The 72,089-nt window shown below is 31.5% G+C and overlaps 3 protein-coding genes, 1 non-coding gene and 1 pseudogene across 5 annotated transcripts; 2 read left to right on the top strand and 3 right to left on the bottom strand.

Moving 5' to 3' along the window:
• Positions 1-20,698: 20,698 nt before the first annotated feature.
• Positions 20,699-22,449, top strand: LOC110672850 (agamous-like MADS-box protein AGL62). The gene is made up of 2 exons (XM_021835754.1): positions 20,699-21,016; positions 22,126-22,449. Exons 1-2 carry the CDS (start codon positions 20,699-20,701, stop codon positions 22,447-22,449), a joined length of 642 nt encoding a protein of 213 aa, XP_021691446.1.
• Positions 22,450-30,450: 8,001 nt separating this feature from the next.
• Positions 30,451-31,266, bottom strand: LOC110672851 (phytolongin Phyl1.1-like; annotated as a pseudogene).
• A 19,104-nt stretch (positions 31,267-50,370) lies between these two features.
• On the top strand, positions 50,371-52,190 carry LOC110672868 (uncharacterized). The gene is made up of 2 exons (XM_021835776.2): positions 50,371-51,212; positions 51,342-52,190. Exons 1-2 carry the CDS (start codon positions 50,587-50,589, stop codon positions 52,084-52,086), a joined length of 1,371 nt encoding a protein of 456 aa, XP_021691468.2. The 5' UTR covers positions 50,371-50,586; the 3' UTR covers positions 52,087-52,190.
• A 1,945-nt stretch (positions 52,191-54,135) lies between these two features.
• LOC110672831 (uncharacterized) lies at positions 54,136-57,708 on the bottom strand. Of its 2 annotated transcripts, none has more exons than XM_058151347.1 (2): positions 57,492-57,708; positions 54,136-56,153 (listed from the first exon to the last, which is right to left on the bottom strand). In XM_058151347.1, exon 2 carries the CDS (start codon positions 56,100-56,102, stop codon positions 54,354-54,356), a length of 1,749 nt encoding a protein of 582 aa, XP_058007330.1. In that variant the 5' UTR covers positions 56,103-56,153; positions 57,492-57,708; the 3' UTR covers positions 54,136-54,353. The 2 variants fall into 2 exon arrangements, with proteins under 2 accessions (XP_058007330.1, XP_058007331.1); XM_058151348.1 differs by lacking the exon at positions 57,492-57,708 and adding an exon at positions 56,461-57,462.
• A 12,191-nt stretch (positions 57,709-69,899) lies between these two features.
• On the bottom strand, positions 69,900-70,006 carry LOC131182719 (small nucleolar RNA R71). Its single transcript, XR_009150980.1, has one exon. It is a non-coding gene; the product is annotated as a small nucleolar RNA R71 (small nucleolar RNA).
• Positions 70,007-72,089: the final 2,083 nt, after the last annotated feature.

Genomic DNA, 72,089 nt, shown 5'->3' with positions numbered 1-72,089 from the left:
TAATCAAAATCCACCATTTCATTCAATAAGTGAATGACATCCTCATGGCCTCTTTGAAGAACATGATCACCAGTTGCCCAAGCTCCATAATCTACCTAATTTCTTATTGCTTCATCCAAACCATAGTAGAAACAAAGAATTAGAGACTAATTTGAAAGGTTGTGGTTGGAAAATCTCTTCACAAATCATTGAATCTTCTCTAAGCGGCATAAAAGGGCTCAAGTGCAGTTGAGCAAAACTTGTGAAGACTTACACATGAAACATTTCAATTAACCTCACAAGATAAGCAACGAAAACAAAATTAGAAATATAAAAGAAAAATTCAAAAAGAAAAATACAAAGTAAAGTAATAATAAAGAAAATTAAAAAGAAAATGTTTAAATTAACCAAATAACTAAATCATCTAATATCAAACAACAAAGTGAAAACAACCAAAAACACAAAATGAAAAGATAATATATAAAAATAAAAATCGAAAATAACTAAAACAACAAAAATTCAATCTTAAATAAACAACTCTCTGGCAACGGCGCTAAAAACTTAATGTGACTCAATCACAAGTGTAGAGGTTGCACAAGTAGTATAGATACGATATCGTTTCCTCGAAGAGTTGTGTTAATGTTTGAATTTTTGATATAGAAATAAACTAGTTTTAACTAAATCTAAACTAAAAATTAATTAAATGAAGAGATTAGGAATTGAAGAGTATATTTGCAAATTCAACAAAGAAATTATTTATATGGAAAATTTAACTAAAATTATAGGAAATAGATTCAACAAAATGAAATAAGGCAAGAATTAAAGTATTAATTAATCAAAATCAACTAACAATCAACATTAATAAGATAGTGATTCCGGAGTTTAGGGGTTCATATTCAAGCTATTTTGGGATTTTAAATTGGTTATCCAAATACATGGAAATTATAGGTTTCAAAGAGATTAATTCTTAAATCCTTTTAATACTCTTTCGAGTGAGATAAAGAGTGCCTTAATTAACTTAATCCTACTTTCGTGGAGTTAAAATTAACCAAAACCCATTAGGTTCTTTAATCAATCTATTAATCCTCTTAATCCTTATTCTATTTCTAGATCTAAGTTAATTAAGTCTAATTTCTTGATTATCTATCACTGAGTTTTCTCCTTTCAATACTTCAACTAAGGATTATGAACAATATAGTGACACCCCTCACCCGTCTACAGTGTAGCCCAGCGATGAGTGCCACATTCAGTGCCGGAGCACCCTATCTTGTCTTATCATGTCTATTGTAAATTTTAATGTCATTTAAATCAGATAATTTATGTGTAGAATTTTTTTTTATATCTTATTTCTGTGGAGACCTGGACAGATCCTCCTCTGTTTTATTAGCATCTAGCAGGTTCCACTATTACCCGTTAATATATTCATAGTCATCTCACATATTTATATATCATATTCTCTTTTATCATATCATTCACAACTATTTATGAGATCTCAAAATGAAATATCATCTATTGCATTCATATGGAAATTCATAGATAATAAATTACAAGTTTTCATTTCAATCTCAAGTTTAATTGCAAGTCCAAAATGAAATATTTCATAAACTAGTAATTACATCATGACTAAACATAATGAACCAAAATACTAGTCTACACATGGGCCCTACCAAAATACAAAAGACCGGTGAGGTGACTCTAGACAATGGCAGATCTGGTCAGAGCTCTGTCAGTGCACTACTGCGGTGCTCTTCTTTGTCACGCTGATCTCTAGTACCTACGCGATGGAAAACCAACGCGCTAAGCATAACGCTTAGTGGTGCATAATTTATTATAACAATAATTTAACAATTGAAATAATATCTGTAAATCATAATTTCTGGGTCTTTTACATTTTTATTGCTCTTTGGAAGCAATTAACATTATCAGGATCTTTTATGATTACTTATTGTATTTTAAGTCTTAATTAATTTCTATCAGTGCCCAAGAAACCTATAACAAATTATAAAAGCGAATGCACGGGTGTATACTGGTTAGACAACCATATGTCTATCCGATATCGCCTATCGTGCACGAGGCCACCGTCGCACGAGGCCACCGTCAGCTTGTAAAGCCAGAAATAAAGTAGGCATAATGGCCAGTAAGTAGGCATATAGCCTGTAGAACAATCATACCAGACATATATTGTCAGTTCATGATTTTCTCGGTAGGCGGTACTGCTATCTGTAGTCCCTAATTGGTATACCAATTTATCCAAACTAAATAAATAAGTCTAAGTATACTATGGGTAATTAAATATTTTTAATTATTTTAGCACTATTCACTGTTACTATTTTCTGGTACTGTTCATTGGTAACATTAATTTCATATTAATAGGATATTAGTCCCAATTTACATATTCATATCATTTTTAATATTTAATTATCCTTATGAGTATTTTAATTATTATATATAGCTTTTTCCCACGAATCTTTCTTTAGGTTCTTTTTGATGTGTTATCTTTATCTAGGAATTTGACTAGGCCAGGATGTCTATTTTATCACACTTCATAATAAATGCTCCTCTATGTTTAAACTTGAATTTCAGCTTTTGAATCACTGAATTTGGAGTTATAGAACTCAAGTTATGATCCATAACTGGTCACTTTGCCTCTAAGCTGTCCAGAATTTACAATTTCTGGTCAATAAACTTTGACCAGTCATTTGATCATTTTATGGTCATTTTTAGACTTAGGTCCTTCACAAGATATGTTCCTCTATGTCTTAGGGACTCCCAGGTACAATTTCATAATTTTTCAAGCTTGGTATAGTGAGTTATAGTCAGTGTATTAACCTGGACTCTCAGTCCTATAAGGGCAATAACCGATTTCAGGGCAGTATGTTTAACCATCTTTTAGGGTTTTTACACTTAGAATTTGGCAAAGGTGTCTAAATCAACGTTGTAGCCCTAAGTATCATGTTTCCAGATCATATTGGCACATCTCAAATGGAATTTCCTAGTGGGAGTTATGGCCAAATGAACACACGAGTATCAAATGGCATTCTGGGTTCAACTTAACATTTTCCATATTTCAATTCCTAACTTTGGCTAATATTTTCCCTAGGATGCAATAGTTTCTAGAGCTTGGTCAAAACATAAAAATTGTTGTGATATGTCTTATAAAAACTTTTGGCACTAGTTTCACTCAATTTTCAGCTTTGGAGACCAAGTTATGGCATTTTTGCCAAAACTGGTCAAGCATACCAAAGGAACAGTATTTTGGACAATTTCTGGGTTGGCAGTTTTAGTGACTCAAATTGTGCTAATAATTTGATTTGGTTAAAAGCAAAACTGGGTCAAGTGGTCTTCATGAAAAGTGTAGCCCTATGTCTTTGCTTTCCCTTGATGTAAATTTTAGGTCATTTGGACCAGTATAGAGAGAGTTATGACCAAATGAACACGTACTGTTCATTTGGTTATTTTTTGGGTTGGTAGTTTTAGTGACTCAATTTGTGCTAACAATTTGATTTGATTAAAAGCAAAACTGGGTCAAGTGGTCTTCATGAAAAGTGGAGCCCTATTTCTAAGCTTTCCATTGATGTAATTTTAGGTCATTTGGACCAGTATAGAGAGAGTTATGACCAAGTCATTTTCCAGGTTTCAATGTTTAGTCATCTAGGTTTGGGCAGAGAATTGGTCATGATTTTGGCAAAATTTGGGCATGGTATCTACATGAAAAATGGGCTATTTTGAGTCTATTTTCACCTCTAATTGGCCTCATACCAATTGGAGTCACACATTTTCAGTTATGGGTCAATAAACCCACTGGACTCATTGAGTCTAAACCTACAGAAAATTGAACACTCCCAATATCTCAATTTCTTCAACTTCCTTACTTCAATTTGCATGCAATACACTTCTATAAGCAACAATTTCAACTTAATAGGTCAATTTCAACATTTACACCAAGTCCTTAGGCATTTACACAAACCTTAGTTTTCAAAGTTTTAAATTTTCACAAACACTATACAATGAAACACCCAAACATTTCAACTCATCACACATTCTCATAGAACCATTTTTCATCACTTAAAAGCAATGAACTTCAAGTTCCATGGCTGCCAAAAATTTAAGGGTTCTTTCTTCTAGATTTTCTTTTCATTTTAATGATATTTATGCTTGGCTAAACATGCTTTTCATGTTTAATAAAGAGAAGAAGAGGGATTAGTACACTAACCTTACTTGAGCTTCCCTAACTTCAAATTTCTTGCTTCTAATAGGTGTTTATAGCTTCCTTAGGGTGTGGGGAGTATTTTTTGTGAAGTGGGCTATGGGTTTTGGTGTGTAGAAGCTTAGAAAATCAAGCTTGGAAGCTTGACAACAATGGAGGAAATGAGGGAAAGAGAGAGGGAAGAAATGGAGGAAGAAGATGGAAGTGAGTGGGAGTTTGTCCTCTAGTGCCTATTTATAATTTTTTTTTTAATTTTCCTAGGCTTTTTCTTTTCTTTTCTTTTCTTTTCTTTTCTTTTCTTTTCTCTTCTCATTTTCCTAATCTATTTCACAAATTTTAATTAATGTTAATTAGTTTATTCTCTAAATTTTTTTATTTTGACATTTAGGTCAAAATTCACCTTTGGGGGTGAAATGACCAAAATGCCCTTAGTAATGCATATTGGGTTATTTTTATTATTTTTGTACCAATTTATAAATTCTCTAAACTTTAATTTATTTTTTTCTCTACATTTTTTCTATATTTTCTTAACATTTATTTCTTCAATTTATGCCTCCTTGCTATAGTCTAGGTTTAGTTCCAGACATTTTAACTGTCCGAACACATATTAGTCATCGAAACAATAAAATGTACGAACTACCTATGGTGAAGGCGTTACAAATACTTAATAGGATCCTATACTAAGCATGTCATTAGGCACACAAGAAATGGATAAAACCTCATACTAACCATATAATTTGAATTAACCAACTCAATTCCACAAAATATCTTAAATATTACATACCCCACTCCAGAATCTTAAAAAAAACTACTCACTACTCATGTTTAATAGAGGAAATTCTAGCAAAAGATGTCACGGCCCAGGGATGGGGTTGGGACGTGCTTGTTCAACCAGCTACGCACTGGGGTGGAAACTTCGTATCCCACATCGGAAACGGGAAGAAAAGATTTGGGCCATATATGTTGTAACACCCTAGGCAAATCCCACATCAACAAAACACGGGAGAGATGCTGGGTTTATAAGATGGAGGTTCCTAACCCCTATTGACCCGTTTTAAAACCGTGAGGGCTTTGACCCAAAGGGAACAATATCACTAGTGGGCCGGGCCATTACATTTGTGGTATCAGAGCCACTCCGCGTGCAACCTTGAACGATGGTGGGGCAAACCTCAGCGAGGACGCTGAGTCCCATAAGGGGGGTGGATTGTAACACCCTAGGCAAATCCCACATCGACAAAACACGGGAGAGATGCTTGGTTTATAAGATGGAGGTTCCTAACCCCTATTGACGCGTTTTAAAACCGTGAGGGCTTTGACCCAAAGCGGACAATATCACTAGTGGGCCGGGCCATTACATATGTGGGAGCCTTCCTCACCTGGTCAGCGCGCTTTTGGGAATGAAACCTCCCAAGGGACAAATCCGTGAGGCCCATGGGCCAAAGCGGACAATACTAACTGGAGAAGGATCGGGCTGTTACAAAAGATGGAAATAAAAGATGAAAAGAAAATTAAAATTGAAGAAACCTGATGAAAGAAGTGTAGAAAATGGCAGAGATGAAGAAGGATTAGAGCTTCAGATGGAAAATAATGAGATAGGGGCTCCTTTTGCTCCTCTCTTTCCCTCTTTGTTCTCTTTGTAAAAATAAGGTAATAATGCCTTTTATATTCTCTAACATAAACCCTAAAATAGACTAAAAATAGTGTGTGGTGAGGTCATAGATGTGTGACAAAATCTTACCTCTTTAGCCAATTAATGAGGGATTGCATAACTAGATCTGTGCCCATGCAGCATCTTATGCAGAGTCAGAACTGGAAAGAATAAGTTAAAATAGGTTTACATGGCCATGCACGTCCTTATGCATGTTTTAGTAAGCTTCAGAGAGTTTCCATAAATGTGCATAAGCTATGCAAAAGGTCATACACATTTTGGCAAGATTAGGAAATTTTCCAGTCAGTTGCATAAGCTATTGCATAACCTATGCATGAGGCTATGCAGGTTTTGGCAATCTTGAATTCATTCTCCGTGAAGGTGCATAAGCTATGCAGAAAGTTATGAACATTTCCACAGACATGCAATACCTCTCCTATCTCTTGCATAAGATGGTGCATAGCTCATGTACTAGGCCATGCAACTTTCAGTAACTTAAAGAATTTCTTTGATTTTCTGAGAATAAGCTGCATAAGCTATGCAGTTCCTCATGCAACTTTCAGCAGCCTTCAAAAATTTTCAATTCTAGCTTTCAATTTTCATACTTTTAGGCTTAAACTTCACTCCTTACTTGTAAAATTACTTTTTAGTCCCTCCAAACACCATTTTATCTACAAAATAAAAACAAAATTATAAATTAATTCAAAATTTGACAATTATGTAAAATTAAGTAAATAACTAATAAAATTAACTAAAAATGACTAATAATGTAATGCCCTCACCATAGGTAGTCCGTATATTTTACTGTTCCGACGACTAATGTTTGTTCGGACAGTTAAAATGTCTAGAACTACACTTAGACTATAGTGAAGAGGCATAAATTGAAGAAATAAATGTTAAGAAAATATAGGAAAAATGTAGAGAAAAAAAATAAATTAAAGTTTAGAGAATTTATAAATTGGTATAAAATAATAAAAATAACCCGATGAGCACCATGAAAAGCATTTTGGTCATTTCATCCCTAGAGGTAAATTTTGACTTAAATGTCAAATTAAAATTTGGAAATAGAATAATTAACATAAATTAATTTTATGAATTTGAATTTGGAAAATGGGAAGAGAAAGAAATGAAAAGGAAAGAAAAGAAAAGAAAGGAAAATAAAAAGAATTATGGCATTTAAAAAAAGAAAAAAATAAGCTTATGAAAATTTAAAACAAAATTAAGTACAATAAAAATATAAATATATAAAGTATAAGAGACAAAACCCACCTACTTTTCTCTCCATCTTCTTCCCCACTCTCCCTCTCTCTTGCCATCCACCCTTGTGCTCCCTCTCCACCATTTTTGTCAAGCTTTCAAGCTTGATTTTCCAAGCTTCCACACACCAAAACTCATAGCTTCCTTTACAAAAAATACTCCCTACACCCTAAGAAAGCTATAGATACCAAAAAGAAGCAAAAAAAATTGAAGTTTGGCAAGACACCCAAAAAGGTTAGTGCTCAAAACTCTTAATCTCTTCTTTAAGCATGAAAATCATGCTAAACCAAGTGAAGATTTACATGAAATTAAAAAGAAAAATTTGGGAAAGAAACCCTTGAATTTGGAAGCCCTAGAGGAACCATGAAAATGATGGATTTTGTTAGTTTTAGTTTAGTTAGGGAAGTTAATTAACAAGGTATGATATGTGGGAATTGATTTCATGGTTATATATGTGAATTTGATGTTTGAAATTAGGGTTGTACACTTGAAAGTGGGGATTTTGTGACATTTTTGAAATTGACCTAATTGTGTTGAGATTCATGATAATAGAAGTGACATGTATGCTTATTTAGAGTTTGGAGAAGGAGGAGATTGAATTTTGGGAGTGTCAAATTTTCTACAGGTTGGGACTCAATGAGTCCAATGTGCTTGTTGAACCCTAACTAACAATGTGTGACTCCAATTGGTATGAGGCCAATTGGAGGTGTTTTGGGACATCCAAACCTTCATTTTTCAAGAAGAAACCCTGCCCAAATTCTGTCAAAATCATGACCAATTCTCTGTCCAAACCCGGATGACCAAACACTGCCAACCCAGAAAATGACCAAATGAACAGTATGTGTTCATTTGGTCATAACTCTCTCTATACTAGTCCAAATGACCTAAAATTTCATCAATGGAAAGTTTAGACATAGGGATACATTTTTCATGTAGACCACTTAACCCAGTTTTGCCTTTAACCAATTCAAATTGTTAGCACAAATTGGGTCACTAAAACTGCCAACCCAAAAAATGACCAAATGAACAATACGTGTTCATTTGGTCATAACTCTCTCTATACCTGTCCAAATGACCTAAAATTTCATCAATGGAAAGTTTAGACATAGGGATACACTTTTCATGAAGACCACTTAACCCAGTTTTGCCTTTAACCAATTCAAATTGTTAGCACAAGTTGGGTCACTAAAACTGCCAACCCAGAAAATGACCAAATCAAAACTGTTCATTTGGTCATAACTCTCTCTATAGTGGTCCAAATGACCTAAAATTTCATCAATGGAAAGCTTAGACATAGGGCTACACTTTACATAGGGCTACACTTTTCATGAAGACCACTTGACCCAGTTTTGCCTTTAACCAAATCAAATTGTTAGCACAAGTTTAGTCACTAAAACTGCCAACCTAGAAATTGTCCCAAAATACTATTCCTTTGGTATTTTGACCATAACTTGAGTTCTATAACCCCAAATTCAGTGATTCAAAAACTGAAATTCAAGTTCAAACATAGAGGAGCAATTGTTATGAAGGAAGTATGACTAAATAGACATCATAACCTAGTCAAATTCCTAGATAAAGATAACACATCAACATGAACCTAAAGAAAGGTTCATGGGAAAAAAATGCTATATAGGATAATTAAAATACTCATAAGGAAAATTAAATATTAAAAATGATATGAATATGTAAATTAGGACTAATGTCCTATTAATATGAAATTAATGGTACCAATGAACAGTACTAAAAAATAGTAATAGTGAATAGTCTAAATTAATTAAAAATGTTTAATTGCCCATAGTATACGTAGACTTATTTATTTAGTTTGGATAAATTGGTATACCAATTAAGGACTACAGATAGCAGTACTGCCTATCGAGAAAATCATGAACTGACAATGTATGTCTGGTATGATTGTTCTACAGGCTATATGCCTACTTACTGGCCATTGTGCCTACTTTATTTCTGGCTTTACCAGCCTGACAGCGGGTCTCGCGCCCGACAGCTAGCCTCGTGCATGACAGACGTATACTGGATAGACATATGGCTATCTAACCAATATACACCCGTGCATCCAACTTTTATAATTTGTTATAGGTTTCTTGGGCACTGATAAAAATTAATTAAGACTTAAAATACAATAAGTAATCATAAAAGATCCCGATAATGTTAATTATTTCCAAAGAGTAACAAAAATATAAAAGACCCAGAAATTATGAGTTGCAGATATTATTTCAAATGTTAAATTATTGTTATTATAAATTATGCACCACTAAGCGTTATGTTTATCGCGTTAGTTTTCCATCACGTAGGTACTGGAGATTAGTCCCAGCAGCAACGCCAATAGTGCACTGACAGAGCTCTGATCAGATCTGCCATTGTCCAGAGTCACCTCACCAGTCTTTTGTATTTTGGTAGGGCCCATGTATAGACTAGTATTTTGGTTCATTTTGTTTAGTCATGATGTAATTACTAGTTTATGATGTATTTCATTTTGGACTAGAAATAAAAACTTATAATTTATTATCTATGAATTTCCATAGGAAAGCAATATATGACACTTCATTTTGAGATCTCATAAATAGTTGTGAATGATATGATAAAGGAGAATATGATATGAAAATGTGTGAGATGACTATGAATATGTTAACAGGTGATGGTGAAACCCGCCAGATGCTAATAAAACAGAGGAGGATTTGTCCGGGTCTCCACAAAAATAAGATATAAAAAAAAATTTTCTACACATAAATTACCTTATTTAAATGACATTAAAATTTACAATAGACATGACAAGACAAGATAGGGTGCTCTGGCACCGAATGTGGCACTTCTTGCTCGGCTATACAATAGACGGGTAAGGGGCATCACATTTAGTAGTATTAGAGCAGAGGTTTAGGCGGTCCTAGACCTAAATAGTTATAAATAGATAGAGTGCATCACATGCATGAGCCTTTAAATAGAGTCGAGGTGACAGTAATGCAGATCTGTTTCTTTGTCTGTTTTATAGGATCGATGGCATCTGATCCTTCAGAGCACAGACCTCCGAAACTGATAGAGGAGGAAGTAGAGAGTCACGCACCTGCTCCTAGTCGGGGGAGAAGTGGTAGTAGAACAGAGTCATCTCGAGGTACTGTGAGAAGGCCACAGTAGGCCTTCTATGAAAAGATGACACAGCTGTTCCGTCAGATCACCGGAGCCATTCCCCAGCCATAGCCACCTCCACCTCCACAGCCACAGCCATAGCCACCTCCACCTCCATAGCCACAGCCACAGCCACCACCACCACCACCTGTACAGCTACCTCCACCCCCACAGTCATAACCTGTACACAGATCTCCACTAGAGAGACTGCTAAAGTATGGGGCAGTTGACTTCAGAGGTAAGAGGGACGATGATCCAGCTGCAGCAGAGTATTGGCTGGAGAGGACAGAGAGGGTATTGCGGCGGTTACCGCCGCCCTAGAGCGAGCTTGGAGTGTGCTCAGTCACTGCTACAGGAGGATGCATATAGATGGTGGGTGACAGTATCTAGAGTGGTACAGCCTGCACAGATCACTTGGGATTTCTTTCTGGCTGAATTTAGAAAGAAATACATCAGTCATGTGTACTTGGAGGCCAGAAGGAGAGAATTCCTGGCACTGAGACAGAGGCAGCTGACAGTCTCCGAATATGATTGGGAATTCGTGAGACTTAGTGGATATGCATTAGAGTTGATGCCGACAGAGGTTGATAAATGTAGAAGATTTGAGGACGGACTGAATGACAACATCAGGTTGATAGTGACATCTCACCACTTCACAGATTTCTCTATGTTGATAGCATTAGCCCTTGATGTGGAGAGAGTTAGAAATGAAGAGCAGTCCAGAAAGGATAGGCAACGCAAGAGGGGTTCTGGGTCTAGTCAGTCCAGTTCAGCAGACATGGGTAGTAAGAGACCCAAGGAGTCTCAAGGTCAGACTCAGGGTCGAGGCAAGAAACAGGAGTCTCGATTTGCTCCAAGGAGAGGAGGAGGATAATCTGGTGCATCAGTGGGTAGTTCACCAGGTGCAGCTACACGGGGATCAGCCCCACCACCTGCTTGTGTACATTATGGTAGACCCCACAGAGGAGAGTGCAGATTGTTGACAGGTGGATGTTTCAGATGTGGGTCTACGGATCACTTCTTAAAAGATTGTCCACAGAGGAACACTAGTGCTCCCACTGCTCCACCTCAGATGGAGAGGTCTGCCTCAGCAGCACATAGGGGTAAAAGACCTGCGAGGACCTGATACAGCTGGTACATCATAGAGGCCTACTGCAGAGACAGTGTAGAGGTAGGAGACTAGGGTAGCACCACGTGCTTATTCTATGAGAACTCGAGATGAGCTAAAACCAGCTGATGTCATTAGAGGTACATTTCTTTTTATGACCTGCTAGTATGTGCATTGATTGATCCGGGTTTCACACATTCATATATGTGTATCACACCACCAGTTGATAGAGGGGTATAAGTAGAGGAGCTAGAGGAGGACATACAAGTCACAAACCCTTTAGGCCATAGTGTCATGGCGAGAAAGGTCTACAAGGGTTGTCCTCTGAAGATACAAGGGTATGAGTTTTTAGCTGACTTGGTTGAGCTACCATTCCATGAGTTCGATGTGATATTGGGTATAGACTGGTTATCACGTTATCAGGCGATGGTAGATTATCGGCTAAAGAGGATGTCACTACAGACAGTAGATGGGGATGAGGTTACAATTGTGGGTGAAGGAACGGGTTATCTTTCTACCATCATATCAGCCACAACAGCCAGGAGATTGATAAGAAAGGGCTGTGAGGCTTTCTTAGCACATGTGGTTAATACCAGGAAGACTAGCCCAAGCATGCAGGAGATCCCCACTGTATGTGATTTTCTGGATGTGTTTCCGGAAGAGTTGTCGGGGTTGCCACCCGATAGAGAAGTGGAGTTTGCTATAGAGGTTATGCCGGGTACCGCGCCAATGTACATTGCTCCATATAGGATGGCACCTACTGAACTGAGAGAGTTGAAAGTTCAGTTACAGGAGCTACTAGACAAGGGCTTCATACGCCCTAGTGTGTCACCCTGGGGAGCACCAATGCTATTTGTTAAGAAGAAGGACGGTACCCTTCGGCTATGTATAGACTGCCAGCAGCTGAATAAGGTGACTGTAAAAAAACAAGTACCCTTTACCTAGGGTAGATGACCTGTTTGATCAGTTGAGGGGAGCTGGAGTATTCTCCAAGATAGATCTTAGATCAGGCTATCACCAGTTGAGAGTGAAGGAGACAGATGTTCCTAAAACTGCTTTCAGGACGCTGTATGGATATTATGCGTTCCTAGTGATGCCATTTGGGCTAACAAATGGACCAACAGCTTTCATGGACCTAATGAACCGCATCTTTCATCCCTACTTGGATCGGTTTATTGTGGTCTTTATAGATGATGTCTTGGTGTATTCTAAGAACTGGGAAGAGCATGATGAACACCTAAGAGTAGTACTATAGACACTGCGGGAAAAACAGTTATATGCCAAGTTATTCAAGTGTGACTTCTGGTTAGATGAGATATCATTTCTTGTACACATTGTGTCAGCAGATGGAATCAGGGTAGATCCAAGGAAAATTGAAGCAATAGTTGAATGGAAGCCTCCCAGAAATGTAACAGAAGTCAGAAGCTTTTTGGGGTTAGCTGGATACTACAGGAGATTTGTGAAGGGATTTTCCCTTATAGCATTTATCGACTAAGTTACTGCATAAGAATGCAAAGTTTGACTGGAATGAAAAATGTCAAACCAGCTTTGAGAAGCTGAAGGCTATGCTTACAGAAGCTCCAGTGTTGACACAGCCAGAGTCAGAGAAAGACTGTGTGATCTACAGTGATGCCTCTCACAATGGGCTTTGGTGTGTTCTAATGCAGGAAGGGAAAGTAGTTGCCTATGCTTCTAGATAGCTAAGGCCACATGAAAAGAACTACCCAACTCATGATCTGGAATTGGCGGCAATAATATTTGCATTGAAGATATGGAGGCATTACCTATATGGTGAGAAGTGTTACATCTACACTGATCACAAGAGTCTAAAGTACTTGCCAACTCAGAAGGAACTCAATCTAAGACAGAGGAGATGGATTGAATTCCTTAAAGACCATGATGGCTTTGAGAGCATTGAATGCTCGGTTGTCTTTAGCACAGGATGGGGTACTTTTGGCTGAGTTATGTGTAAAGCCAAGTTTGTTACAGCAAATACAAGAAGAACAGTTAAGGGATGAAAAGTTGCTAACTGTTATGGGCAGAACTCAAGAGGGGAAGGAGACTGATTATGAGTTGAAAAGAGATGGGTGCCTGTACTATAAAGGCAGAATATGTGTACTAAGAGATGAGAAACTGAAGAAGAATATCTTGAAAGAGGTGCACAGTAGCTTCCATGCTATGCACCCAGGAAGTACCAAGATGTACCAAGACCTAAAAACACATTATTGGTGGCCTAGAATGAAGAAAGAGATTGGTGTTTTGTGACTAGATGTTTGACATGCCAGCAGGTTAAGGCTGAGCATCAGCTCCTATCAAGGTTGTTGCAACCTATATCCATACTAGAATGGAAATGGGACTGCATTACCATGGATTTTGTGACTAGGCTACCATTGACACAAAGGAAGCATGATACTATATGGGTGATTGTGGATAGATTGACTAAGTCAGCTCATTTCCTACCAGTTAGAACCAACTAGTCATTAGAGAGATTAGTAGAAATTTACATAGATGAGATAGTCCAGCTACATGGAGTGCCAACATCGATCATATCTGACCGAGACCCGAGATTTACTTCGAGGTTTTGGAAGAGGCTACAAGAGTCTTTAGGCACTCGACTACACTTCAGTATGGCTTTTCATCCACAGACGGATGGACAGTCAGAACGGGTGATTCAGGTAACCCTTAGAACCTAGTAAATTATTATAAATGTTAAAAGACTACTAAAAATGACATGAATCACATAATAGGTATTGGAGGATATGTTGAGAAGCTACATCATTGACTTTAAAGGAAGTTGGGGGAAATATCTTCCTTTAGCAGAGTTTGCTTACAACAACAGCTATCAAGCCAGTATAAAAATGGCTCCATATGAAGCGTTGTATGGGAGAAGATGTAGAACTCCCTTATGCTAGACAGAAATGGGTAAGGAGAAAGTAGTGGGCCCAGATTTAGTGAGACAGACAAAGGAAAAAGTGAAACTCATCAGAGATAATTTGAAAGTCACCTCGGACAGACAGAAGTCATATGCCAACCTAAGGAGAAAGGATATAGAGTATGAGGTTGGCGATAAGGTGTTTCTTAAGGTATCACCTTGGAAAAAAGTGCTAAGATTGGTAAGAAGGGTAAGTTAAGCCCTAGGTTTATTGATCCATACGATGTCATTGAGCGTGTGGGTCCAGTAGCCTACAGGCTAGCTTTACCGCCTGAGTTGGATAAGATCCATAGTGTATTCCATGTGTCGATGCTCAGGAGATACAGATCAGATCCTTCACATGTCATTTTAGCAAAGGAGATAATTGTGCAACCTGATTTGACATATGAAGAAGAACTAGTCAGAATCTTGGCATGGGAAGTGAAAGAACTCAGAAACAAAAGGATCCCACTAGTGAAAGTCCTGTGGATACACCACAACACGGAAGAAGAGACATGGGAGAGTGAGGAGAAGATGAGGCAGCAGTTCCCTCAGCTCTTCATAAATTTTGAGGACGAAATTATTATTAGAGGGAAAGACTTAAATGCCCTCACCATAGGTAGTCCGTACATTTTACTGTTCCGACAACTAATGTCTGTTCGGACAGTTAAAATATCTAGAACTACACCTAGACTATAGTGAGGAGGCATAAATTGAAGAAATAAATGTTAAGAAAATATAGGAAAAATGTAGAGAAAAAAAATAAATTAAAGTTTAGAGAATTTATAAATTGGTATAAAATAATAAAAATAACCCGATGAGCACCATGAAAGGCATTTTGGTCATTTTACTCCTAGAGGTGAATTTTGACTTAAATGTCAAATTAAAATTTGGAAATAGAATAATTAACATAAATTAATTTTATGAATTTGAATTTGGAAAATGGGAAGAGAAAGAAAATAAAAGAAAGGAAAATAAAAAGACTTATGGCATTTAAAAAAAGAAAAAAATAAGCTTATGAAAATTTAAAACAAAATTAAGTACAATAAAAATATAAATATATAAAGCACAAGAGACAAAACCCACATACTTTTCTCTCCATCTTCTTCCCCACTCTCCCTCTTTCTTGCCGTCCACCCTTGTGCTCCCTCTCCACCATTTTTGTCAAGCTTTCAAGCTTGATTTTCCAAGCTTCCACACACCAAAACTCATAGCTCCCTTTACAAAAAATACTCTGTACACCCTAAGAAAGCTATATATACCAAAAAGAAGCAAAAAAAATTGAAGTTTGGCAAGACACCCAAAAAGGTTAGTGCTCAAAACTTTTAATCTCTTCTTTAAGCATGAAAATCATGCTAAACCAAGTGAAGATTTACATGAAATTAAAAAGAAAAATTTGGGAAAGAAACCCTTGAATTTGGCAGCCCTAGAGGAACCATGAAAATGATGGATTTTTTCAGTTTTAGTTTAGTTAGGGAAGTTAATTAACAAGGTATGATATGTGGGAATTGATTTCATGGTTATATATGTGAATTTGATGTTTGAAATTAGGGTTGTACACTTGAAAGTGGGGATTTTGTGACATTTTTGAAATTGACCTAATTGTGTTGAGATTCATGATAATAGAAGTGACATGTATGCTTATTTGGAGTTTGGAGAAGGAGGAGATTGAATTTTGGGAGTGTCAAATTTTCTGCAGGTTGGGACTCAATGAGTCAAATGTGTTTGTTGAACCCTAACTAACAATGTGTGACTCCAATTGGTATGAGCCAATTCGAGGTGTTTTGGGACATCCAAATCTTCATTTTTCAAGAAGAAACCCTGCCCAAATTTTGTCAAAATCATGACCAATTCTCTGCCCAAACCCGGATGACCAAACACTGCCAACCCAGAAAATGACCAAATGAATAGTTACCTGTTCATTTGGTCATAACTCTCTCTATACTGGTCCAAATGACCTAAAATTTTATCAATGGAAAGTTTAGACATAGGGCTACATTTTTCATGCAGACCACTTAACCCAGTTTTGCCTTTAACCAATTCAAATTGTTAGCACAAGTTGGGTCACTAAAACTGCCAACCCAGAAAATGACCAAATGATGGTCATAACTCTCTCTATACCTGTCCAAATGATCTAAAATTTCATCAATGGAAAGCTTAAACATAGGGCTACATTTTTTATGAAGACCACTTGACCCAGTTTTGCCTTTAACTAAATCAAATTGTTAGCACAAGTTTAGTCACTAAAATTGCCAACCCAGAAATTGTCCCAAAATACTATTTCTTTGGTATTTTGACCATAACTTGAGTTCTATAATCCCAAATTCAGTGATTCAAAAACTGAAATTCAAGTTTAAACATAGAGGAGCAATTGTTATGAAGGAAGTATGACTAAATAGACATCCTAACCTAGTCAAATTCCTAGATAAATATAACACATCAATATGAACCTAAAGAAAGGTTCATGGGGAAAAAAAATGCTATATAGGATAATTAAAATACTCATAAGGAAAATTAAATATTAAAAATAATATGAATATGTAAATTAGGACTAATGTCCTATTAATATGAAATTAATGGTACCAATGAACGGTACTAGAAAATAGTAATAGTGCTAAATTAATTAAAAATGTTTAATTGTCCATAGTATACCTAGACTTATTTATTTAGTTTGGATAAATTGGTATACCAATTAGGGACTACAGATAGCAGTACTGCCTACTGAGAAAATCATAAACTGACAATATATGTCTGGTATGATTGTTCTACATGCTATATGCCTACTTACTAGCCATTGTGCCTACTTTATTTCTAGCTTTACAAGCCTGACAGCGAGTCTCATGCCCGACAGCTAGCTTCGTGCCTGACAGACGTATATTGGATAGACATATGGCTGTCTAACCAGTATACACCCATGCATCTAGCTTTTATAATTTATTATAGGTTTCTTGGGCACTAATAAAAATTAATTAAGACTTAAAATACAATAAGTAATCATAAAAGATCCCGATAATGTTAATTGTTTTCAAAGAATAACAAAAATATAAAAGACCCAGAAATTATGGGTTACATATATTATTTCAAATGTTAAATTATTGTTATAATAAATTATGCACCACTAAGCGTTATGCTTAGCGCGTTGATTTTCCATCGCGTGAGTAATCGGAGAGATCACCCCAAGACGCAAAGAAGAACACGATGAATGCAATCGACAGAGCTCTGATCAGATCTGCCATTGTCCAGAGTCACCTCACCGGTTTTTTGTATTTTAGTAGGATTGGTTCATTATGTTTAGTCATGATGTAATTACTAGTTTATGATGTATTTCATTTTGGACTTGAAATGAAAACTTATAATTTATTATCTATGAATTTTCATATGAATGTAATAGATGACACTTCATTTTGAGATCTCATAAATAGTTGAGAATGATATGATAAAAGAGAATATGATATGGAAATATGTGAGATAACTATGAATATGTGTGAGATGACTATGAATATGTTAACAGGTGATAGTGGAACCCGCCAGATGCTAATAAAACAGAGAAGGATCTATCCGCGTCTCCACAGAAATAAGATACTAAAAAAAAAAAATTCTACACATAAATTACCTGATTTAAATGACATTAAAATTTATAATAGACATGATAAGACAAGATAGGATGCTCCGGCACTGAATATGGCACTTCTTGCTCGGCTATACAATAGATGGGTATGAGGCATCACAAATAAATGGATAAAATGACTATGAAACTTAACCTAAATGACTATATGAAATGCATATATCACATTCCAACACTCCCTCAAGTGCAATTAGGCTATACTTAGTTATTCCATCTATTTGGGTCTTGTATTTTCTGTTTCTATCTTTTAAATTTTAACAACTTGGTTAGTCCACTAATCCACTAAGTCTAGTTCAATTAACTCAGCTTGCCTCATTACAACATGGCCCATCATGCTTATGAGTTTCAGATCTATGGATGTTGAGTTTTATCTCTCTAATATCACATCAATTTCTCATCTCATGTGCGAATGTTCACTGAAGTTGAAGTGTGAATAAATACAAAATTATTTTATTTTACGCTAAAATGTTTAATTGATAAATGGAAGCAATCCACATTCAAACTCTTAACCTTTTGATTTAAGAGATTATAATATCATATCAATAAATTATTCAACCTAAAAGCTCATGTTTATATGAGAGCTTTAAGAATAATTTTTACATCTTTAGAAAGAAGAAGTGATGAAAAGGAAGGAAAGGAGAAATTATTAAACTCATTGTGTGTGTTAAGTTAAAAAGTATTTAATAAAGGAATGAAAGAAAATGTTTTTATTGTGTTTAGATAATGAAGAGAAGAAGGGAAGTGAAATTATATTGTAAGAATACCAAAAACTCATTAATAATAAAAGAATCACATTATATTGTCATTTAAAAAAGAGGATAAAAGTGGCAAGATTACAAAAATAAAGTAGAATGACTGAACTCTTTTCCCTTTTCTCCTAAAATGTTTAATATATGTGAGGTATAGTGTTAAGATAGAAACTTCTATAATTGTTTTATTTTAAATAAAATAGAATTATTTTAAAAAAAATAAAATTATGAAAATGAAATAGAATGATTGTTTCCTTTCTTTCATTCGTTCATTGATTCATTTGAATTCAATAAAAATTTAAATCCAAAACCTTATAATTTTGGAAATGACTCTAACACCATTAAACTAAAGTATTGATATAATTGCCTTCTTTAGGATTCACTTTCCCTTCCATTCTCAAACCTAAGTAAAATAATAGGTCAACTTACAACAAGCATGAGATCATTACATGCATGCAATTACTCCCCATATTTAGGATACTAATTATTGATTCCTGAATCCTTCATTTTAAAAGGATTAAGCTTCCATCAGTAATTAGTTATTAGAAAGGAGATATATATTCCTATAAAAATGCGTTAATTATATGATACATATATAATTTATATTAAATTAGTTCATTAAAATTATAAAGTAATATAATCATCAATTAATTTAAAATTAATTTATCAAATTATGTATATATTTATTATACTTATGTTAAATATTTATAATTAAAATAATCATATTGTTATATCAATCATACTTTAAATTATATATATGAAGTTGATATTTTATTTTACCAATTAGTTTAATTGAAAATAATTTTTATTTTTATTTAGTATATTTATAAATAAATTATTGATATTATATAAATTGCATGTGAGAAATACTTAAAATATTTTTAATTTTTTATGATATTATTATATATTTTTATATTTATTGTATTTATTATTTAAAAAAATATGTAACTTACTAAACATGTCATCAACTAAATCAATCAATAGTTAGGAGATTTAAAGATTCGCAATGGTAAGATACTTTAATGGCACCTAAAATGACTAATTATATTGCAAACCTCTTAGAATAAAATTCACTTTTATCCATAAGAAAGTCTATGAACAGTGGTCCATATATATATATATATATATATATATATATATATATATATATATATATATATATATATATATGCATTTTGCACGTGAATTATAAGCACATATAGAATTTCTTATATTTATGTAAGAAAAATAAATTCTTTTAAGTGCATTTAACGATGCAATAACAAGAAATAGAAACAAATATAAGTTCAATTAGTAATAGGTCAACCCATATATGCTAATTATATATGTTGGGGAGAGTTGCAAACAATGAAATGAAGAATGAGGATTTTTTTTTTTTTTTTTTTTTTTTACAAAAACAAATGCACAAATAGACTGATCAGCCGGCAAAAAAAATTTCATACTTACACATATCTAGAAGCTCTCCGCCACATTTATGTTCAGGATAAAGTTCATGATATTTTCATAGATAAAATTAATTTGATGTAAATATGCCAGCACGTTAAGAGGTCAGGGGAACCTAAAATCTCTTAAATTAAATGAAATTTTCTTATCATTTGAACCAACCCCTGAATGCGGAATAAGAAATTTCTTTTCTTAATTATTACACGACTTATCATGAAGAGAAGAGAAACAAGCTAAGGATTGGAATATCTATCGATGACATCAAGAAACAGTATAAAGATCGTTTCCAAGAAAATTAATTTCCAAATTTGCATATTGAAATAGTGGTGATGATTCATGAAACGGTGTAACAATCAGGTGAGGCTTTTCAACTCTAAATATTCATTATGTTTATACCATAAATGTAAATCCAAAACAGATTCTAAAACATCCAAAACTAGTAAAAAAATAATTTCAGCAAATGGCTACAAAACTTGCCCTAATAAGGACACCTTCTGATTCTTAATATATCTCAACATAGAAATCATATAAATCTCCATCCTTATATCTCCATTTTTTTTCATCCTAAACGTATACATATATTTCACCGTTTCCTTCTTGTTTCATTGTTTTCTTTCATTTGCTTGTGTGGGCATGGTGAGAAAGAGCAAGGGCCGTCAAAAGGTGGAGATGGTGAAGATGCCTAATGAAAGTAATCTGCAAGTAACCTTCTCGAAACGTCGGTCTGGACTTTTCAAGAAGGCTAGTGAGCTTTGCACTCTTTGTGGTGTTGAGGTTGCCATCATTGTCTTTTCTCCTGGAAAGAAGGTTTTCTCATTTGGCCATCCAGGTGTTGAGCCTGTGATTGAACGGTTTATCAACCGGACCACTCCTCAAACTTCACCCACTATGCAACTAATTGAGGCTCACAGGAATGCTAGTGTTCGTGAACTCAATGTGCGGCTCACTCAGGTATCATATCGATGGATTTGATGTACAAAAAGTACGTACCTCATAGTTTTCATTCTCATTGTTTTCTTGAATTTGAATTTATTTTCAATTCAAAATTTTATTAAATATTAACCAAAGAAAAACTTAACGAACAACCCATACTAAACCTTGATCATCATATCAAAACTCATTCAACCAACCTCAAACTTGTAGTGTTAAGTGAAAAAAAGACCTGGAGACATACAAGACCAAAAGGAAGGTAGCTAGTTCGTGACAGCAATTAAAAAACAGAGAACACAATTGCAGAAACCTAGCAAGTTCTTGATTTGGAGTTTTTATTATATGCTCAACATCAACTTGAGTTAGTTCATTTTGTGTATGTAAGGCGGAAAAAACAAAGATGAAATTTAAAAAGCAGATCGATTATCCTGGAGAGGTCATTAAATTGATGAAATATTTTAGTATGAATCAATTTCCAGCGATTATGATATTAATCGACTCAAATCCTTCAAGAAACATCAATCGGTGTTCTCATAGGAATGTCCTGCATGATCTAATGGAGTCGCTTATTTTGCGTGTTATTTATCAAAAAGGGAAAAATATACAATTTTTTTATACGTTAAAGGCATATTTAATTTGATAGAATATAATAAAATGTAATGAAAAAAATTTAATTCAATTTAAGAATTAAAAACTCATTACGTTGCATACAAAGAATTATAATATAAATCGAGAGTATTAAAAAATAATGTTCCATTAGAGATCATATATTTAGAGGAAAAATACATGTGTATTGGGAGTAATTATATGGTAACGCTACTATTTCATGTAGGATTAATGTACAGAATGACAAAATAATTAGAAAATGAACTTAAATATAATAGATAGTTATTATTTTTTTTTAAAAAAAAACTATCTTAAACACGTGAGAAAAATTGAATATGATGGGATTCACTTATACTTATTTTTATTTGTATGATTCTCATTAGTTTGTCATGTCATGTAAGGTTATCCTCCATGGAATCAGCCCTATATTATATAACTTCTTGTATATAGAGTGTATTCAATAATCCCGGCAAAATTGTCGGAAAAGTTCAGACTTGAAAAATACTAATCAAATGATGCATCAGGTGAGCAACCAATTGGAAATGGAAAAGAAGAAAACAGAAGAACTTAATCATACTAGGAAGGAAAACAAGAGTCAGTGCTGGTGGGAGGCTCCCATAGAAGAACTTAACTTGCCTCAGCTAGAGCAGTTGAAGGTGTCACTAGAACACCTAAAGAAGAATGTGGCAAGGCAAGTTGATAAGCTTCTGATACAAAATTCACAAGTTCGTCATCAACAGTTTTATGCATCCACTTCTGGTGCAGCAGTTCTTCCTTTTGAATCCAAAAATGTTGTGTTTAATCCAGACAAGGTGCCTAGTCATGGATATGGACGTGGGTTTTATTAAGCAATCTCTTCAGCTTTCTTTGCTGTATATATGAAGAGTTGAAATAAAGTCATAGCCACAGAACACAGGTCTATTGTATTTATGGTTTGTCATTTGCCTTGCCTTGGGAGTCTTAATTTGTGTCTTGCATATATAAGATCATGACCATGATCTTTATATTATTTGAATATTGTAATTATCATATATCCCTTTGTAGTTTCAAAAATACAACTCATAGAATCTATAACAAAACTGCAATTAACCAAAGATATTAAAATGAAATAGTAGCAATTGATATATATATATATATATATATATATATATATATATATATATATATATATATATATATTTATCAGATAGTTAGACACATGCTTATTGTGAAATCTTAAAAGACCAGTCCATTCTCACTTGATGGAATGACACACCAATTTTTTCACATAATATTTTTTTTTATGAGAAATTGTAACACCCAAACCCTGTCTGCAGTTAGAGTAGTGTGTACATGTCTCCGAGACATACCCAAGAGTATATTTTAAGGGTTAGCAATCCCTCTGACAAATCTTGATTTTCTTATTTCTAATTAAGCTTCATTTTAGGGAAAAATAGTAGAAGATTTAAAAATTTCAAATTTATTTAAGTCATAAGAAAATAAAATTTATAAGTTTTCCATCTATTTAAAATTTCTCAAATAACAAAATTTAGTTTTAAATTCAAGGCAGAAATCCGATAGTTTTTCTTAAAATTTTGAGTAACCTGTTAAAATACATATCAATATTTATCATATTACTCTAAGACACATATGAAACCTATGTGGTTTCATTCACAACCCATCTCACAATAACCATAATTTATACAACGATCATATCAATTAAGATAAATTTATATACTTGGAAATTTACAATATATATACATATGAAAACGTTTACAAAATACAAGAATTGTTTCAATATCCATGTAGTTTGTAGAATTTAAATAGTTACACATTAAAGGATTACATTTCATAACATAATTGCCTAATACAATGTAATCTCCTAATGTGTATAAAATAATATGGTGTCTTCTCAAGTCTTGAGCAAAACGTCACCCATTTGCCTTCATTCCCATGCCAGCTCTTTATCCTTACTTTTATTACCTATGGAAAGTTCAAACAACTATCCGCTAATCAAATTTGCTTAGTGGTGCTATAACTTAATGATATTATGTCATGCAATATGCATGTGAGCAAATCATGCATAATCTCATGAGATATGTTTTTAATAATTTTATTTAATTAGTATAATGTGCAATCCCACACAATTTTAATATGACATAACATAGCTTTTAATTATATAAATTTTTGCAATGTTCAGATTAATAACAATTACAATCAAGGTACATAGCATTTCATGAATAACCGTTTTCACATACTCCTTTTCATTTATTTCCTTGGCCCAATTACAATATCTAGACAACTCAAGTGACAAGTATCCTCATCATGGCATAAGCCAAGTACCCTCATCATAGCATAAGCCAAGTTATTGTGCATAATTTCAATTATTAACTAGTCAATTTCCTCATGCCACTTATTTTTAGACTTATAATGACCATATATCCTTTCAATATTGCATATAATTTATTCAATCAAAACATGCTTACCAATTTCTCCTTTATTCGCAACTCATTCTTAATCAATATCACTAATACCACATAATCATATTTTCCAGGTGCAGCAAATTTAAAATTCTACTAAAAATTATAGAAATAGGGTTTTATTGCCTTATTTTTCAGAATTCAACTTTCATATATCTATTTCAATCTCCAATTTGAATCATATCAAAATCAGGTCTACATTTCAAGTTATAGACAAAAAAGTGCAACCTGTTCCAAACTTCAATCACATTTAGAGTAGTAATAGGAAATGTAAAAATATCATTATGTAGCCAGTAAAATCAATTCTCGGCCATAACTATAAAGTTTTAAGGCATTCATTAAGCTTTCCAACGGTTTAGGAATCACCCCATTTCAAGTTCTGTAGCATAAGATATAAATTTTTAAAATTGATTGCCCTGCTTCTGGAAATTGTCAAGTCAATTTCTAGATTTAAGTAGTAAAAAGTTTTGCCTTCAAACACCATCTTAACAAGGGAATTAGGTCTAGCACGAAATACAAAGCTTTAGGGCATTCATTAAAGTTTCCATAGACATAAAGATCATAGTAATCCAACATTCCTAGTTCAAGTTATGAATTTTTAAATGTGACTGATCTTGCAGCCTACTAGCAGTTCCAAACTTCCAATACACACACAAGGTATCATTTTCATTACTTTATTTTTCTCCCTTATCCCTAGTGGAGTCCCCAATCAAATATGATAAAAAATATAGGTTATAGCACTAACCTCACTTGAGTACTAGCTGCTACTCCTCTTCCTTCAAGTCTCCACCAAACCCTTCAAGGAATTAGATTTCTTCAAGCTTGAATCACCGAGTCTTCTTGCTCCCTTTGCTTAGGCCTCTAAAAATGGTATGATCTCGAATTCTTGCTTGGTGTCTCTTCTTCTAATTTGAGAGAATTTTGCTATTGAAAGGAAAAAGAAAGGAGGAAGAAAATGGGATAAGTGGGCGGCTCAATGGAGAGAAAGATAAAGTGATTTTTATTAACTTTTTACCTATTGGTCATTCACCCTTTACCCATTGGTCCATGATGTGCTTTATATTTCCTATTGGTCATTTTCCTTTTTTTTTTATTATCATCATTTCTAAATTTTTTCTTCAACTTAGTAATTACTTCAAGTTAGTCCTCCAATCTCTTGTTTGCTCCTTAACTTATCAATTAATTTAATTTGGTCCTGTAACCCTTGGTGGCCAAATTTCTAAGCATGAATGGAGGTAATTTCATGCATAATTAATTTTGTAATTTATATAAATACCTTTTAGGGTAGATTGAAGATGTTAAAGAGATAATCAACCACAGTAGCATAAATGGTTCAAGGACAAACCCTTTGATAAAATCATAATGATTTTACCAAGACATATTAATCTATATAAGTCACTCGCACACCTATGTCTACAATCGATATGAGATCTTAAAGGACAATAAATTGATTATTAGGACTTTTTACAAAGAAAATTGAATTTTTAGTGGGTATTAGTGTATAATATTCTATTAAAAAATGCTACATCGAATTTATCATTTTGAAACTTAAAATTGTGTCTCAAACAATTATATATTTGCCTCTATATATTTTTAGAGATAAATAAATATTTGTCCCATTTATTATTGTCCTTAAATATAATTAGTAACAAATATTGAGACAGATTTCCATTTGACACTAATTTAATTTTTAAAAATAAATATATTTATCTATAAAAATAATTTATAGAGACAAATAAATTTATCTCCATATATTTTTACAAAAGCATATATTAATTCGGGCTGTGCACGATTTTCAGGTTCCTAAATCGAACCGAAAAACCGTACCGAACTTATAGGAACCATACTAAATCAAATTATTTTGATACTTTGGTTTGATATTGGTTTTTCAGTAAAAACCCAGCTGAAACTGTACTGAAACTGAATCAAAAACTATATTTATACATTTTTTTTAAGATGTATTATATACTTATATATATATATATAATTATAAACTAAATACAATCTAATATTATATTTTATTTCTCTATATTTTCTTAATAATTTTAGTTATAAATATATTGAATTACCTTATAATTCTTAATTATAAATGTACTATTATATTATATATTTATATGTTCATTCATTATTATATTTATAGTTAAATATTACATAATTGATAAATAGTTAAAATGTATATTACGTGATATACTTATATTACTATATTATATAGTATACTTAATCCTGAATTATATATACAATTTATAGCTAAAGATTATATAATTTAGAAATAGTTAAAATATATATTATATAATATTTTATGTATTAATAACCCAATTCAAAATTTAAATGCTAATTCAAATATAGCTTTTTTAAAAAAATAATTATATAAAATATTTTAAGAACCAAGAATTGAATCGGAATCATTATTTAAAATAAATATCATTTAATTGAAACTTTAATTACTAGTGGACCCAAGAAATGAGCTCTATTTTTTCATGTTATTATTTTTTTTATCTTTTAATTTATAAATTTTATTTTAATTTATATAAAAAATTTATTATGATGAAAAAATTAATAACATATTATAATATATAATTAAATTTTATTATATTTATTATAATATTTATAAATTTTCAAATTACAAATTTAATTATAAGTAGTATAAAAAAATTTCAAAAATTTGTTAATATATGTATAATAAATATAAATTAAAATCATCAAAATACTTGTATTAAGTTGTAAAAGTGTTTTAATCTAATTTTTGAGTTTTTTTTAGAAAAATGATTTTATCTTAAAAATGTAACTTCTTATATAATAGAAATATATGAATTATTTTTATTTATTTTTGAAAGTGTTTTTAAAATGTCAAAATTTATTATTATATCTGTTATTATTGTAATTTTTAATTATTAACACTTATTAGTTTAATAATAAAGAATAACATGTTGATTAGAGCCTTTAATCATACACAAATTAGATTGAAGGAGAAATATAGTTTCTTTATTTTAATACATACAAACATAATAAAATAGAAGTAAATGTGTGTATTACATGTTTAATAATTTTAAAAAAAAAGTCACTTTATTATTTAACTCTTTATAATCTTTACACAGTTAACATCTAATACAATTTATTCATATATTGTTTATTTAATTATTAAAAATATATTATTTTTGACATAAGAAAAAAGAATTTTTTTAGTGAGAAATTAAAAAAAAAAACTTAAAACTTTTTTATTTAATTGAGATTAACATTAATGAATAAAAACAAATAAGTATAACATTTAGAAACTAATAAGTTTTTTCTCAAAAGATTAATGATTCGAAATAACTAATATAACATTTAGAAACTAATAAGTTTTTGTCTAAAAAACTTTTTAGAAATAAATAATTTAACATTTAGAGACTAATAAATTTTTGTCTCAAAAAATTTATTATTAAAAATAAAGAATTTAACATTTAGAGACTAATAATTTTTTACTTCAAAAAGTTCATTGTTAAAGACAAATAGTATAACATTTAGAGATTAATAAAATTTTATTTTAAATAAATAGTTATAGTAACAAATATCTTATTTGTCTAAAAATATATGCCTCTAAAAGCTAATATTGTAATAGTGAAATTAACACATCAAAAATTGTTAATTTGTTTTAACTGAAGTTGTGAATCAAGTGAAGTTTGAAAATTACTTCAATAAATAATCACTTAACTTTTATTAATTTAAATTGTTTATGAAGTGCATGTAAATGTGGACTATATGAGAATAAGATTTTATTAAAATTGTCATGGTTTTAACAGTAGTCCATTCATGTCACTAATTTATGTGTATTCTTGACAAAAAAAAATTCATCAATTTTTTTTAAAATAAATTCATTGATATATTAAATAACACTGCAAAAAAGTAATTTCACATATGGTCTGGGCTAATGACTAGCTCGTTGTCTTATCATGTATAATTGAAAAATTATATCAAAAAAATGAATGAATGCCATAAACCAAAAACATTCATTCATCCACTGGTTTGGCACAGCGCTCTAAGTTAAGGTTTTTAATGAATATGCTTTCTAATTGAAGAGGTAAAGCTATAGAATTCAAGTATATAAAAAATTTCCATCTTTGCTGTTTCTTTTGTGGATTACTTGACAGTGTTGGTGGAGGAAAACCCATATAAATGAAGTTAATTCAGTTCAAAGAGCATATCTCCAATGTCAACCAACAAAAGATCGTTCAAAACAAATGAGAAGTAGTTTCAGTCTTTTCCTGTCAACTTAAACGACACATGATTCAACCAGTCGTTTCGGCTCGATTAGTGATTTTCGAACCGGAGCCGTCAGTTCTGGTTCACCCAAAAGTGTGAATTTGAACAAAAACAGTGAACTTCAAGGTTTTGTTTAAAATTCAACGGTTCAAATTTTTTCAGATTTTTTAAATAAAAGTTTTCTATTTGGCTCAAAATCGAATCGAACAATTTCAGTCCAATTCACTTACGATTCGAGTCAAACACATGTTTGATCGATTTTAGTCAAGAACCAACCCTTGACCGGGTCTAATTTTCATGAATGAGTCTTAAATAATATGAGCTGAAGTAATTTGCGGTGAGTTATTAGTTAATAATGAAACGCCATTGTATGTTTGCAGGTCTATTTCTCGCTTCTTCCTAATGAATGGCTCCTGTTACGGAAAGGATTATTGATCCAAATATACTTAACAGATTTAGAAATCTAGTTTCAAGTTTCAACCATTCTCTCTACAAGAATTTCTAGGATTACCAACAGATTTTTCTGTTGGTAAAATCCTATAAAATGGATTAGCAATTTCAATTGCTGACGAATTTGATAGATTGCAATGAACCTAGTTGGTAATTATTTTACCAATAAATTAAAGTCTGTTGATATTTATCAACAGATTTTGAAATTCGTTGATAAACCTGTAGAAAAATTAAATATATATATATCAAATATTACAATTCATTGGCAATTTTACCAAAGGATTTAAAATCTGTTGGTAATTTCAAAAAATAAAAAAGAAAATTTATTTTCAGTGAAAATAATAATTTTTTATTATTTTTTAGATTAATTATTTTTCTTTAAAATTATTTTATTATTACAAATATTTTCTTATATTATGACTAATAATTATTATAAATACATTATAATGAATGCAAAAAGCAGTATTTGAAAAAGAAAAAAAAAATAGAGATGAGAGGAGAAATATATGAGGAAATTATATTAATAAAAATGGAAAATATAAGGTATAAATTAAAAACGGATAAGAAAAAATAAAAATGAAGAAAATGAAAAAAAAAAATAAGAGAAAAGTTAAAACTGAAGAAAATGAGAAAGGAAAAAAGAAGAAATGATGAGAGAAGAAAAGAAAATGAGACAAAATGGAAGAAAATAAAAGAAAAGAGAACAAATTATGTGACATGAGAAAAGACAACGAGAGAGAAGAAAAAAAAAGAGAGAAAAAATAAGATGAAATAAGTAAAAAAGAAAATGAGAGAAAATAGAAGAAAATGATGAGAGAAGAGAAAGAAAATAAGAGAAAAGAAGAGGAAATGAGAAAAAGTAATAAGAAATTGGGAGAAAATGGAATAAAAATTGAAATGGTAGAGAAGAAAATAATTAAATGTATTAAAAAGGAAATGTGAGATTTTCTTACCTGAAATTTACCAATAAATTTTAAAATCCTTTAGTAAATTACTAATAAATTTGAAATTCATTAATAATTTAAACTCTATTTTTTTTGTCTCACAAATTATCAATGGATTTATAAATCCATTAGTAATTTAAACACTAATATTTTCATCTCACAATTTACCAGTGGATTCTATATAATACAAACGGATTCTATAATCTGTTAGTAAATTATCCGTTGGTAATTTATTCATTGGTAATTTACTGAAAAATTTCAAATTGGTTGATAATATAAACGATCAATTTTTTTGTCTTACAATTTATCTAACGAATTTTAAATTGGATAGTAATTTAAACACCTTTTTTTTTGTCTCACAAAGTACCAACGGATTTCAAATCCGTTGATAATTTAATCACCTACTTTACCAAGCTTTCTAGTAGTTCTTTAGCAATGGCAGTCAAAAGAGTAACTCTTCTATTCATTAATGGATGCATTATTTAAACCTAGGGGCTAATGATGCATGCAAATATTTAAACTTAAGTGTTTGGTATACTTTACTCATAATTTGACTCTTTTCAACTTTCTTTTTTATTATTTAAATGAAAATTCAAAAAATTTGGATTATTAATTTTTGGCAAAATGTTGTTTTGGCCCTTAAAGTATATGCAAATAGGCACACAAGTCCTTAAACTTGTTTAAGGTCCAAAGAAGGCCCTCAAGCCCTTAAAATTGCATATTAAAATCTAAAGTATATAGAGGTGCACCGCATTAATTAAAAACTTTTGCATCCAAAACCACCGCTAATTGACACCCAAATTATGAATCATATCAAGTAAACAATAGCATCAATAGCAAGAATAACCCTCACTTGGCGCTACCACTTCTTTCGAATTCTTTGGGAGCTTGACCTGATCCTCGTTGAAAACTTCTTTTGCAATGAAATTGAAGATGCTACTCCACCTTGGTTATTAGAATCCAATGAAGTCGAATCAATTTTACCTCTAACTATAGATTACCTACGCTCCTCCAATTCATTGTCTTTCATTATATTCACATCATCCTTTGATTTCTTCTCTTGCTTGTTAGATTTTGCAAACATAGGAGCTTTAGTGGATGTAAGAACTTCAATTTACTTATTTGCATCACTTTGTGATGGAGAAAGGCCCACATTATCGAATAAGGAAGTTTTAGCATTCCAATCATGTTGAGATACATGTTCCAATGAAGTTATCAAACTGTGAAAAACAAGCACTAGTTGTTCATGTATATTACTTGAGATCAAACTTGAAAAACTTCTTCTTGAACTCACCTTCCTAAACTCATCCCTTACATGCTTTAGAAACTTGAAGTACAATTGGGTTTCCAAGACTTTCACCAACAATTATGAAATAAACATAACCCTCTTCTATCAAAAACCCAAAAGTCCTCTTATCAATTGTCTCAGCATACCATTTGTGATACGTAGGCATCCTTTCCATAAACAATGCTTCCAAATTCTCAATCTCATCATTACCCTCACTGTACACATACAAGGTTCGATTACCCTATGAACACAATAGTAATGAACAGTATTTTGTATTGAACCCATCTTGTTCGACACTAGTTTATTAAGAACTTTTCTACACACCACCAAAGAACTAAAACTTTCCAATATTCCTTTGCTATCAAGTTTTAGATCAATATCAACCAGCATAAGAACATAAGACAAGAATCTAAGAGACAACAATTTGGAAGAAAAGAGATCCAATAAATTCCTCTATAGAAGATGCAAAAAACTAAACAAAATGCTTCTTCAACAACAAAGTCAAAAGCTTTCAACAAATACCAACAAAGTCCTTCAGCTAAACATTTAAAGTCAAGAAAAAAGTCCCTCATACCTTTTCCTCAAGTCCAACCACACCAACGAGATAAGTGTTACGAGCACAACCTATAATAGTTGAATTGAAATCATATTCAAGGCCAAATAACTTACATGAGAACTTAAAAGAAAAGGATGTTGTTCATCACATGACCATGACTGACGTCCGATTCAATTTAGAGGGTGCTTGGCTTAGGTTATGAAAATCAACTTATAAGTACCTAGTTCTTCTAAGTTAATTTAAGCTTACAAGCATTTAAAATTTTAAACAGTTACGTATTTTATTAAATTATTTATAAGTGACTGATAAGCAATTAATGTATTTAGTAAAAATAGCTTATAAGCTCATTTATTATCAAAATAACTAAAAATAATATTAAATGAGAAGCATCAAAATACTTAGTTAAATTTTAAAATTTTGTGATCAAATTTTAAAAATTAAATGATCAAATTTTAAAAATTAAATGATGATAATATATTACAATACTTAGTCAAACTAGCTTATAAGCATCAAAATGAAAAGTTACGTCCCTTGACTTATTTTTTTTAGCTTACAAGTTCAACTTATAAGCCCAAAATTTGTTGTAAACAAATAAGTCAGCTTATGTTTAGAACTTATAAGCTAGTCAAACTAGCTTATAAGCTACATCCTCTTAAATGGACATTTGTTAACTTTGGATTTAAATGTGCCATTTTAAAAACTTAAGGGACTTATTTGGACCCAAATAAGTTTAAAGGCATATGTTACTATTGTCATACTTTAAGAGCTAAAATAGGCATTCTACCTTAATTTTTTAATTTAGTTGGGCCAATAAAAAAAACATTTAAATTATTAGAATATTAATCCATTAAATATTTTATTCAATTGAACCAAATAAAAAAATATCAATCAATGACGGATGCGATATTTAGATCTAGATGCCTTATTTACTTCACTCACAATTTGATTCTTCTTAAAATTTCTTTTTTATTACTTAAAAAAAATTTAATTATGAACCACTAATTTCCTATTTAATTGGGCCAATAAAAATCTTTATTTTAAATTCTAAATTGATTTTTAACAAGGTTTTCCTTTAGTTAATGTTAACACATTCCTATAGTTATTACAGGTTCTTGTCCTTGATAATTTTTGTGAACGAAAGTAAAACAACAAATGGGTTTGCTCAAATGATTTCTGAGGGAATAGAAACATTTGCCTTAAAGTTTATTGTAAGAATTTCTTCACCGGTACTTCCTTTAATGGTTTTTTTTTTAATTTCTTTCCATACAGTGAAGGATATTTTTGGGTTCCAAAGAGTAAAGTAAATATTAGACCTATCATAGTAGGGGTAATTTATATGATTAACTAGCGATTTTATTATTTTATTTTAATAATATATTTAATATTTATTTTTTATATTTTATATCTTTAAATTTTTATTATAAAATTTTATTTTAAGTATTAATAAATAATTTTTTTAATAATAATTGATATAATTTTATATTTTAATGAAAGATATAAAAATATATACCATTCAATTTTAAATTTTAAAATAAGTTGACTTATAGATTATTTTCTATTACTTTTTAAATTAGTTGATACATAGCAATAAAAATATAAACGAAGTAGGAAAAATAATATGCCAAGTGGATATTTTTAAAATATTATTAAAATTCTCAAATTTTAAAAATAAGAAATATTTATAAAAAATAAATATATCAATAGTTAAGGGCTTCTAAGAATAGCACCATCCTTAACACTCAAAGGAAGCATAATGCAAATAAAAGAAAAGTGAAGAAAGATGACGATAATGAATTAGTTTGTGTAATAAATTTATGGAAAGGAGACAAGAAAAAAACCTGTAAATCAAGCAAAGTATTGTCAATAGAGGAGAAAGAGTTTATTATTGGACATCCCTTTCTCATATAATGCTATCCTTGGCCAACCCATATTCAATAATCATGGCATTTTCTATGAAACTACTAGTTGTTGAGGGAATTGTAGTAGCTCAAGGAAGCTAAAAGTCTGCCAAAAAATGTTATAAACAATCAGTAAAAATGGTCTCTCAACTCTTTCTCCCAATTGAGTCATTAGAGAAATTCAAGGACAAGTTGTTCCCCAAACTAATGAATGAAGTCTTGGTAGTGAAGCTAGAGGAAGCGAGAGAAGTTAAGCTTGGTTTGGCACTTGAAGGTCTGAGTCAAGTAGCAATGATTCGAATATTAAAAGAGCAAATTAAAACCTTTGCTTGTAACCTTGAAAATGGAAGGGTGTTGATCCAACCATTATGACCCATAAGCTCAAAGTCAAAGTTCAAGTTCAATACCCTACTTGGGTGGCCAACATCGTATTGGTAAAGAAGGCTATTAGGAAGTGGCAAATGTGTATAGATTTCAGTGATTTGAGCAAAGTCTGCCCAAAGGATCACTACCCTCTTTCCACCATTGATTGCCTTGTTGATGCCATAACTGGCTGTGCAGTTTGTTCTTTAATGGATGTCATATCTAGTTACCACCATATTTTAATGGAGTCAAAGATGATGAGAAAATGGCTTTTATCACTATCAAAGCGATGTTCTACTACAGCGTCATGCCATTCAACCTTAAGAATGCTAAAGTGGCTTGCCAAAGATTGGTCAATGGCATGTTTAAAGGGTTGATTAGGCGAACCATTGAAGTATGTATGAATGATATGATCATGAAAAGTAAAAGAATAGAAGACCATGCCAAGGACATTGTTAAAAGTTTTGATGTCCTGGACAAAGTGGGAATGAAGCTCAATCTAGAGAAGTGTATGTTCAATATAAAAGCAAACAAGTTTCTGGGATATCTAGTATCTAAAAAGGGTATTGAAGTGCACCTAGAGAAGAATTGAGCAATCATGGATATACAACCACCCAAAAGCATCAAAGAAGTCCAACAGTTAAATGAGTGAATTATAGCATTTTAATGATTTATGTCATGTTTAGTAAGGAGGTGTTTCCCCTTTTATCATGCTTTAAAAGTAAAAAAGCACTTTAAGAGGAAGAAGATTGCCAAGCAACATTCAAGAAACTAAAGCAATTTTTATTTCAACCTTCACTTTTGGACACGCCCAAGCCAAGTGAAGCATTGTACTTGTACCCTTTTCGTTAGTAAAGAAATTGTTATTGAAGTCCATAGCAACTATCCATTAAGGAAGATCTTGCATCACCCTCATGCCAACAAGCGAGTGACAGAATGATCGATCCACGTGGGCGCGTATGATGTCCAGTGCAACACATAGTTATTAAAGGCTCAAGGAGCACTAAGACACTAAGGTGTCCTGGAGACTAGGCGCAAGGAGCAAGGCAGAGGCGCTCTCCCAAGCGAGGCAAGGTGCAAAAATAAATAAAAAAAATTAAAATTTTAAAAAATATATAAATATTCTATCATACTTCAAGTAACATAAAACTACATAATAATAACCAAAAAGCATTTAAGTAATAATAATTTTGGAATCCAAAAAAGATAAAAATAAACTAATAAAAAGTTAAAAACACAAATAAACTACTAAAAGTTAAAGTTTAATAAACTAGTAAAACTACTAAATGTTCAATCCACATCAATAGAAACATCAAAGTCCTCTTCATCTTCTTCATCAACTTCATTATCTTCCTCATATTCATCTTCCAAATCAACATGTTCATCATCATAATCTTCTTCCTAACCTTCAAGAAGCGAAGAAGTTTGGATGGATGATGCTTTTCTTTTTTACTGTGGTGTAGATCTTGAAACAGGTGTAGATGCAACATTTTTTCCTTTACTTGATCTAGTGTCATAGGCATCCTCTTCAGCACCAATAGCTTCAGCAACCACATTCCATGTCAAATCATCATCTTCAAAAACAAGTTCATCTCTATCTATCTCTTCCTCCATTTGGCCCATCAGCTATTCATTACTATCATCAATTTCTTTCAATGAGATGGGGTCAATGTGGTCACGTGCATCATATCGACGCTTTAATGATCAATTGTATTTGATAAATACCAAATCATTCAAGCGATGTTGAGCTAGCCTATTTCTTTTTTTACTATGAATCTGCAAAATATAATAATTTTAATAAGTATACTTTTTGAAAGAACAAATTAAAGGTATAATTCTAAAGGGAAATGTTTTGTCACTTACATGCTCAAAGATGCTCTAATTACGCTCACAACCAGATGCACTACAAGTAAGGCTAAGCACTTTGACAGCAAAATTTCTCAAATTTGGAGTTGTAGCTCCATAAGTCAACCACCATGTGGCTAATGAAAAAATAATGCATATTAATTATTGTTCAAAAAGATTGCAATATGAGATAAGATTACGTGCTTATGGGTAAAATTGTATTACCTGGAGATACTTTCTTTCGATTACTAATTGCCATATCCATCCCAAAGATGCCTTCAACATTTTGATAAAAAGGTAATTGAGCCATTATTTTGTCCTGCTCTTCTTTGCTTGGAATCAACCTTGCTACAACTTGGTATAAGCCAGTAACAATCTCAACATGTTTATTAATTTTCTCATTTGAATAAAAAAATTCAGGATTCAAATAATATCCAGCTGCATGCAAAGGTCGATGGAGTTGACTTTCCCATCATTTTATTAATAATCTCAAAAATTGTCTTATATTTTTCTTCATTGTCACCAAATGACTTTGCAATTGCTTCTTTAGCCCTATCCATTGCCTCATAAATATATCCCATTGCAGGCATTTTCTCACTATCAACTAGTCTAAGCACTAGTCTATCCACCCCTCTTATGGGACTCAGCGTCCTCGCTGAGGTTTACCCCACCATCGTTCAAGGTTGCACGCGGAGCTGCTCTAATACCACAAATGTAATGGCCCGGCCCACTAGTGATATTGTCCGCTCTGGGCTGAAGCCCTCACGGTTTTAAAACGCGTCAATAGGGGTTTCGAACCACCAACTTATAAACCCAGCATCTCTCCCGTGTTTTGCCGATGTGGGATTTGCCTAGTGTGTTACAATGAATGTTGGGAATTTTCCCAATATCTTCTATCATCGAATCTATGCAATGGGCAGCACAAGGAGTCCAATACAAATGAGGGTGCTTTGTTTCTAATAACTTCCCTAAAAGCAAAACAAATATGGTAGCATAAATATTAAAAATATTATTTACTTAAAATGAAATTAAACTATCTAATAATAGTAAGAATAAAAACTCTTAATTACCTGCAAGCACACAATTGCTAGCATTATTTGTCACAACTTGAACCACATTAGCCTTTCCAACACGCTCCACAAATCTATTAAGCAACTCATACATCTTATCACTAGTTTTTTAGTATTCTGAAGCATCAATAGATTTTAGGAAAACAATTCCCTTTGAAGAATTCACCAAGAAATTAATTAAAGTCCTTTGTTTCTTATCAATCCAACCATCTACCATTATGGAACAACCATACTTTGCCCATTCTTCTTCATAGGACTTTAATGAATCCTTCACCTCAGTAACTTCTTCATTCAATAAAGGTACCCACACCTCATGAAAACTAGGTGCTTTCATGCCAATCCCAAATTGTCCAATAAACTCCACCATAACTTGAAAACTTGGATAATTGACGGCATTAAAAGGAATTGCCGCATCATACATCCACTGAGCTATATCCTTACATGTTTTTTTTTTTTTTTTTCGCAATTCCTTTTTACATGTCTCATTAATAGTGGTTTGCTTCAATTTTGAATTTTTTTTTATCTTGCACCGCTTTTTTAGCACTTTTAGCAAAATATACATCTATTGGACCCTTTGTCCTTGGCTTCTTTTGAACCATACTACTTCCCTTTGAGCCTCCAAGAATTACCCTAACATCATCTTCATCTTCATCATCTCTAAGACTTTCAACATCCTCATAATCAGGCAGTTTATTTAAGCTCTTTGCTAAAGTCTTTTGTTGCATATACTCTTGTAGCTCTTCACGCACATGTGTTGGACACTTCTTACACATTATAGCATTTCGAAATCCTCCAACTAAATGCTGCTTAGCTCAGAATATCCCTCCTTTTGTAACTTTGCCACAAAAGTTACAAGCAATATCATTTTTTTTGTTTGGATTCACTACATGAACATACTTCCATGGGGGATCTTTGTTGCTATTATCAGTTTTAGTAGCAGCTGTAGATGCTTCCAATTCCATCTTTGCAAAATAATAATAATAATAATAATAATAATAATAATAATAATAATAATAATAATAATAATAATAATAATAATAATAATAATAATAATAATAAAATCAAAAGAGAAGGAAATTAATAATTTAGAGCCAACAATAACATACATACCAATTTATAATACCATATTACCATAATCTAATTATAATAATAGAAATTAATAATTTATGATAATATAAACTCTTGTAATATTTCTAATAATTTATAATAAGACCTGATAGTAATTAGCATTTAGCAATAAGAAAATAAAGTAATAAGTCATTTTTAATTCAATAATAAAACTAAAAGCTAATAAGAGTAATAGAATTAGCGTAATAGAATTAGCATAATAGCATCTCCAAGTCTCAATTTATATTCACATATTCACAATAAACAAAATATCAAAATCACAAACTTATATTATAAAAAAAAAATAGCACAGCACATGGTAGGGCAAGCAGAGAGCACGGCAAAGAAAGGGGAAAAAAAGGCACAGCAGTAGGCCTTGAATAAACCACAACTAAAAAGAGAGAGAGAGAGAGAGAGAGAGAGAGAGAGAGAGGTGTATAAGAGAGTGTGAAAGCCCAGGAAAAAGAAAAAAAAAAAAGAAGCTGCAGTGCCATGGATGACACAGAGAAAGAGAGAGAGAGAGAGAGAGAGAGAGAGAGAGAGAAGAAGAAGAAGAAGAAGAAGAAGAACAAGAAGAAGAAGAAGAAAAAGAGGAAGAAAGCAGCAAATAACGTACCAGGTTTGATCTTCTTTCCCTTCTCTTCTCTTCTTCTTCTTCTTCTTCTTCTGCTTCTTTTCTTGGCTTCTGGGGATCTCTCCTCTTCCTCCTCCTTCTTCTTCTGCTTCTCTTCTTTTTTATCTTTTCTTGGCTGCTGGAGATCTTCTCTTCTTCTTCTCTTCTTCTTCTTCTTCTTCTTTTTTATCCTTTTGTTGGCTGCTGCCTGCCGGATAAAATTTAAAACCCTAGCCAAACTTTTATACATGCTCCTTGACTCCTTGGGGCACGCCTTGGTGCACCTCAGTGCACCTTGGGGTGCCTCAGGGAGCTAGTGCACCTTTTCTGTAGTGGGGTGCAAGGGGTTGCGCCTGGGGCGTGCCTGATAACACTGGTACAACATAATTAACGCCAACGCTAGAGCACAAGCTCTGGTAGACATTATTGCTAAATTAACTCTTGTTGAAACCACCAAAACCAAAAGGCGAGAAAAATGATAGTTTTGAGTTGAAAAATGAAATAATACGAATTCTATATTTCTCTACATATTAATTTATGAGCAAGAGTTAAAGATCTGCATTCGAATGTAAGGGCTAATGAATATCATATAGTTCATTAACAATACTTAGCAATTAGTAACTAAACATATGGTTATTTCTTGTTTCATTGCAGTCAATGGCACATTAGCAGGTGTCCTTTATAATAAATATCTTCTAATTAGGAGTAAAATTTTATTATTTTGAAAATTTTATAGGACCCTAATTAGGATTTTGTGAGAGATTAAAAAAGGAATGCATTCAATTTTGGAAATTAAGTTAATTTTAAATTAATGCTAGACTCTGTAAAAAAAAATAGTGCCGGACTTTTTTGGGTATTTTGCAACATGTTTGAGTACTATTAGTGCTAGTCATTGAAACAAACAAAAAGCCTCCAATCCCCCAATTCTATAGGATTTTCTTTTTTAGGCCTTTTCTATAGAAATTATATTTTCAAGTATTACTACTCACTTTATAAATTATTAAAGAACTTAGTTTAATGTAATGGATTTACTTCTATAACCACTTATTATTAAATATTTGCCATTTTTGAAAAATTTTAATTATTTGACATTATATTTATTAAATATAATATATGTGTATAATTAATTTTTTTTATTTGAATTGAACTCTAAGTCATTAAAGATCTAATTTTCATATATAAATCAAATGAATAATATATATATATATATATATATATATATATATATATATATATATATATAGATATTGGAAATAATTGAATATATTTATTTTTTTAAAAATTGAATATTTGAATTTATATTTCAGATATAAAACTAAAAAAAATAAATTTCAACATCAATATTAAATTTAAGTATCTCTTTATTTAAGCTTTAAGGTATAAGAATCGAGTGGAAAGGTTTTGAATTCAAATTTTCTCATTTATTTATTCTAAAATTATTCACTTTCATAAGAAATAAGAAAAATAAATTATTACTTCTTATTATGCAGCTCATCAATTATTATTCGACTCATTATGTGTGTGTGTGTGTATTTTATTTTGAGAGAAAGAAATATTCCTCAATAGAATACTTACTATATAGAATGGAACTCCAACTTTAGTGTTATTACTAATTGAATTAAATTTCTAATTAGATTAGAATTATGGGGACTAACACAGAAATATTGTAGAGAGGTTACTTAGCTTTACCCATTGATAAGGGACTCCCTTCCATTATAGTCTCATAGAGAGAGAGAGAGAGAGAGAGAGAGAGAGAGAGAGAGAGAGAGAGAGAGAGGTTTCAACCTAAGGTAAAAAAAATAAAAAATAAAAAATAAAAAAAGTATAGCCTAAGAGGAAGAAATTATTATCCATTGTAATCTTATAGAGGGAGAGAAGCTTTTCAGCCTAAGGTGAATAAAAGGCATAGAATAAAAGATGCTCCAACCCATATAATTAAAAACACCTTTGTTGCATACAATGTAGTTAAAATAGTAAATATATTAAATTATATCTAAAGGAGACTGAAAGAGATTAACTGATGCACTTCCTATTAGCAATTTATTGTGAGTCTTTTACTGGGTGTAATTGGGTTAAATGGTTAATAGTTTTATGTTTGTAATTATTGATTATTTTGAAAATAGTGAAAGAAAGGCATATACCCTTAAATATAGTTCTATATTTACTTTATTTTTTTTTATAATTTACATGTTTTTGTTTTAGTTCTTTTTAAATAATCAAGAACTCTTGAAATTGCTTTCAAATGTTTAATATTAGGCTTACTAATGTATCTTAAAAATTTACAAATTATAAAAGCAATATCAAGTCTAGTGCAATACAGAGCATACATTAAGCTATCAATAGTATTAACATACTCAATTTGAGCAATTATCCTTCCAAAATTTTCAGTTAATTTGAAATAAACATCATATGGAGTTTTTGATTCTTTAACTTTTAAATGATTGAATTTATTTAATATTTTCTCAATATAATGAGATTGAGAAAAAGCAAAACTTCAACTATATTTCTTTACTTTGATACTTAAGATTGTATTTATCTCCTTTAAATCTCTCATTTTAAATCTTGAGATTAAATACTTCTTTGTATTATTCACATCTTAGATATTTATTCCAATTATAAGCATAGCACCAATATAAAAATAAATTATCATATCAAAATTATTTATAAACTTAAAATGAATATATTTATCAGTACTATTATATTTAAAGTCATATTTCGAAATTGCAGTGTGTATATATATTAAATATTTTTCTTCCCTACTGTAAAAGTTGTAACCCTATCAGTCGGATCCATGTAGATAAGATTTTTATACAAAAGTAATTGACTTCAAATATGAAAGTTAATAAATTTTGATTTAATAATATTAAAAAAATCTCAGCGCACCAATATTCCTCACTGCCTCTCAAGCACTTGCGACATTGCTTTGCTGCTCAGAAGGATGGTTTCAATTTTCAATCACACTTTTTCAGTAATCCTGATTGGGTTTTTTTATTAAGAATTTTTTCTTCATAATTAGTATAGTGTAAATTTTTAATTCATGATTTGAGCTCCCTTCTATTCGAATTTCGATTATTAATTCATATCCTCTAATTTATCGACAGCTGGTTTGATGATATCTGCAATTGCAGAGATGTCATTGTAGAGCGACTCGTTCTTTGTATAAATAGTAGTTGATACAAAAAAGAGCAGTTTAAATAGTTGTTTACATGAGATTGGCCTCAAATTTGTCCATTGCGCCACCTTTGGATAATGTTGCCACCGCTGCATCCGCACAACAGCTAATCACATTTAACCTACACAGTCTGACAGACCAGTGCAAACCCCACGTGTCTGAATGTAAAAGACAATAATTCAATTAAATTGATTTTTTATTAATTTTTACATTTAAAATAAAATAATTCAATTATTTTTAATTTTAAAAAATTTTTCACTTTAAAAAAAATTAAATATGATTTCATAAAAATTTAATTAAATTTTTTTAAAAATAATTTATTCTAAAAATAGTCATTACAAATTTTCTTTTTTATTTTGTTACTCACTCTACAAATTCCAAATTTTCTTTCTAAAAATTTGTAATTATTAGTTAAATTACATTAAAATGATAAATAAATAAATAAACTTGTTTACTCAAATAAAAGTAAATCTGATGAATGATATATGAATTGGTTGATTTCAATTTGAAGCAATTTAGAATCATTGATTTTGATTTATTGGGGTATAAATTAAAATTGATTCTTAATATTCTCTCAAAATTTTGATTTTAATTCAATTTCAATTCTCGTTCATCAAATTTAATTATCCAAAATTTTAAATTAAAAAATTATTTTAGTTGAGAGTCGATTGATTTATTTCAAATCACTTCAATCATAATTTAAATCATCCATAAATTTAACTAATTATAATTTAATTTCAATTTAGCTTTCGATTGTTTCGCAGAAATATAACTTATATATTAACAAGGGTGGAGTTACATGGTTGCTAAAGGCAGCCACATCCACCAATTATAAATAAATTTTTAAAATTATATTTCTAATATTAATATTTATATAATATATAAAATTTATTTATTAGTAATTAAAAATTTAATTCACATGTATAAATTATAATTAAAATATTATTTGCTATCTCATATAAATTTAATTAATAATTTTTTTATTTTATTCATTATTCTCAATTTAAAAAGAAATTTTTAATTTTATTTTTACTTTAATTTAAAATATCTTTTGCTAGCTCTTTTACAAAAATAAAATAGATTGAATTAATAATTTAGTAATTATATATTATTTTTTAAATGTATTTAAAACATATTTTAGGTATATATAAATATAAAAATATTTTTTAATTATAAAGTAAATATAGATAATTAATTAATTTATTTATTTATTTATAATTTTCTTCAACCCCAAAATAATCTTCTAACTCCGCTACTGTATATAGAAAATGTTTTCAATCAATATTATTTATTAAGAAAATATTTTATATAAAAATATTTTTTATTATTTAATAATAATATTAAATTAATAGTATGTATTTATATTATATATTTATTAAAATTATTAAAATTTAAAAAATATTCTCTTTGTCACGACCCAACCTATGGGTCGAACCGGCATTAGGACCTGGGTTAGTCTAAAGCCCCCAAGGCTCGTAGTAAGCCTAACTATTCCTCAACCCAACTCTAAGGCCCATTTGGGCCCAATTTTAAGAATTCAACCGGACAGAGTCCGACTATAAAATGGACCATTCAACGGGGAGTTTTTGACTCGTCCGACCTGTAAACACAATATATAATAAATTGGGGAGCTCAGCTCACCCTCCACATAATCAAAATGTCATAATTCAAATAGGAGCTCAACTCTTTCATCCAATCTCATCATACATACAATTAATAATTTTACAAGTCCAATATAACTTTTATAATACAGACCCAAAATAAAAATAAGTGCTTCTGACACATGTAGAGTCTAAAATTTAACTCAATTGTACAAAAAGAAGAAGAGCAGGTTAGCCACAATAAATAATCCTCCTGTAGCCTGGAACAATAGATGAATAGGAGTGAGCGTTCGACTCAGAGAGTAAAATATCAATTTTAATCATAATCTCTATAACTATCTAAAGCTAATGCACCCTGTGGAGTGATATGCAACATCCTTACAAATTTCATACAATTCATATCATAATAGCAAAAAGGCAATTTGGAGCACTCACACACCTAACACTGTCAAACAATACATATATGAGAGTTGATTCCCTATACAGCCCTCTTAACCCAACCTCTGCCAGCGAGTGTTTCTTAAGCCGGACTTTCGTTTAATAAACCAAATGCGGGGTATCAACAAGTATCTTTCAAGCCGTGTCTATCCCGAAGGACCAGGTCCCAGTGAGTGTCTCTCAAGCCGTATCTACCCGTTCTGTCCATATCCAATACCATACCACACGCACGCCACGCACACACACTGCTCTAAATTACCACAAACAACATCCATATCATTTCAAAAATTATGAATGCAATATAAAACATGCCTACTGTTTAACTACATAGATACAATTTTATAAGTGATGCATGGGCATACTTGAACATATAATAATATCGAAATTACAATTAAAATTAATATTTTACTCACAGACTTAACCGAAGTCACTCTGACAGCTGGGCGGAGGAGGAAGGCTGTCCCGGCTCACCTGACAATTTTATTACAATTATTTAATGCATTTGACTCAATACAAACTAAGAAAAGAGCAAAGATGTCCTAAGTCGTATCGAAAATCCAACAGAGTCTCCTCTATAACTAGGACCTACCCAACCTGCAAAAGGGCTCAAAATGCACTTCTATATCCACAAATCATACATCCATAACTCAATCACATCATATAGCCTCTCCTAGGCCCATCTAAATAGTAAACAATCACAATGTGGAAAATTATAGTTTAGTCCTTATAATTAATACTTTTTGCAAAAACTACCCAAATGAACTCAAAAAATTCTAAAATTTTGCCCCGCGGTTCTTAGTATTATTACTAAGCTGATGCAAAAGGAATTATAATTTTTTAAGCTATCACGAATATTTTATGGATTTTTAATCTAATTCAAGCACTAGATAATTAAGAAAAAGTAAGGTTCGGGTTTACCTATGCCGATTTCGACCTCAGAAATGTGCTCAGGACGTCTGACAATGGTGGAGTACCCAAAATCTTGGCCCAATTTCAAGACTTTTTCGGTAGCATGTCTGCCCAGTCCCAAATTTACAGACCCAGGTAACCGTTGAATTTCAGCGAATTGAAGGCACCTACACGAAGCCCACAACACGGGGGTTAGTACATAATTTTTACGAAATTTTCTAAGCTCATTTAGTGCTCGGAAAATATCACGAAGTTTCACGGGACCCACCTAAAAACGATATCGGAAAATTTTGAAATTGGTATTGCCGCGAAGCTCTCGACGAGTGGAGCACTCCGGTACTCTCAGTTTTCTAGTGAGGTTCACGGTTTGCGAGAAATTTAGCCCAAAAGTCAAAATGGGCTAAAACTTCCCAGACAAAACTTGGGCAAACCGTTCAATAGGTTTTGGTGTTCTTGGTGTTTATGGAAAGCTCTCGAGGTATAGAAGAGGTTTGGCACAAGACCCGGTCCGATTGGTGGCTGGATTAGCCAGAATCGACCCAGGAAGACGAAACGACGCTCGCGCAGGAGGGACTTCGCGCCACTTTTCCGGCCGCTTGGAGAGTCGGCCGGCGGCAGAGAGGTGGCCTGGAGGTGCATCGGCATGTGGGAGAGGCTAGGGTCGTGGCTAGCCGGAGAGGGGTGGAGGAAAGAGAGAGAAAATGAGGAGAGAAGGAGGGCTGTCGGAAATGGGCGGAAGAGAAGAAGAAAAGGGAAGTGGGCCGGTCTGATTCGATTAGTCCAATCCGGTCCGGTTCTATTCGACTAATCCAATTTAGGATACAAAAATTTAAATTTTTACTATGCCTTGGGACTGAAAACGAAGCACAAAAATTTCGAAAAAATTCTAGAAAACTCAGAAAAATTTATAGAGTTCAAATATATTTTTAGTTTATCACATGGTCTTTAAATTAATTTTTAAAAATCATTAAAATTTTATATTTTTAAAAAAACAAACCCAATTTATAAAATCTGAAAATTTTTAAATAATTTCTTAAAATTCAAATAAAATAAAATATTAATATTTACTCATAAAATAATAAATTTAAAAATTAAGAGTGTTACACTCTTTTTAAAAATATATTTTTTATTTATTATTTTTTAAATATTTTAAATATTAAAAAAAATAAAAATAATATTTTTCAGAAAATAAAAAAAAATTTTAACCATTTTAATTTCAATTTGATTTTAATTGATCCAACGATTGACAATATCTATTTGTAACTATTTGAGATATATATTCACTTTTCTGCATAATAAAAAAAAATAAAAGCTAAATTATATTTCTTTTGTCTCCTCACTTTCCACCTTCCCATGGCAACGAGCATTAAAAAAAGGGTAAAAAAAAAAAGCGAAAAAGCGAAAAAAAAAAAGTGAAGAAATAAAATAACAGCTTAAAATACAGAAGGCACGTGTGAAGAACTGAAAAGTCAGGACGTCCAAGGAAAAGGAAAAGTAATTGAAAAGAAAGATCTAGAGGAAAACAACTGATCATTATCAACTCACCCAGAAAATTCCAAATCAACTATACCAATCCATCTCCTCCAACGGCGATTAGTGGGCGTTCCCTCTTCTGTCAATGGGTCCCATCTTATTATACACTAATAAATTCACAGTAAATCGAATAATAATTAATATATTATTTTTTTAGATTGTTTTAAATATTTTAGACGTGAAAGAAGATCAATTGAATTATTTTTAATTATTTTAATAAAAATTATTTAAATTAATATATATTTTTAATAATTAAATTATTCCATTTATATAGTTTATAATAAAATAATAATTTTATGGGTGGAGCCAGCCCAGAGCCAGAAAAAGGGTCAAAGTAGCTTCCAAACAGAGTCTTGAGTGGACACAGCTGTGCACAAGTTAGACTCTGACATGACCCGTAAAGATCGCCCTGTCCATGACCCTTTCTTCTTTTTCTCCCTTTTCTTGTACTGTTATGCCTATTTGGTTATTGATAATCTAATAATTAATAGCTGATCAATAATAATTATTTATTTAAATTATATTAATTATTATTATTATTATTATTATTATTATTATTATTATTATTATTATTATTGATATTTAAATTATTATTAAGGGGTATAATTTTTTAGAATAATACTTTTATTTTATATAATTTAAATTACAATTAATTATATATATATATAAACTTATCATCAATAATAATAATTTTATGATATTTTTAGTAATAATAATAATTTTACTCAATAGGGTTAGCTTAGTTGACGGTAACGGTCTAAAATATAAATATATAAGATTTATATATTTAATAATTAAATTTTATTATATATTTTATATTTTAAATTTATAAATTAAATTTAAATAAAAAAAATCATCGATAAGTATTGAAGCTCTATTTTTTTAATCAATTAAGGTTTGACTCCTAGAATTATTTATTTTGATTATATTATTAGGTCAATGTGTAGGAACACACCCTTAAAATTATCGGGAAAAATATTTAATTTTATTGCATAAAAATTAATCTGAAAATATATTTGATTGTAAATTTTTTGAAATTATTTTTATGTAATTTTTTATTTTTTGTATTTTTGAAAATATAATATTTCTAAATATACAAAGTATAAATTCCCATAATTTATCTAAATTATTCAAAATATTGTTTAATTAATTTTACATTTTTTCAAGATTAGAATATGTTGAATAATCTCGTATTGTTAATTGAATTCAATCACTAATTGTTTTACTTAAAAACAATATTATGCAAATTTCGCTTTTTTTTATAAAAATGTTATTTAAATAATAAATATTCATTATTTCAAAAAAAAAATCGTATGACATCTATAATAATTAATATTGATATAAAAATTATTATTTAGTATTATAAAATAAGATAATTTTTTTTAAATAAAATAATATAAATATTTGAAAACAGTAAATAGAATTCCTTTCACATGGTCATAAAATTATTTTAATGTCTCATCATCTTTTTAAGTAAATTAAGCTCCCTATAATAAAAAAAATGCAAGAAAAATTAATTATATATAAAAAGCAAGAAATAAAAAATAAAAACTCCATAAAATATGATAAATAAAAGAATAATATTTTTTCCAATAAAATTAATCAATAATAAATCGAAATCGATATATACATTAAAAAAACATAACAATAAAATTTATAAAGGAAAAGAAAACAAGCACATGAAAAATTAATTATACATAAAAAGCGAAAAATAAAAAATAAAAACTACATAAAATGTGATTAATGAATGAATAATAATTTTTTTATAAAAATGAAAAATATTTTATTAGTAAAATATAGAGTACAAAAGAGAAGTATAAATCAATATAATATATTTTTATATAAATAAAACTAGTTATTCATAAAAAAAAATATAAATAATTTAAAAAATCTAATAGTTTTAACAAAGCATGTAAATCGGTAATTAAATGAGTGGGCTATGTGCTTCACTCTTCGATTCCATTGTCTTTTTATAAGTTTATCAAATGACCCTTAAATTTATATATCCTTTTAAAAGAAGTGTTTGCACTTCGTAGAATATTCTTCTAAAAAAAATATAGTAATAACAAAAACGCATAAAAAGACTTTATTTTTTCTAAAAAAAATAGAAACTCAAATTTACCAATAAGAACAAATTTGATAATTTATTCACTCAAAATCTATATAAAAAATATGCCTAAAACCTATTTCAAATAAATAAATAAATATATATATATATATATATATATATATATATATATATATATATATATATACATGAGAGAATTATTTTATAAAAAAAATCAACAGAAAAGAAAGAGAAGGGTGAAAATGCTAATTGATGATCGCTTAAAGAGGAGATTAAAAGAAAGAGAAGAAAAAATATGAGAAGAAATGAAGAGAAAAAGGTTTTAATAATAATAATAATAATAATAATAATATTATTATTATTATTATTATTATTATTATTATTATTATTATTATTATTGAAAATGTTAAATATGAGTTTATTTAAAGAGAAGGTTAAAAAAAGAGAAGAAAAAATATGAGAAAAATGGAGGAAAAAAGAGTTTTAAATATTATAATAATATTATTATTATTGAAGATAGCAAATATGAGTTTATTAAAAGTAAATAAAGGGAAAAAAATATGAGATATTGTTGATTAACAGAGACAACTTTAAACTAAATCTAAAATTATAAAATTTGAGGGAAATTACCCTTTAGTCCCTGCTAAAATTTGCTACTTGTATTTGAGCATCGTAAGAATTCTCTCTTTTCACTATATACTAACAAGTTACTTATAACACTCTTAAAAATTAAGACTTTAAATTTTATTTATTATATTGCATAATTTATAATACATTTATATTTTATGATTCTATTGATAATATATTTTAAATTTTAATTTCAATATAAATAAAGTGAATATTTCTTAAAGTGGAATCCTTCAAAACATATATATTTTTTATTTATTTAGTTCTCATTAAAAAATTTAATTTTCTATTTTTAAAATATTAATGGAAGAATTATGGTAGTTAAAATTCAAAGGCTTAATTTGTATTTACTTTTATAAATTAATGATAAATATTTTTAACATTAATTTTCATAAATTCTTATATAGTATAAGATTTTAAAAATTTTATTTATAAATAATTTCATATCAAAAAAATAATTGAAGAAATGAATTCCATAGTGAAACGCAAGTCCAAAAGAAGAAAACGACAAGAAAATAGAATAATTTTTAACACCGATGCGCTTTGCTGGCTAATAGCTAGCGTACGTTCGCAGTGAGAGCCAGCTCATCCCACTCTCGACCAATCCGCCCCTCGCATGCCCATGCATTATCGCTAACTTTGCGGCCGAGGGGGAGGGATGGTTCTCCTATTCCACTGCTATCTTCACTTCCCGTGAGCTCGCCCCTGTATTTATCCAAAAAATGACAGCTGTTGGATTATTTTTGAGATCACAACGAAATCCATTGGATGATACTTGCTTAGGATGGTAATACGTTAGGCTTTTGCAAAATCCGACATCATCCGATTCTAATAAGATAAATTTAAATAATAATAATAATTAAAATATTTAAATTTAAAAAATAATAATTGTGATATATTTAAATTAATTTTAAATTTTATATAATAAATATTTGTTATTTGAATTATTTATTTAAATATTTAATTAAATATAAAATATATTTTTATAGTGATATATATATATTTTTTATTTTAGATAAAATAAATTTTAAATATTTTATAAAATTATTAAATTTTTAAAATATAAATTGTTAATAAAATTTTTTTTAATTATTAATTAAGAAATAAAATTATATAAATTTAAATATTTTTTAGATAATAATGATTTGATCAGAGAAATATTAAAGTATTTAGAAATAAAATTTAATTAAATTTAAGATAAATTAAAATTTAGGTTTGAGTCAGATACTCTGTCTATTATTATTCTTAATTGTTGCAAAGTTGTTTTGAGTATTGATTATTTATAAAACATAATAATTTTAAAAAAATCTTAAATTTTGATATTAATATAAGAGAAAATTATTATTTAGTTATTTATTTTAATTTTATTAAATAAAAGGAAAAATAATATAAATGCAATAAAACAGAATATTCTTCCATTATTGACTTTTGTTTTCTTAGCTGTTCTTTCCCAATCGGGAACGATAAAGAAACCACATTATCAAGGCTTAGAAATCACAAAGATTTTCTTAATTACACACAAGCAATCTCACAGCCGCATTCTAAGCTTGACTTTATCAGATTACTATCCGTATTATCAAAGAAATACGCAGCTAATATTACAGCCTGTTTCACTCTCATGTTTCTCTGCTGATTCTCTTCTCCTCTTTTATTCCAGCTGGTAACTCTACATATCTTCTCCTCCCCAAATCCCATCTCTCCCTTTCTCTTGAACACAACAAAATATCCCACCAACACCACCGTCTGAGGCTGCGCTACCATCAGTATTCGTCGTTACAGCAATTGAAATTTGTTCTCAATCAACAATGGATCCGTGCCCATTTTTACGGATCCTCGTAGGTAACTTGGCTCTTAAGTTTCCACCTGCTTCAAGATCCTCCTTTTCAGGCGTAAGCTCATGCTTTTGCAAGATCAAGCTCAAGAATTTTCCTACCCAACATGCCACAATCCCTCTATTGAATCAACACAAGCAAGAACAGAGTAAAAACCCAGAAAGCAATTACATATCAAATTCTCTTGCGGCTTGTTTCAATCTCGATAAATCCCAGATCGAGAAATTCTCGTCTTCTAAGAAACCCAAGAGTTTGAATATTGAGATCTATACTTGCGAAGATGGGTTTAGATGTGGGTGGAAAGATGGTAAGCTTTTAGGGAGGGTGACTGTTCCACTGGACATGAAAAGGGCAGAGTCGAGGCCTTATGCATTGCACAATGGATGGATTGGTATTGGAGGAAAGAACAAGAAAGGATCATCCATGGTTGAGTTTTGTTTGAGTGTTAATGCTGAACCTGATCCGAGATATGTGTTTCACTTTGGAGGAGAGCCCGAGTGTAGCCCTCAGGTTTTTCAAGTGCAAGGAAGTGCCAGGCAGGCCGTTTTCACTTGCAAGTTCAGTTTGAGAAACCCTGGAGATCGCAATTTGGGACCAAGGTTGGTTTTCCTGATATCTTTTTTGCCATTTTTTGATTCAATATACCCTGAAAAAAGTGTCCACAAGACCAGAGTAATTTTCAGGATTTGAACTTATTGTCTTATTGGCGTTTTCATTGTATTCTCCAGGCAATCAATGTTGGAACCAAGCACATCAAGAAACTGGCTACTTTCTGCGGGAGCTGAAAAGGACCAACCTGCAAAAGAGCGAAAAGGATGGACAATTACAATCCATGACCTCTCAGGCTCACCAGTAGCAATGGCATCGATGGTGACACCATTCGTTCCATCCCCAGGTTCAGACCGCGTCAGCCGCTCCAACCCGGGTGATTGGCTAATCCTTCGCCCATCACTCGGCACCTGGAAGTCCTGGGGCCGCCTAGAGGCGTGGCGGGAACATCCTAAAACCAACGAATTAGGCTATCGTTTCGAATTGATACATGACACCGTCACCGCCACCCCCTCCACCACCACCCTAGTCAATTCCGTCATTAGCACAAAAAAAGGAGGCAAATTCACAATAGACACCACCAACAGTGTCTCCACCCCAGTGTGCAGCCCGCACAGCAGCTGCGATTTCGGATCAGGATCAGGATCTGGGTCGTGGTCAGGATCAGAGTTGGGAGCTGGACTCTTCTCGCAATTCTTGCACAGAGGATTCGTAATGTCATCGACAGTGAAAGGTTCCAGCAGGTGTAGTAAACCGGAGGTGCAGGTTGGGGTTCAGCACGTGAATTGCACAGAGGATGCGGCTGCTTTCGTGGCACTAGCAGCAGCCATGGATCTAAGCATGGATGCTTGCAGATTGTTTTCTCATAAGCTAAGGAAAGAGCTGAGGCAGCAGATGCAGCAGAGTCAGAGTTTTGTCGTTTAACCTTGGGTTGGTTTGTCGTTTTGGATGCTTAGAGGATAACTGATGAATTGTTCGGCGTTGGAATTTTTTTAACTGATAACTAAAAGTAATTTTTGAGTTGGAGATGTTTATGATTTTTTTTTTCTTTTTATTGTATAGTGAGGAATGACAAGGCATGGGTATATATATATATTTTTAATTTGTTATTTCTCTTATTTTAAGTAAACATATATAATTTTGGAGTGTTTAGTACGATATTAATAAGATATAATTATTATCTTTTATAAATTTTAATTTTTTATTAATATTATTTAAATATTAAAAAAAATTAGATTAATTTTTTAACTAATTGATATTTATGTCTCTTTGATAGGTTAAATTTTACTAGAATAATATTTAATTTTATTTTTTGAACTGTCTATTAAGCACAATTTTTTTAAGGAAATCAATAAGACTACAAATTGGGGAAGAATAATGGATTGAAAATTACATATATAACAGGTGAATTGAATAGATTTTTGTAAGTAAAAACTTCTCTAATGGTACAGTAACAGTAAGGGCTCGTTTGTTATTTTTCTTTATCCAATAACAAATTTATGTAAATAAAATAAATTTATTTTATTATTTATTTAATTTATTTTTATCAAAATAAAATTTTAAAATTGAAGAATAAAAAAAAAAAAAAAATGAAATTGATACTAAAAAAAAAGTTGGACTTTATTTAGGTAGTACTTCAAAATTATTTTATTATAAATGCATCAGATTGTTATGAAGGGGTACATTTTTAAAATAATAAATAATATAAAATTTGAAAATTAAAAATTGAAATAATAATTTTTAATAAAAAGATATTTTATTTTTATTTTATTTATTGCTCATTACAACATCATTATAATAATGAATATTAGAGTATTTATTTTAAAGAGATATAAAATAAAACTCAATTTTTCATTTTTCAAAAATTAAATATCAGAAAGTAAATAATTTCACTGTTTTATATATATATATATACACATACATAATTTTAATATTTTTCAGAATTGGAGATTATATGTTTGGCTGTCTCCAACTTGTAGAAGAAATGCAGAAAAGCTAAAAAGGGTGGTGGAGTAGCAACATTCTATGAATCAAGACTTGGCTAAAAAAGCTGGAGAGTGATCCACCCATGTCTTTCAGCTGACCTGACCCTGTTTTGCTACTAAGGCTTTGTTTGGAGGCATGGATAGAGAAAACACTTTTTTGAAAAAGCATTATTTTAAATATTATTGGAAAAAAAATTGGAAAAAAGTATTTTATTATTTTAAAATTTTTATAATTAAAATATATTAAATTTAATTTTAAATTAATTTCAAATACAATACCTTCTAACCAATATATTTAGAAAAATATTTTTTAGATCCTAATTTTAAAAAAAAAAAAAACTCAATTTCTTTACTATACTTTTAAAAAAGAATAAAAAAAAAATAAAAAAACGTTGAAATGTTTGATTGTTATCTTATTGAGTTTTTTATTTTTATGTTTAGCATTAATTTTTTTAATTTTTATTAATAATTAAAAAAAATAGTGAAACATGTGAATTTCATATGTTGTTAATTTTTTATGAAATAATATCAAATAATTTATAAATTTTAAATATTGATGCAAATTTAGCTTTAGACATTAATGCAAATCTAGTTTCAGGCATTATGTGAATTTAGTTTTAAATATTGATGTAAATTTAATTATAATAAAGCTAAATGGTAAAAAAAAAATCACGAAGCAATCCTAAATAATTTGAAATTAAGATTTATTATTATTATTAATTTCTATGAAATTAATTTAGTAAAAAAAAATATACAAAATATGCAAGTTTACAGGCTTAATGAATAAATATGTAAAACTCAATTTTATCTTCTAGTCAAATTCCTTGTAAAAATTAATCGAATGCAAAAAAAAAACTGCTGAATACAGTCCTACCGAATACAAATCATTCCAATTGAAAGACTTCAGCATCAAATAATAATTGGACTAAAACTTCATGGTTTTGGTGACAAATAAACAAGCCATAAATTATACCTAAAAAGAAAGATGTTAGAAAAGGATATCAACAGAAGTATGCCATAAATTATACTCAGGTACAATCATTAATAGCATCAAACTACCTACATTTGCCTGCAATGCCAAAAGCCCAAAACTGTATTCCTAAGATCATATTTCAAAGTTGCCTGAAAAACCCAAAACTCTCTGTGTTTAACAAAACAGAGCGAACAAGTAACTAGACTCACTCACAAGGCATTTCATAACAATTCTCATTCTGCAGCCACATCTCGGCTATTAATGCCATCTCCGCTATTCTCTGGCAGCGTATCCAGATTTATGCGGGCCTCTTCTTGGCCAACTGAAGAATCAGAAGAATCAATGTGGTCATGAAAAACAGCTTCAGTCCCATCTGTTGCAGAAGAGCCTTTGTTTTCTTCTGTTCCACCTAATTCATTCTTCGCATCTGAGTTCCCATCTATGGCCGTATCTGCAGTCTCCTTCGTTGTTGAAGATGACCCAGAATTGACCTCAGCGTCAGCTTTAACTTCAGGTTTAGTGACCTTATCTGATCCATCAGGCTTGACCTCTGCTTCAGCTTTAACTTCATCTTTAATCAACTTATCTGATCCACTGGGACCTGAATTAGTAGACAAATTTGAATCTTTCGCACTGTTGTCAATATTCTCAGTTTTATCAGGGACAGAAGAATTAGAATCAGTTTCTCTGCTCTCTGCAATTGTGTTGCTATTGACCTGTTCCAATTCAGTGGTTTTCAGGTTAGATGCTTCCTCAGTTGCAATTTTTGCATTTTGAGCTTGATTTGAATCAGATGTAACTCCTATTTCATTATGCTGGGATGAACTAGAAGTCTCATTGCCAGCTTCTGTATTTACATCCATGGAATTATTGCTTAGCTCTGGTTGGCCATTTGAAACAGGAACAATGGTTGCATTTTTGGTTGACTGATCCTTGGTGTTGACGATCTCATCATCCATCTTTTCACCTGCTTTCATATCCAGTTGAGAATCATTCTCAGCCGTTACACCTCCTCCAAGCTGTGATTTTGAGTTTTTTTGATCCCCATTGACATTGTTGGTATTATTGTTGTTGGAATTCTTCTCCAGCTCTAAATCATTTGCTTCCAAGTTCTCTGAACTCACTTTCTCAGGTTCAGTGCTTATAGTTTGGGTATCATGAACAGCACTGGAAGCATCATCTGCCTTGTAATGTTCTTCTCGAGCCTCATGATCATTCTGCACACCTTCATCGTGATCTTGATCCTCCATTGAAGTTTCATCATCCACTTGAGCCTCCTTATCTCCTGCTTCGTCATGTCCACTTTCCTTTTCCTCCCCTTCTTCCTCTCTCTCTTTCCCTTCATCAACAAAATCCTCCTCATGATCAGCTTCTCCTATTTTCTCTTGATCACGTTCATCCATCTCATCATCGCCACCTCCTCTCCTCTCATCTTCTGTCTCATCATTCTTGGTTTCTTCTTCTTGTTCCTCATCTTCAAGCTTGTTTCTTTCTTCTTCTCTCTCTTCCATGTCATGCTTGCCTCCTTCTTCCTCTTCTTCTTTCTCTTCCTCTTCATGCTTGCTGCCTTCTTCTCGCTCTTCTTCTTCATGCTTAGTTCCTTCTTCTTCTCGCTCTTCTTCTTCTTCATGCTTAGTTTCATCTTCCACTTGCTTTTGTTCACGCTTATATTCTTCCATCTTATTCACTTCCTCCTCTAATATAGTTTCTTCATCATCATCTTCTTCATGTTTCTCATCCTTAGGTAACTTCGGGACGCGAGGATGGAGGCCTTTCCTTCCCAAGTTTGAAATCCCATCACCACTTTCAGTTTTGACAGAGATTTTTGCCTCTTTCTCATCAAACTCCTTTTTCTTATCATGGGAATGCTTGACTTGGTAGATCAACCAGAAACAGACACCAAGCAATAAACAAATCTGCAGAACATTCTTCACCTTGAAGCCTCTGGTTCTAGCGTTTCTACTTGGTGTCCGTTTGATCATGATGAAGTTTTTGAATCTACAGCTCTGTTCCTCCTCTCTGTATATCTATGCCTAAAAGCCCATATTTTTCAATTAAATAGCTGAAAGAGATTAAGAAATCATTCAATTAAGTTAAATTACAATTATCAACAACACATTCCAGAACCCTTTTTCCCCCCAACTTTAAATCACCAATTTAATTACACAGCAGTGATGAGCTACTTAGTTTGAACCTAACAATATCATATCCTAAAAAGCTTTCCTAGTAACCCCACCAGAATAAAAAATTCAAATTTAGACACCAACAGAAACACAAAATTTCCAATCAAAATCCAAAAATTTTATGTAGTTTATGGAACCCAAGCCGAGCCAAAAGTACCTGCTTATGTGCTGCCTGAAGAAAGTAAACAAGGAAAGAAAACCTGAGCCACACAATTTTGAAAAACAAGCCATTTCATTGTTCCAACCAAGCCTGGAGCAATCATCAGATACTTAAAGCAGACCCATTTTTCATCCATCATTAGTTAGCGTAGGCAATCAAATCTACAGCCCTCACAATCAAGGGAAACGAAATGTGTTTTCTTTTCTAACTATGAAATGGTGCATTTTAGAGATATTTTAGTTACCATATCACTTGTGATTTAAGGTGTACCATCTTCAGATTGTTATAGTTACTACATCACTTCAGATTTTAAAATATAGATGAAACTAAGTAAAACTTCCTTCGAAACACTTAAATAGATGCAAAAGAATTTTATAGTGATAAAAACTGCTCAACCAAACTTAGTTTTATTTTTGTTTTCCACTAGTTAGAAAACAAAATTAGATTTTTATATCATGAGAGAGTTTAAGTAATTGTAATAACAAAGCGGAATTCTTTCAGGAAGGCACTCCAATGTGAGCAAGATTTTTGTCAATAACTCAATATTAGAGAGAGAGAGAGAGAGAGAGAGAGAGAGAATGGTCTTCTCTGCAATAAAAGCAAACCCATTTGTTTCATTGTACTTCCTCATTCAAGAAACCCATGGCAAAAGGCTAAAACAATTAAAAAAATGGAAAACAAAAACACACACACGCAAACGTAAAGTGAAAGCCCCAGAGGAAACCCTAATGAGAGAAATCAAATCCACAAACAAACAACCCTCAACTCCAAAACCCACAAAATCACAAGCCAGAAAGTCAAACCTTTATCATTTACAATCCATACCAATATCATTAAATAGCTAAATCAAAGCACCAAACCAACAAAACCACCATCACTAATAGGAAAAAATAAAAATATATCATCCCAGGAAAATTATTAACTGAGCACAGTATAAAGTAACCATTGGGATTAGTAGTATCAAACAAAACAATGCAAAAAGCAAAAGCTAATTAAGCAAGCAATCAAGAAAGAAAGAAAGAAAGTACCAGAAGCTGAAGACTGAGACAAGATACAATTTATTGTGTAAAAAAAAAGGCTATATCTACGGCCAGGAGGGAGGTAGCCGATAGGAGATGGGTAAAAAGAGCAGTGTTCCCCCGTGTTAATTAGACTAGTGGGCAGATTTTTGTAATGGGCAATGGCCACACAGCAGAGGAGAATGGATCCAAAAACAAGGAGGAGACCAGAGAGAAATGGGTATGAAAGGCCGTCCCTCGTGAAGTCAATAGTGATTAGGTGAATGACAAAGAAGTGGGCTGCTAATCCAATCTCAGTTGCGGGTTAAACAATACGATAGTGACGAGGCGTAGTAAATAAATTATATAACAAATTGGTTATTCCATTTAATAATATAAATATGCATATATAAATGAAGTTATCTTTTCTTAAAAATAAAATTATAAAATAGTTATAATTTTTTTAAAATCGATTTATATATATATATATATATATATATTATTAAATTATTATTTCACATAAAATATATTATATGAAATAATTATTTCACTGTATAATTACTTGAGTGACGAACACAGGAGACAGGAGTTTGAGCATTATCATTCCATTTCAGGTTTGAATTATTGATTTGATTGGTTCTTATAGTTTGACTTGATTTTATTTTAATGATTTAAAAACAAGAATTATCAATTATTAAATTATCTAAAAATTTATTTATAAATTAAAAAAATTAATTTCTAATAAAAAAAATCCAAATATAAACTCAATATAAATTTTGAAGAATGTCAGGAGACTTTAATTGAAGTTGCAATGGAATGGCTTGTGTCTGATAAGAAATATGGGTTACGACTTCACAGTTCTTTCCTGCCCAACACTTTCTATTGTTAAGTTAGGTGGGCCTCTGGCCTGTTTTGTAAAATGTAAAACTTACAAAAATGCTAGTTTATGACTAAAAATGCACCTCTCATCAGCCCATTTATGGTGATTAGTTATGAAAATCTCATCAATCAATTTTATTTGAGCAATTTCCTCTTTCTTATTAATTAGGATTTAATTTTACTAGTAAATATTTTAAAATTATTTATTCTAAATATATTTTTTTCGATTTGGAGAAGTATACCTTTAAGATTGTATGCAGAGGAGATTTAATCTTAATCGTAAATAAAAAAAATTGACAATATAAATAATTAAAAAAAAATAATATTCTAGAGATTGTTTTCCTTGAAAAATAAATTATTTAATGTGTAATTTTTAGGAATTTAAAACTTTAGAATTGAATAATAAAAATAATATATTGCATTAGTAATTTTACTATCGTAGCAATAAAATTGTAAGAATGTTTTAAATATTAACTCAAATATATACAATTTTTCTCCTTAATTTTTTATTTATAAATATTTATAAATTATACACAATTTCAATATTTTTGGCTCTCATATTTTCTCCAAAGTAAAAAGAGGTATCCTTTCTAAAATATCAATGTTAAAATTAATTTTACTATGTATACTTAACCATATAATAATAATAACAATAAAATTTAAATAAGAATTTTTATTTTATATTTTTATTTATTTACAAGTTTGCTTCTCATTTATATTTTGATATATTTTATAATATATTTCATAGATAAAAGATAAAAAAATAAAATATTTTATAAAATAAAAATTTCAAAAGGTATTAAAAACTTTTCCTTGTTTGTATTCTTTCCTCTTAATTCATATTTTTTTATACGCTAATAAAAGTTTTTTTTTATTCATAGCTTCATAAATTTCATTGCCTATAGATAGAAGGCCTCAGGCCTAAAACAAAAATTTTTTTATGATTGATCAATTTGAGATATCAATCAAATGTAAGAGTTTAATTGACAATTCTTAATTCGTACTTAATCTTTAATTACTCTAAAATTCAATGTTTAAATCAATTGAAAAAAAAAAGACTTAATTATATATATTTAGCAAAAAAAAAAATAGAAGAGCTTCTAGATGCATTCCTAAATAATAATAATAATAATATGTGGGAAATGATTTCTAAGTTGTTTAAAGTCACGGTTTTATCATTCTCTAGCTTTTCCACTTTTTACATGATTAAGCATCCCTAAATTAATGTTTAATAAATGTTATCCTCCAAAATGATTCTTTGCTTTTCAATGGTTAGTGTCAAAGATACTCCACTATTATCTTAGTGAACTAATGGTGAATTAATGCTAACCACTAAATTCTATTAGGTGCATTGCCTTGACATTTAATGCTATTATCATATACCGGTAACCTTATTTTTATAAAATATATTAGTAATTTATTAAATTATTCGTTATCTTATTTAATTATTTCTTATATAAATATTTATTATATTTAATAAAAATAAAGAATAAAATTAACAAAATTAATGCTAATTAATTTTTTAAATGCAATAGATAATTTTAAATAAAAAAATTCAAATATGATAAATAAAAATAAATAGAATGAGTAATACTTAAATAATATTATTAGTTAATATAATAATACTATTATTTAATATTGAACAATATACTCTTGATGTTGGTCATAGATGTTTCTCATGGGTATGAATTTGTAAAATAAGAGAATAAATGAATTAAAGATTCACTGGGACTATTCTCAATGAGGATCTTCCAACGCTCCGTTAGGCATATATTTATTTTGGAGAGTTATATCAGCTTTAATTATCTTCTTATTCATTTTTTAAATATAAAAATTCTTATTTAGAGCTGATCTATTATCAATTCAAGACACTATATCTGATAAGAGAAAAATTTCCTTTGACTCAGCTGATAATAATGCCTCAAATTATAGAGCTAATGATGGCAAATACAATCCCATAATTTTGGGAAATCAGTCCATCTAATTTTGGCCAATCAATTAACAATGGCTATAAATGACAGCAACTCCTAGTTATTAGTTTTTGCATCAACAATCGTTAGATATTCACTCTTGTATATATATGTAATCCTCTTCTTCAAAACATACACAAGTCAATTGCTTTTTTATCAAAATCATCTTTATGGTGTCAGAGCTAGTAAACTTGCAAGCCAAAACCAAAATGTCTTCAAATGGCCAGTCATCATCCAACCAAAAAATTGACCCAGAATTGAACATCCAATCCTTTCATTAGTGTTCTAGTCTAACATCTATTAAACTAAACACAAACAACTTTCTACTATGGCGCAATCAGATTACACCCTTAGTTTGTAGCCTTGGTCTTCTCCATCATCTTACAAATGGAGAAAGACCTGCTGAAGAAGGTGAGAATGCAATAGATCAGGAGAAATGTCCAAATCCAAATTATCAAATGGACTTCTGACTTCATGGCTTCTTGGAACCATGAAAAAAGATGTTTTGAGTATTATAAATGGAGAAACATCCTATGAGATTTGGACTTCCATTGAAGAGCAACTGATGCCCGCCATAATAGAGAAGGGGACGAATTTGAAAATTATGTTGATGACCATCAAAAAGGAGTCTCGCTCTCTTGAGGAATACTTAAAAGATTTCAAATCAATATATGATAACCTTGTTGCCATTAAAAGTCCAGTTTCTAACCAAGACAAAGTGTTCCAATTTGCCCATGGCTTAGGGCCAAGGTATGAAAACTTTCTTATTGCTATGCTCACTAACCACCTTATCCTTTCTTCAGTCAATTTTTACTAGCTCTTTAAGGACATGAGTAATCCCTTAACACTTGGAAGGAGGAAGAAAAAATTTTTGTAGAGCATGCTCAAGCCTACTTTGGGTAGTGCAGTCGTGGTCGAAATGGACGCAATGGCAAAGCTTATTTCAATTCTCAGGGAAAAGGCTTTACTCCTGGTGGTCGTTACAATAGCCAAAATGGACAACAAAGCACTCAAAATATTAGAAACTACTCTAAACAGAACAAAATTATAAAAGAGCAACAACATTTTAGTGAACAAAATAATGATGGTAAGGTCTCTTTTCAAATTTGTGGAAAGTTTAATCATAAAGCTATTGATTGTTGGTATATATTTGACTACTCTTATCAATCGAAGGACTTTCCACAGGCCCTTGCTGCCCTTACCTTGGATAATTCAAATAATCAATCCTTTATTGTGGATTCTGGAGCTACATCTCACATGATAAAAGATTTAGGTAATCTCTCCTCCATTAAGCCCTACAATGGAAATGATGTGATCTATGTAGGTAATGGAAACTCTGTGCCTATAACTCATACTGGAGATGTTCTTATTACAACTGATAATGGAAAGTTAAAATTAAAAGATGTGTTAGTAGTTCCTGATTTGAAGAAAAACTTATTATCAATAGGAAAATTCATTTCAGATAATCAATGTACTTTTGAATTCACTGCTTCTGGTTTTATTGTTAAGAACTACAACCAAAGGACAATAGCGAGGGGGCATAAAAATGGATAGCTCTACATACTAGATGAAGGCTATTAAGAGGCTTTAATTGTAATAAGAAAAGGCAATTCCTCATATGCAGTTTGGCACCAACGACTTGGCCATCCTAACTCAGAAATTTTATCTTTATTAAAGGATAAAATTGATGTTACTCATTGGGTACAAAAAACACTTGTTTGTGTTAGTTGTCAAATGGGAAAGAGTTGCAAATTGCCTTTTCAAGACTCTAATAAAATTTCAAAATTTCCCTTTGATAAGATACATTATGATCTTTGGGGTCCAGCACCTATAACTTCAAATCAAAATTTTTGTTTTTATGCACTCTTTATAGATGATTACTCCCGATTCACATGGCTTTACCCCTTGAAAAGAAAATCTAAATTCTTTGGGTGTTTTCTGCAGTTTCAAAAATTAGTTGAAAACCAATTTGATAAAAAAAATTAAGATTTTTCAATGTGATGGGGGAGGTGAATTTAGTTCACATAATTTTTTAAATCACCTTGAAGAAAAAGGAATTGAACTTCATGTTTCATGTCCAGATACTCCTGAGCAAAATGGAGTTTCTGAAAGAAAGCATAGTCATGTTGTTAAAACTAGTTTAAGTATGTTATTTCATGCTAATCTTCCTTTATCTCTTTGGGTAGAAATTTTTCACATTGCTGTATATTTGATAAACAGGTTACCATCTTCTACTCTGAAGTATGAAAGTCCTTACTATAAGTTGTTCCAACGACATCCTCAATGTAATGGCTTATAGGTGATTGGATGTCAATGCTTCTCTTCTTTATGGCATTAAGGTGGTAATAAATTTACAGTAAAAACTTACCCTCTTGTCTTTGTAAGGTACAACCCAATTCATAAAGGCTACAGATGCCTAGATCCAAAAATTCAACGTGTTTATATATCCCGACATGTTGTTTTTTATGAAACAACATTTCCATATAAAAAGTCCCAAAAAGCTTTTGTCTCTCCAAACTTGGAACTAACTGAATTTCCTACACTTGATGAGTGGCTTGAATCACCTATAAAATCTTCTAGCCCAACTTATGAATTTCATGATGTGACTAACATAGATAAGGAAGAGTCAAATATGGAAACTTCCAAAACCACCTTAAATTGTTGTCATCCAAGTTTTTGTGTAGATTATTCTAATCATCGTGCAAGTAATCTTCTTGAAAATCAAATTGAGGAACAAGTTGCAGATCATTTGCTCACAAAAAATCAATAGCAGTTAGAAGATCAAGTTGCAGATCATTCTCTTATAACCCCAACACTTTTGGATGATAACACTTTAAACAACTTGCCTAAAAATTCTTCACCAAATTTAGAAAATTCTAGCATAGACAATAATAATCATCTAACCACCTCTCTACGTCCCATCTGAACATGAAAACCTCTATCTTATCTCAGTGACTATGTTGCCCTTACTATCTTATCACCACAACCCTTTCTTGATCCAATAAAGGTCTCTATTCCTAAGACATTTCGAAGTACCTTAAAAGATCCTCGTTGGCACAATGCTATGGAAGAAGAAATTCAAGCACTTCATTTAAATAAGACATGGGAGTTAGTTCCTCGACCCTCTAGTGTTAATGTTGTTGGCTTAAAATGGGTATACAACATCAAATATAAAGAAGATGGCTCCATCGATCGCTTCAAAGTTTGATTAGTTGCAAAAGGATTCACACAAATTTTAGGCATTTATTATGAAGAAACATTCAGCCCTATTGTTCAACCAACTACAATTCGATTGGTTATAGCTCTCTCTCTCTCTCTCACAATTGGAACATGAGACAATTAGATGTTAAAAATGCATTCCTACATGGACATCTCAAGGAAACTATCTACATGGAACAACCTCTAGTTTTTATTGACTCTTCTTCACCTGATCACGTTTGTTTATTAAAAAAAATCTTTATATGGCCTTAAACAAGCAACTCATGCTTGGTTCGATAGACTTTTCTGATTCCTATTACATCTTGGCTTTTATTGCAGTACTGCTAATTGATCATTATTTATTCTTCACAATCATAACATCACTGTGATACTTTTAGTTGTAGGAAATAATGACACTTTTTTTGCAGCCCTTCTTCAATAGCTTAGCGGTGAATTTGCCATTAAAGACCTTGGTCCATTGCACTATTTTTTAGGAGTGGAAGTTACACATTTCAAAGGCAGAATCTTTCTAACACAACACAAATACACACATGATTTACTGGTTAAAACCAAGATGTTAGAAAGTAATGCTATTTCAACACCATTGGCTCTCAAGGACAAATCCACCACTTCAGATCATGCTGCTGTTGATGCCACCACCTTTTGAAGTGTTGTAGGTGCACTACAATACTTTACCTTCACACTTCCTGATATTACTCATGCTATTAATCGTGTTTGTCAACACTTCAATTCCCCTATTTAAAAAAATTTAAAGGCAGTAAAGAGAATTCTTCGATATCTCAAAGGAACTAAGTGTTGGGGGCTCCATTATCTTTCCAATAGTCCCATCTCCGTCTATGGTTTTAGTGATGCTGAGTGGGCTGGTTGTCCATCCACTCGAACCAAGATGTTAGAAAGTAATGCTATTTCAACACCATTGGCTCTCAAGGACAAATCCACCACTTCAGATCATGCTGCTGTTGATGCCACCACCTTTTGAAGTGTTGTAGGTGCACTACAATACTTTACCTTCACACTTCCTGATATTACTCATGCTATTAATCGTGTTTGTCAACACTTCAATTCCCCTATTTAAAAAAATTTAAAGGTAGTAAAGAGAATTCTTCGATATCTCAAAGGAACTAAGTGTTGGGGGCTCCATTATCTTTCCAATAGTCCCATCTCCGTCTATGGTTTTAGTGATGCTGAGTGGGCTGGTTGTCCATCCACTCGACGTAGCACTACTAGATACTGCATTTTCGTTGGAGCCAATTGCATCTCTTGGTGCTCTAAAAAGCAACCAATAGTTGCTCGATCAAGTACGAAGGCAGAGTATCGTTCCATGGCTTTTACTACTGCTGAATTAACTTGGTTCACTTATCTTCTTCGAGATATTAGCATTTCTCTTTCTCGACCACCTCAGCTATTTTGTGACAATATTAGTGCTCTTCATATGACAGTTAATCCAATTTTCCATGCTCACTCAAAATATATTGAGATTGATTATAACTCTGTTCGCGAAAAAGTGGCCATGGGCTCTCTTATTACTTGTTATATTTCTACCACATCCCAATTGGCAGACATATTTACTAATCTATTGCCGAGAGATACCTTCACCATTTTTTGAAGCAAGCTAGGTGTGCATTGAAGGAGCGGAAGCATGCAAATTGTTAGATTAGAACATTGAATTTAAAATTTTTGTTCTAGGGTTTCATGCATCATGCCACATCCATTATGTGCCTAATTGATTTCAATGTTCAATTGCATATTAAAACACTTTCAATATGTATTAGGATCTATGTTTGCCATTTAAGATTTTTGAATTGATAAATTAATTCATTAGAACCCTAGATTAAAAGAATAATATTTGCACTAACCTTTTGATGCACCGTAGATGTAATTGATACCTTTGTGAAGCACCTAGGACCCCAAGAGTTGTCTCTCTAGCTTGTCCACACCAAGATCACTAATGGCAGCCCCTAAACCAGCTTCTCAAGCCTTGCCAACCAATTAGAAATTAGGAATTTGCCTTTAGAGAGGTTGTAGATGTGTATAGGACACTAGAAACAATTTCTAGCAATTTTAATTCAAAGAAAACAATTGATTTCTCTTTGAATTGATGAGAAAAGATGAAGAGAGGAGATGGAGGAAGAGGTGCCGCCACACATAGAGAGAATAAGAGTGTTGGCTGATTTTTAGTTTTCTCATAACATCATTTTATATAATTAGGTCATCACTTAAAACCCATTCCACATGTCATCACCTGATTGCATCTTAATCTTAATTGACCTAATCACATTAAGCCAAGTGTCAAAGCTAGATTTAATCTTGACTTTGATCACCTTGCATGATAGGAAGACAAATGGCAAACTTATATGGTGCCATGTGTCACCATCTCATGGTGTCACATGTCACCCTGTGAAATGACCAAATTACCCTTGTGTTTTAATTTTGAGTTCTCAACTAAAAATAATTATTTCTCCTCTTTTAATCAATTTATATCAAATATAAATAAATTAATTAATCTCTATTAATTAATTTCTCATAATTAAATTCATATTTAAACACTTTAAATATAAATTTAACTTATACTATACATCCAATAACCTAGATTTGGTTTCAAGCCATGCTAGGGACTTTGCGATCTTTTTGCAAACCAAACCTATTTAATTAATCAATTAAACTCTTTAATTAATCAATTAAATCATATTTAATTTGGTGATTATCTTGTGTATGTGTGTGACTTACTAGCCTCATCACTAATTGGCAATGAGATATGATATTAACTCTTAATATCATCAGAACTCTTTCTTATCATAAATGATTTCTCTAAATCATTTTAGGCATCTCATATACCATGGTTGACACGTAGCATAGCATGCCATGGCCACCTAATCAGTAACAAGGAATACCTTTATATGAACCTATAATCATATGTTACCATGCACTAGAATCTCTCTGTTACAAAATTCCAATTTGAGCTGGAGTCATGGTTTATGTCAAACCCCATTTGCTATAAATATTATGCTCTTTTTTAATTCCAGTTTTTGATTGATTAGATTTTCTTGTCAGAAACTCTTTTCTGACTAAATTTGTCTGTCTTGGCTAGGAACTTAAAATATCAAGAATAATTAAATGAACATTGGACTTTATCCCTATTTACTTAGGATAACAGATTCTATCTTGATCAACACCTACCTCCATATATAACTAGTAGGAGCCAACACATGCCCATATATCTATACACAGTACAAGTATGAAAGCAGTATCAAACTCAAACTACCTACATACAAGATAACTGTGTTATCTCAGGTCTAAAAATTATATGCACTAATATGATATATGATAATGCATTGACAAGAGTAAACTCTATGTGCTTGTCATATGCGTCACTGGTTCGGCCTACTTATCATGTATAAGTGTTTATCATGTTTGTTATATGGCATGAGACTCACCATTCCATCTTATTTATATCTCATATAAATACCTTGAGAACAAACATGATTACAATCTTTCTGGATAAGTCATGTACTTATTGTGAAGTATCCTCGATTGTGAACTAATTTATGATACTTTATGCTAGAAATACTGTCACTCATATTCTTAACAACTTAAGAATAGAATTTCTAACAAAATATTAATGGACCTTTTCTATTACATATAAATATATTATGTAAACAGAAAAGTGAAATTGTGATGCATACATTTTGCATAATCATTTAGGTTTAATTTCACAGCCATTTTATTTGATTATTAGTCATTTTTAGCTAATTTCATTAGTTAATTAGTTAGTTTTTCATAATTGTCAATTATAGATTAATTTGTAATTTTTACTTTGTTTTGTAGGAAAAATGGTGTTTTTGAAGGACTGAAGAGAAATTTTGCCATTGAGGAGTGACTTCTACAGCCAAAGATGTCAAAAACAAGTTTTCAAGCTGAAATATGCATTGACCAAATTGTGCATAACTTACCGCGTAAGCTATGCAAATCTGCATAAGGAGAAGAAACACTGTTCCAACACCTGCCGAATTGTGCATAAGGGGAGTGCATAGCTTATGCAGATTCACGCCTCCCTTATGCAATCTCACGGAATTGTGCATAACCTATGCTCCAAGTCATGCAGTTTCGCATAAGTGAGCCAGAAACAGCCGAAAACTACATAAGGGACTGCATAACTTATGCAGTCCACTTATGCAGTCCCACAAAGGTTTCATTAATGAGCTGGCAGAAGATTCCCTCAGAAAATTCCTCCTAAAACACACCATTTTAGGGCTCCATGTCAGAAGATGCTATAAATAGCCCCATTTCCCATTTTAGAAGGGGGACAAGAAGAAGGAGAGCAGAAAAAGGGAGAGGAGCAAGAGCAGCTGAAGAGTCATATTCATTTTCCACACCATTTCCAACCAGATTTGGAGATTTCTTTCTTTTCTTACATTTTTCCTACATTTCTAGTGTTTAGTTTATTGTTTCTTAGCTTAGATTAAAGCTTTATTTCCATACAAACTAAGAATTTCTTGTAAACATTATGGGTAGTGAGTAGTTTTAATTAGATTCTGGAGTAAGGGTTGTAATATTTGAGATATTTTGTGGATTTTGATTGGGTAATCCATATTTTGTGATCTTAATGAGTTTTATTCATTTCTTGTGTGCTTAATGACATGCTTAGTGTAGGATCCCATTAAGTAATGTTCTTAATCCATGGTTGAGGCACCGAAAGGAGAAGGCCTTGTGATAGATAATCAAAAAATTGGACTTAATTAACTTAGATCTAGAAATAGACTAAGGATTAAGAGGATTCACAGATTAATTAAAGAACCTAATGGGTCTTAATTAACTCTAACTCCACGAAAGTAGGATTAGATTGATTAAGGCACTCTTTGTCTCACTCAAAAGGGTATTCAAAGGATTTAAGAATTAATCTCCTTAAAACCCGTAAGTTCCACAATATTGGATAACCAATTTGAAATCCCAAAATAGCTTGATTATGAAATCCCGAACTCCGGAATCGCCTTTTTATCATTGTTAATTTCTAATCAAATTTAATTGCTTGCCATTTTAAATTTTGCCATATTTCAACTTGCTTATTTCAAATTGATGCAATTTTAGTTTAATTAATACATTGTTGGATAGATTATTAATTTTGCACATATAGATTTTGTCACACCTTAGTGTGGGCTGACTTAAGCCCCTCTATGGGGCCCATCTCTTTGTGCGCCCCCTCTAGAGGCCGGCGATGCAACTCAAATCGGTACTGTCCGCTTTGGTGGAGTTCAATCCCTTTGCCCTGCAGAGCTAGGATTCGAACCCATATCACCTCACGGGTTTGCTTCGCCTTTTACCAATTGAGCTATTGGTAAGAGGCGAAGCAAACCCGTGAGGTGATATGGGTTCGAATCGATGCAATTTGAGTTGCATCGCCTCTCAGAGGGGCACGCTACAAGATGGCCACCCATAGAGGGGCTTGAGCTGGGGCCCACTAAGCCGGGGTGTGACAGATTTCATACTCCAATACCCATCAATTGATTGCTTTAATTTCAAAATTAGTTCAATTTAGTGAACTTTTTATATCAAAAATTCAATCATTAACATAACTCCTCGTGGGAACGATATCTTTTCTATATTACTTGTACGACCCGTGCACTTGCGGTTGGGCCACATCAAGTTTTTGACGCCGTTGCCGGGGAGTTGTTTGTTTAAGATTGAATTCTTGATTATTTTAGTTGTTTTTAGTTTTATTTTTATTATCTTTTCATTTTGTGTTTGTTTGTTCTTTTTCAGGTACTTTTAATCTTTTATGAGAAGAGCTAGAAGCACAAGTGACACATCCTTATTGTTCAATCCTGAAATTGAGAAATTTTATAAGGCCAACAAGAAAGAAACCAGAAAAAGAAAAGAAGCTTTGAGAGAAATTGAATTAGAAGAAGTCATGGCTGATGAAAGAATTAGAATTGGTGGTAATACTGGAAATGATCGAAACAATGAAAATGCAGCCCAAGGTGAAGAGATTATAAATGCTAATGTGCCTAGGGGAAGTATGATGGATCATGCTTTTCCTCGTTTTGATGACTTAAGAGAGAGCATAGCAAGACCAAGAATTGATGCAAATAGTTAAAAGATGGATTTTGGAGTTCTTCAAATGATTCAAAATTCCCAATTCGGGGGACTTCCTTCTGAAAATCCACACACACATTTAAAGAAATTTGCTATGATCTGTGACATGCAAAAACAACCTGGAGTGTCTGATGATGCAGTAAGATTGAAGCTATTCCCATTCTCTTTGAAAGATAGAGCATTGGATTGGCTTGATTCTTTACCTCACAACTCCATTACAAATTGGGAGCAACTTACTGATGCATTTCTTGCACAATATTTTCCACCTGGAAAAACTCAAGAATTGAGGAACCAAATGATAGCTTTCAGACCAAGTGAAGATGAAACTCTTTATGAGTCATGGAAGAGATGGAAGGAATTAGAGAGACAATGCCCACACCATGCCATTCCAAAATGGATGATAAACCAGAATTTTTACACAAATGTCACTCCTGCAATTAGAGGAATCATTGATGCTCAAACAGGAGGAGAATTTATTATGAAGCATGAAGATGAAGCTTATGAGCTGTTGGAGAAAATTACAAAGAATACTCATCTTTGGAGTAGTCCAAGAGGACCAGCTCCAACTCAAAAAAGGCAAGCTGCTGGAATGTATGATCTTGATCCGTTCAAAATGATTAATGCAAAGTTTGATGCACTTACAAATGTCTTGGCTAAGAAAATGGAAGATTTGAGTATGTTGGTTAGTTCATCATCATCATCTGGAAGTTCACAACAAGTGGCTTATGCAGAGGGAACTACCAGCTGTGGAGTAGACTATGGAGAGCAAGCAGCATATGTTGGTAATTATGGAAACAAGCAAATGGGAAATCCTTACTCTCAAACTTATAATCCAACTTGGAGGAATCATCCCAACTTTTCATGGGGAAATCACCAAAGTCAAGTTTCAAATCAAAATTTTCAACCACAACAGCAACAAGGAATTCCATATCAGCAAAATAGGCAACCATTGCCTAATTTTCAGCAGAAAACTATGAATCCTCCACCAAAACAGCAAGAACAAAGTTCCACCACAGAAGCTTTATTACAACAGATTCTTGCTAACCAAACTAAGCATGATGAGGAGATGAGAGAGATGAAAGCAAGGCTAGAACAGATGTAAACACATAACAGAATGCTGAAAAATCAGATTGCACAACAAGCATCTTCCTCAGGTACCAAGTCTTTTGGAAAACTTCCAAGTCAACCAGAGAACCCAAGAGAGCAGTGTCAAGCTATTACTTTAAGAAGTGGGAAAGTTGTAAATAATGAGAAGAGTGAAAAAAATGAGAAAAGTGAAAATAGTGAGAGGAGAGAAAATGAGAAAGAAACTGATGAGGGTGAAAAACAAGAGAGTGCAGAAAAATGTAAAGAGGAGCTTGAAGAGAAAGAAGAGAAATACATACCTCCAGAGCCTTACAAGCCACAACTTCCCTTTCCACAAAGATTTCAAAAAGCCAAGCTTGATAAACAATTTGGGAAGTTCTTAGAGGTTTTGAAGAAGCTTTACATAAATGTGCCTTTTATTGATGCTCTTTCACAAATGCCTTCTTATGCAAAATTCTTGAAAGAAATTCTCTCAAACAAGAGGAGACTTGAAGACCATGAGACTGTAGCTTTGACAGAAGAATGTAGTGCTATCCTCCAAAGGAAACTTCCTCCAAAGCTCAAGGATCCAGGGAGTTTTTCAATTCCATGCCACATTGGGGAATCATGTTCTACAAAAGCTTTATGTGATTTAGGGGCTAGTGTTAGCCTTATGCCCCTTTCCATTTATGAGAAGCTCAATATGGGAGATCTTAAGCCAACCCACATTTCTCTTCAGTTAGCTGACAGATCAATTAAGTATCCTGAAGGGATTTTGGAGAATGTGCCTTTGAAGGTTGGGAAGTTCTATATACTTGTTGATTTTGTCATCTTGGACATGGAAGAGGATTCTAATATTCCAATTATCTTGGGAAGACCCTTTCTGGCTACAGCAGGAGCATTGATTGATGTTAAGGGAGAAAAATTGACTCTTAGAGTTGGTGAAGATCAATTGGTTTTCAATATTAATAACACTATGAAGAAGCATCATTCTGAAGCTGATACTTGCTTGAGAGTTAATACCATTGATAAGCTGGTTGAAGAACATTTCAGAAAAAGATATCCAGAAGATCCACTTGAAAATTGTTTCGTTAATGGAGAAGGCATAGACTATGACAACCCTCATGTGGCTGCATATGCTCAACATCTAGAGGGAAGTCCACCATTCATTTCTGCTCCAGTTTTTCAACTTACACAAAAAGAAAAAGTCGAATCTAAGCAACCATCATTCAAGGAAGAAGATGCACCTAAGGTAGAACTTAAGCAACTTCCTTCTCAGCTCAGGTATGAATTTCTTGGCACTAATAACACTTATCCAGTAATTGTAAATGCAAACTTGAGTACTTTAGAGGCTGATAAGTTGTTAAGAGTGTTGAGGCAATTTAGGAAAGTTTTAGGATATACC

Source organism: Hevea brasiliensis, chromosome 8 (assembly GCF_030052815.1).
Source record: "Hevea brasiliensis isolate MT/VB/25A 57/8 chromosome 8, ASM3005281v1, whole genome shotgun sequence".
Taxonomy (NCBI): domain Eukaryota; kingdom Viridiplantae; phylum Streptophyta; class Magnoliopsida; order Malpighiales; family Euphorbiaceae; genus Hevea; species Hevea brasiliensis.
The sequence above is the reverse complement of the archived record's forward strand: the minus strand, read 5'-3'. Positions and strand labels throughout refer to the sequence as shown.

Coding starts and splice junctions, on each gene's coding strand:
- LOC110672868 (XM_021835776.2), top strand. CDS start 50,587: ATGGATCCGTGCCCATTTTTACGGATCCTCGTAGGTAACTTGGCTCTT. Junction 51,213..51,341: donor GATCGCAATTTGGGACCAAG/GTTGGTTTTCCT, acceptor TGTATTCTCCAG/GCAATCAATGTTGGAACCAA.
- LOC110672831 (XM_058151347.1), bottom strand. CDS start 56,102: ATGATCAAACGGACACCAAGTAGAAACGCTAGAACCAGAGGCTTCAAG.
- LOC110672850 (XM_021835754.1), top strand. CDS start 20,699: ATGGTGAGAAAGAGCAAGGGCCGTCAAAAGGTGGAGATGGTGAAGATG. Junction 21,017..22,125: donor TCAATGTGCGGCTCACTCAG/GTATCATATCGA, acceptor ATGATGCATCAG/GTGAGCAACCAATTGGAAAT.